We start from the raw sequence: 72089 nt of genomic DNA, 5'->3' as shown, positions 1-72089 counted from the left end.
AACCGTCTTCGAATTTCAAATCTTCCCGCCTGAGTCCGTCTTCGACGCGTGGCAGTGTATTAAAAACACTACGAAAACACGCTAAGTAGTAATACTTAAATACATATTCTATAATTTTCGTCTAAGTCCCGAAGACATACGTTTTCATTAGTCTTTCAGTGTTCACTATCTTCATCGAACTCAGAAGTCTTTATTCTCGAAGCATGACCATCAGTAGCCATCCTTTTATATTTTTAAGGGATGGCCATCAGTAACCATCTTTCCTTCGATTCTCAACTCCTTCGAAGGACAAACAATATAAAACGAAATCTTCAGCTAACAGTTGCACGCAGGCGGTTAGATTGATGTTATTAGAGTTACTCGGAGCGGAGTGCTTTCTTAGTAGTGTTGGATAGTAGTAAGTGTGTATGACTTAAGATCCCCTATCCCTTTGAGGGATAATGTATTTATAGGAGTTTCTGGTCACTAAAGTTTTCTTAGGAAAGATCTCAGCCCATCTAGTCAAAACGTGGAACAGTTGAATCCTTATTTCCAAGGTAAATGTTGGTTGATAACGACTACGAATTTCTCTTTATCCAAGACACGTCTTATCCCACGTTTCTTCTCCCTAGGGGCGAGGAAAACATAGGGGCGAGGAAGTACCTCCCTTCAGGTGGCCTAGCTTCGTCGCCCTTTTCTAGGGCGGTCCCAATTTGTCGCCCTAGGGAAGGGGTATTTGCAAAATATAACACTACAAGACATAATTGAGCAATTAAGGCCAATTGCACTACCAAAATATAAGCATAAAATAATCACAAAGATTCTACCACATATATTGGATATATATATATATATATATATATATATATATATATATATATATATATATATATATATATCTTCCCTCGTATAGTTTCTCAAGAGCAAAAAGCTTTCATCCATGGAAGGAGTATTAGGGATTTCATTCTCCTCATTTATGGAGTTTCTAATATTTAAAATAGGAAACCTATGGAGGAAGCATCGCAATGAAGGTTAACATCTCCAAGCTATTTGACAGTATCAACTGGGACTTCCTACTCTCGGTGCTTCAAAAATTTGGGTTCAACATAAATATTTGTAACTGGATAAGTTGCATCCTCAACTCTTCTTATACATCTTCCTCAATTAATAGCCAACAAAGAGGTTACTTCAAGTGAAAGCAATGAGTGAGGTAGGGCAATCATATATCACCCTTGATTTTCTGTTTGCTTAAGGATGTGCCTAAGCAGAGGTTTGACCAAACTAGTTGAAGATCTAAATATTAGTCTCATGAATGTCATTACGAGTCAAAGAATCCCTTCCCATACTATTTATGTTGATGATATCACGATCTTCTAAAAAATAAACATGACTTTTATTCATGCTATTTTTGACCTCTTCCAAAGATATGCACTCTACTATGGCCAAAAAAGCATCCTTGCAAAATCCATCATCTATGTAGGATTGTTGAATATACAGAGACACAATCTCATAGCAAGCAAAATGGGAGTATTCACAAGGCATCTTCATTTCCTTTACCTTTGGTTCCCCAATTTTCAAAGAAAGACCAAAATCCACATATTTCCAACCTATTGCATATAGATTAAAACATAAATTAGCAATTGGAAATCATCTCTTTTATCTATTGATGGTAGAATTTTGCTTGTCAAGACAGTGATTCAAGGCATGATAAAGCAGACAATCTTGGTTTACTCTTAGCCTATTTCTCTTTTAAAGGAAATTGAAAGATGATGCATAAACTTCACATGGAATGGAGACACCTCCATAAGGAAATTGGTGACTGAGGCTTGAAAAAAATATTATTAAAGTTTAGAAGCAGTTGGGCTTGGTCTAACATCTCTTGAACAATAAATGAGGCCTTAAACATTTTACTATTCAGTAACATGGATAACTATAAGGATCACTGGGCTTCAGTCATTAAGACTAAAGTTTTTAGGCAAGGAGGACCTATTAGGTGTCATATATCTTTTTCTATTTGGATTGGCATAAAGAGTGGCTACTCTGAATTTAAAATGAATATTTTCTAGCTAATAGGAAAATGGGAAATTATTAATTTTTTTATTAGACAACTGGTGTGGAGTTGTCTCGGCTGATCATCTCCACCTACACATTACCAACTACACTAACTTAACAATAATGCTCAACACATACATTCAGGATACCATGTTGATTATTCATGACAACCCATTGACTACCTTTCCTGGATTATCCAATTTGACAAAATTTATCATCAAATCTAAGGAGGGACAAAATAATCTGGTCAAGTGTCATAATGATGATGGCCAAATTTCTAAAGTCTGCTTATCCGCATATCATAGGCAGAACTTACAATATCTTCCAATTGGTAATTTTTTTGGTAGAAATATGATTCCATGCTGGTAATTAGAGTTATCTCAGATGAACTTTGGTTCCTGAAAAGATAAGGAATAGATGGAATAATCATATTCTTTGACTCAATTCAAGGAATTTTGTGGTTACACATATATATAAAGAAGCTAACAAATATGCAAGCATTCTAGCTAACTTAGTCCTAACATCTAAGAATTATTCTTGGTGGGATCGTATACACACCAATGTAACTATGGAATTTAATAGGAGCTCGCTAGGGCTTCTTAGCTTTAGGGTTTTTAATTCTTATGGTCTTGACATAGTCATCCTCAATTTTGTACCTATTTTCATTTTATACCAAGGGCTTCTTACTCACTTTTTGTAAATTCGACCTACTAAGGCTTGGGAGAACTATTTAGGAGAAGAGTATGAATGAGATATAAGGTTAAATAATGGCCAAGTGCACATAGAAGACTGTATGAATTGGATGGAAGAAAAAGTGCGCAAGTCCAACACTCACCATCTCATTCAGTTAGATCGAGAGTGATTTTGTTTCATTATCCAACAAACTATGAATCGTAATGAGGGTTAACCAATCAAACATTTCAAGTTCAACCTACAAAAATGGTGACTTGACTATAGAAAATTTCAAGCTTTTCATGTTATTTGCTCACATGTCATTGCAACTAGGGTTCACCAAAGCTACTTCGTGCATATGCCACACGTGTACAAAGTCTTTAGCATTTTTCAATGTCTATCATGAACGCTTTCTAGTTGTTTCCACCAAATGTGAAATATATATTAATTAAAACAATCGAGGATTAAATAAGTTTTTGGTCCCTATAAATATTGCAGTTTTCATTTTTAGTCCCTCTCTGCCTTTAGGCAACGCCGTTGCCTAAAGGCAAGAAGAGACTAAAAATAAAAACTACAATATTTATAAAGACCAACAACTTATTTAACCCAACAATCAATTACAGCAAATATCACATAAACATAATTTACAACAACATAAAATTAAAATAGTGCTTAGGTAACTTTTACTCCAAAATAATCAAACCACCTTCTTCTTCTCTAATGATTTCTCTAATGACATTAAACGGACATGTTACATCTAAATTATTCTCAACACATTTCCATTCACTTAGTATCAAATCATATGGACTATCATATGTTACTGATACTTAGGAACTACAAAATTCTACTCTTCTTATCTTTTTAAGAATCAGCCCCCATATGGTTAAACTAACCGTTTATATATGACTAGTTATTTAAAAAAAATTCTACCTCTATAAAAGTTATCCTTGCATGGACAGACATGTTTGAGAATTAGAAAAAATTATTACAAGAAAAGAGAAAAGAGTGTGGCTAATGACTACTTAAACACGCCTTTTTTTTTCTAATAATGCACAAATATAATTAAAAAAAAAATGCGAAAAGAGAAGAGGACAAATTAGCGCTGTCAAAATGGACTAGTTCATATGAGCCTATCCCCCACACTCGAAAAATCATAGAGTTCGGGCCTTAAGATCAGAGGCCATACTTTTCAGGGTCTATTTAATCCATTTAAGACCAGACTCGAGTAGTAAATCTCGAGTTCATATTACACAGAGTCTTTTTGGCTCAACCTTAAAAATCCATAACTCATTAAAGTCGGCTAGTTTATGGCAGGATAGGCCATTTTGACAGTTCTACAACAAAAGACCATTTCAAAAGAAAAATCTATTAAAGTGTATGGCCGTTTGAGAAAAAAAAAATCAGACAATAAAGCCCCCGAATTGACAATTATACCCCTAGCTTTAACAACACAGTTTTCAAAATAAACACTGGATTAGAAAACGCAGTATACGTATAAAGAAGATGTTGTCGTATCGTAGAAGCTTTGAATTCCCCAAGTATTTTTCTCCTAACTAAACAAAAAGTACAAAGTGATAAGCACACTCAAATTACTCTTTGTTTGGTTTAGACGCTGACATGAGCCAGATTCTTTGGGATATTACAGTGCAGATAACAGTGATTTCAACCGTAAAAACCTACGGAATGTTATTAGTCTAAAATTGAGCATAGCATAGGATTCTTTGTTATTACAGAGATGTTCTGTGCTCCTTCGTTTTCCTATAGGTATACTGCTGCTACCTTACAGCCTAGTGGGGGACGCGGCATTCTATACTTTATAATCCTATCCTAATAAAATACAGCCAAAAGATATTTGAGGGATTTTGAAGAAATGTATCTTCTGAAATGTAAAATAAAAACATAAAGATTAAATTAAATTCCTCTATCATAATAGATGTTCATATTATACTATACTCTTTATTAAAATATATTTATAATAAAATTTAGGCTTAAATGCACTTTTGACCCCCCCTATTTTCAATTTTATGAACTTTTGATCCCCCTTTTACCAAATTCGTTATTTTGATCCCCAAACATTCATTATTTTGGCAATTTTGAAGTCCCTCTCCCAAATTGCATATGTGGCACATGAGCTGTCTAAAATTCATTATGCCATGTCATTTCATTTATTTAATTTATAATTTTAAATAGAAAACAATTTATGAATATCCTAAATAACATTAATACTCTTTTTATAAATCAGAAACAAATAATTTCTTCATCTTGTTCGTGACCTACATGTTGCTCGCGACCTCTCTTCCATTTCCAACAAGATTTCTTCATTTTGTTCGTGACTTTCATCTTCGTTTTCGTTTTCCAGCATATCTTGTCCGTGACTTCTCTTCTTCTTCTCCATGTCTCATTATTCTGAAGCAAGTAGTCGAACAAAATCCCCTTCCGTCCATGGCGAATGTAGGTGTGGTCTTGATGCACCTTTGATGACCTCTTGGACTGATTCAAACCCTGGACGCCGTTTTTACGGGTGTGGGATGTATAAGGTTAGCATTTATTCTTCTATAATTTTTAGTTGTGAGCTAACCCTAAATTCCATCCTAATTTCCCTCTGTAAATTTCTGCAGATCCAGGGGTACAAGAGATGTAATCACTTTGTTTGGTATGATGAAGAGATGGGCCCTAGAGCAAAAGAGATGATTTCAACATTAAACCAGAAATTGAAAATTGCCAATTTCAAAATTGATGCAGGGAAGATCCAAGAAGATGAAATGAACAAGAAGATCAGTAATTTGAACATGAAGATAAAGTATTTGAAGATTTCGATTGCGTCTATTGTCGTTTTAGTAGTAGGACTAGTGTTAGGATTTGTAATGAAGTAGTTATGTATCAGTATTAATTTCCAGTTGTAATACTTTATCAATGAGACAAATTGTACTAATATGCTTATCAATGAAATCTGTTTGTTGCACATGTTGTATCATAGTTGGTTGTATCATAGTTATGTGTGCTTATCATTGCCTTTCTGTTTGTTGCATAATCTGTCCATATAATGTGTCCATATAATCTGTATTTTAGAAACTGTGCATATTTGGCTGATGTTGCTGTTAAATTTGGCTGATGTTGCTGTTAAATTTGGCTGATGTTGCTGATATTGTACATGGGAAGTGATTATAAACAGGGGATCAAAACTGTATGAAATGGGGATCTGTATGTGCAACAAACTTCTGAAACATTTTGAGTAGAAGTTTTGCAATTCATGAAATATCCCGAATTTAAAATAGCATAATAGCTGCCTAAGCTGCAAACAACGGGTTTGAAAGATGTTTAGGCTACTGCCTTTAGGATAACATTCATAATGATTTATGGTTAACCATGGTGCTAGAAAAATGCTGTAAAAGCTTCAAAATTAGATGAATGATTAATAGGGTTGCTACTGAATGTTGCATTCATGTGATCCTTAGAATTTTTTTATAGCTACTGAATGTTGCTTTGCTACTGAATGTTGCATTCATGTGATCCTTATAATTTTGCTTTGCTACTGAATGTTGCATTCATGTGATCCTTAGAATTTTTTTATAGCACTGCTTAATTACTATGTCCAGCTTATAAGGATCACTGCTTAATTACTGCTTAATTACTACCAATTTTCTAACACTGTACATACATTCACATAGTAAAATTTGTACCTATTTCCACCAATTCACGAACTTTCTACACATTTTGTAACCTGTGTAAACCATTCATAAATTCTAACACTACCTTCATCTCATGTAAACAAAAAAATTTGTCATTCATTATCAGCTTTTAACCATAACACTAAACATGTAACTAAACAAACTCACAGAATCATGAACTAAAATTTCATCAGATTTTCATTCAACAACATCACCACTTTAAAAAATTCATCATCATTCCTCTAATCATCAACCTTCATAATCCCAACTTACACCATCACCTTATTCAACAAAAACCTGCAGAATTTGTGACAGTGTAAAAAGTCAAAATTCCACCAAGTCACTAATTACACAATACAGATTCAAGAACTTGTAAAACCTGCAGATATGTTGTAAGTGTAACTATAAAAAGCTGGACATAGTAATTAGTAGAAAAATTCTAAGGATCACATGTGATCCTTATAATTTTGCTACTGAATGTTGCAATATACATAATAACATCATAACCAGATAAGTACCATGCAATAGTTTCCTGCAATATACATAACAGATTTGTTCATGACAGCTCCAACACTAACCAAATGACTTGCTCAAGACAGTTACCTAACCAAAAAACTTGCTCAAGACAGTTACCTAACCAAAAAACTTGCTCAAGACAGTTACAAACCTAACCAAGATAATTATACTACAGCTGTTCATGACAGTTACAAAAGGTCTATATAGACAACATAATTAGACTATAGCTGTTCATGCTGAGATTGTTGAGTTGGTTGGGGTTCCTGTGATGAGGATCCAATCTCAACTTGACTTGTGTTGGTTTTCTTCTGTTGACCACCCTTTTTAGTCTTGGTATTTCCACCTTTTGGGATGGCTCTGTCAGCTGCCCTCTTTCCCTTGCAACTCCTCTTGTTGTGTCCCATTGCTCCACACTTAGTACATGTGACTGTTGCAAATCTTCTAGGAAGGACATGCGGATTCTTTTGTTCATCATTAGCCTTGTTCCTCATTTTCTTAGGACGACCTATGGCCCTTCTCATAATTGGTGGATTCATTTTAGATTGCTCATCCAAAGGCCAAAGCTGTGGACCATTAGTAGGGTATATAATATGGGAGTAAGTGTTCTTGTAATTACTCTTCCTACAAGAAAACAGTATCACATACAAAGAAACCAGTCATACAGTTAGAAAACAGTAACACATACAAAGAAGGCAATTACATTATAAGACAGTCACATACCTGTAATATTGAGAAACATAATCTTCTGGTTTATTCTTGTGTTGCCACATACATGTAATGGAATGACTGCAAGGGATTCCAGTTAAATCCCATTTCCTACATGCACAAGTCTCATTCTTCAAATTAACCACATAAGTGTCCCTTCCATTAGTCACACCATATATTGCCATGTCATCATCACCATGCCATGTTGGAGTCCAATGTTGTGCATCCTTCTTGTTGGTTTCAAGCACAAGTTGTATTCTGGGGCATATGTCACCACTGTAGTTAGTCATGACTTCCTTTTGCTTAGTTATCCTTTTGGTAAGGTAGTGCTTAATCCCTTCTAACAATGTGATGATTGGTTTATCCCTATATTCTAGAACTGCCCTATTAAAAGCCTCGCACATGTTGTTTACTTGAAGATCACATTTAGAATATGTTTTGAAGTGAGATCTACTCCAATAATGGGCAGGGATATCCATCATATCCTTCCATGCAGATTGCTTCATGCTCTTCATCTTTGCCATTGCCCTTTCCCATGCTGGTACAGTTGTAGCTCTAGCCGCACTCCACATTACCTCTTTGAATTCAAGCCCAGGATTTTTCTTCTTCCAATTCCCATATAGGTGTTTTGCACAAAGGCGTTGCTCAACATGTTCACTCACACTTTGAATAGCAGGTACCAATCCCTAACAAAATAATAGGTCAATTACAGTAACTAAATGGTCAGAAATGGAAGACAATAAAAAGTCAGTTAGAGTTTTACCTTTTGTTGGTCAGAAATGAAAACATAAGCTCTTTTGTTTATAGCTTATATATCCCTCATCCTTAATCAAAGCTTCTAAATCCATGTACGACATGTAGTCCGTATCCCATTCCCAATCCAGTTCAGACACCAAACCATTAACATACCATTTACATGGACTCTCTACTAACTGTCCCCTATGATGAAGCCTTATTTTAACGTAGTTGCTTTTAGATGGTCTGAACAAATAACAAAGGATGAACATTCAGAATACTTAACCAAAGTAAACAATGTTATTTAAGCCTAACGATTTAAGAAAACAAACCTCATACAGAATCGAACATCCTCTTTGCAAGTTGATGATGGTGGAATGTTGTGCGTCGTCTTTGATGATGGTGGTGGAATGTTGCGCGTCGTCTTTGATGATGATGGCGGAATGCTCATCTTCTCCGATGCTTGGGCGAATGGACGAAAACGACGATGAAAATTATCTGGGAGACGTTACAATTTGGGGATGGTTCTGTGTTAGGTTAGGAAACATTTTGGATTTATAAATTATAAATTATATTCAGAAGCAATTTTAGAATTTTAGAATATAAATTATAAATTATAAATTATAAATTAAATAAATGAAATGACATGGCATAATGAATTTTAGACAGCTCATGTGCCACATATGCAATTTGGGAGAGGGACTTCAAAATTGCCAAAATAATGAAAGTTTGGGGATCAAAATAACGAATTTGGTAAAAGGGGGATCAAAAGTTCATAAAATTGAAAATAGGGGGGTCAAAAGTGCATTTAAGCCTAAAATTTATACTGTCACCATCTTTTTCAATAAGATACTATTCTTTAACCACTTATTAAATATTTTGATATATTTTAATATATTCAACATTTGATGTATTCTCCTCTTGATTTATAATATTCATTTTCATTCGTTAAAAAAAGTTTGATCAAATTATCATTTGCCCTCTTAATAAATAGATATTAAATTATAATAATTTATTTTAAAATAAATAAATATTTATATACTAAAATTGATTTTAATTCACCATTTTTAATTATTAAAAATAGCTAACCTCCATTTAAAAGATCAATGTTGCTTTTATTGAAATTTTCAATGACCAATAAAAAGTTGGTATAGGTTTTAACATAAGAAATGAGAAGAATGTAATTTATTTATCCCTTTAGTGGATCAAAATGTCTAGGATTCTCAGTTGTCCATGTAGTAGTGAGAGGTGAATCAAGGTCACAGGAGCAATAGACATCTCTTATTCGTAATGTACAACTGTGATTTGACACAATATATAATTGTGACATTTTTTATTTTCATTGTTGAAGAAGCAATATAAAAACTGAAGAAGGAGAAAGTGGAAGGAAGTGAGCGAAAATAAGGCGGGGGAAAACGAATTGAGCGAAAACAAGGAGAAAGAAAAATGAATTGATGGAAACCATTTTGGAGAAAACAAGGATGAAGAAGACATAATAAGGAGTTAGGGCATGACATTTGTCTTTTAAGCTATTTTGTTTTAACTTATGAAATGTTTTCATTGTATTTTTAAATAAAAAATTACTATTTTAATGGCATGTAAATGTATAATTGGCATGGTCATTTATGCGTTCATTTGCCATCTATGCATTTTTTGAGAAATGGAAGTTAGAACTAAAATTGCAAAAAAAAAAACATAATAGTATAAACACTGCTTTGTTCGATTTGAAAAAGACATGACTAATTTTGTGAGTTGATCAAAATGCGATGACCAAAAATATAAATACATGTATAATTTTTTAAGAGGAATGAATAGTGTTAGAACAAGATTTGTTCTAATCAATATTCTATGTTTTGATGATAACATTATATATGAATTTTGTATAAGATAATGTGGTAATCTAATCCTTTGTATTTTCTATTTCAGGAAATACATAAAGAGTATGCACAAAATCAGCGCTCAAAAGCAACTGACTCAGAAGGTTCTGGATGGCTACATCAGAACATGCTCTGGCAAGAAATCAGAAGATGGTCAAGCAGAATCAGAATATGAGCTGTAAAGCATCAGAAGAACATGAAGTCAGAAGCAGGAGCTCTGAAGTTTTGATGGTATCACGCTCAAAGCTCTTCAAAGTTAGAAGATAAGAAGATGCTCTGCACCAAGTTGTTGACTCTGATATTCAAACGTTGTTATTCTACAAATCTGAGTCCAGAAGAAAGTACAAGATGACAGGCTATTAAGTCTAATAACTGACTGACAAAAGGAACGTTAGAAGCTACAAAAGGCAAAGTCAGTAAAAGCAGGAAAAGCAAGGCTCGAGGTAGTTGACAAAAGTGTGAAACATTAAATGCAAAGCTGTACTATTCACGCAAAGCATTAAATTCTCCCAACGGTCATTTCCTCTCAGCGCCTATAAATAGAAGTTTTGATCAAAAGCAAAGTAAAACACTTGTGCAAAATACTGAAACGCTGTCAAAATCAAAACTCACGAACTTCATCTTCAACCTCACAAACTCTTGTAATATTTAGTGAGTGTTAAGCTTAGAACTTAAGAGAAATATCACTATTGTGATTACAGCTTTATTAGAAGCAATCTTACTCTTGTAAACATTATTTTACATTGCTTGTAAAAGGTTACTAGAGTGATCAAGTTGTGATCTGTAGACTCTAGAAGACTTAGAAGGTTTCTAAGTGAAGAATTCCTAGAGTGATCAAGTTATGATCTATATACTCTAGAAGACTTAGAAGTATTCTAAGTGGATAACCATTGTAATCTGTTGGATTAGTGGATTAAATCCTCAGTTGAGGTAAATCACTCTAAGGGGGTGGACTGGAGTAGTTTCGTAATAATTGTGTTCATTGTTTTTATCTTACAAGTTTTTGAAGTCACACTTATTCAAATATCCCCTTTCTAAGTGTTTTTCTATCTTTCAAATAGAATTTAATAAAAAGTATGATAGTAGAATATTCGTTGTTTAAAATGGATATTCATCAAAGCGTAACATCAAACAAATGTTTAGAAAAAAATGTTAAAAATTATTATAAATATAGAGGTAATTCCTTAATTTCGAAGATTATTTAGGATAAAATATAAGGGTAAATTAGTACATTATTTTCTTATCTTATTTTATCTTATCCTAAAATTTTTTAATCCAGCTCATATTCAGAATATAAGGGTAAATTAGTAAATTATTCGTTTATATTATCTTATCCTGAGATATTCTAATCCAACTCATATATAGAATATGAATTTGAACTAATAAGGCGGTAGAAATTGAACTCACACCCTTGTGTTTGCAATGCCAGTGCCCATCCACTAGGCTGAGTGTTTTGTTTTATTTTTTCTACGCATTGAATGGTATATAATATAAAACTTGACAACTGTGATTTATATTTCTTTTAAGAAAAATTCCAAGAAATTTTTATTTTTCTTTTTATTTTTATCGTTTTTTCGTTTTCTTGTATAATTTTATGATTTTTTTCCTTTTTATTTTTTAATAATATTTATTTTAATTTCAATCGTTTGTTTAATTTTATAATATATTTAAAATTAATATATTTAAAATAGCCTAAAGATAAATTGACAAATAGATAATGCAATAATGAAAATTATATTAGACATTAGGGACATTAATTTTATTATATATATATATATATATATATATATATATATATATATATATATATATATATTGAACATTTATGTTTTTTCATAATATGTATATATTTTTCAATTAATATATGGGATAGGATCAAATGACACCAAGGTGTCAAAGTTTAATTTGACACCAAAATCTCAACCGTTAAAAGAATTGATCTAACGGTGATACTAAATTAAATAAAATAATAATAAAAAAATATATAGCATATTTTTCTCCTAAAAAATAGGATATTTAGTATCACCGTTAGATCAATTTTTTTAACGGTTGAGATTTGGTGTCAAATTAAACTTTGACACCTTGGTGTCATTTGATCCTATCCCTTAATATATAAGTCAGATTAATCAAGTTTCATATTATGTACCATTCAATGCATATATAACACAACTAGTCAGAGACCCGTGCGGGCACGGGTGATTTTTTTTCTGGTGTAGTATTTTTGTAATGATAGGAATAATATAAATAAAAGGAATTATAAGCAATATGCATAATTAAAAGGAATTGTTTTATTTGAATAGAGTTAGAGTTTTATTGATTGCTCTGTTATACTCCCAATTCTTGGAAAACCTAATATCCATAGGAATCGTTTTGAAATTTGAAAATAAATACTTTAGTTTTCAAATAAAAGTCATTATTGTTTAAAATAAAATAGGCATTGTATCGAAATTGGCCCTTAAGATTAAACATTATTATCTTATTCATGTGCTAATTTTGTGTGTAATAAAGAACCATATAAAAAAGGACATGTGAGTTGGAGAAAAAATAAAATTTTAACAAATGCAAATGTAAAATTTTAAATATAAATGAAAAATATGAAATAATTTACTTAATTGTAAATTTAACAATAATTATATAGAAAACAATGATCCATAAAAAAATGTTTAAGATAGGTTAAGAACACAATAGCAAAATTGGGTCAGGTAATTTAATAATTGACGGTCCAACAACAATTAAAAGAAAATGATATACTCCACTATGGTTTAATTATAAATGAAAAATGATCATATAAATTCAATTATATTAAATAATCATATAAAAAAAATACTATAAGATGGAGATAATAAAAATGAAATATTAACATTTAAAAATAAAAATTATCTCTCAATTAATAGTAATTGTTAATTAAAATAAAATAACTACTATGTTGATAATGACCCGTGAAATAAAAAAATAATTTGATGCGATATAAAATATATTTAAAAACAAATGTAAAATAAACAATAATCATGGAAATTTAATTGTATTAAATAATGATAAAAAATCGTGAGATGGAGAAAAAATAAAAATAAAGATATTATCTCTCAAATAAAGACAATGATTGATTAAAATAAAATAGACATTATGTTGATAGTGACCCGTGAGATAATAAATAAATAAATATATAAAAAAATTAAAATGAAAGTAAGAAAGTGTGAAAAAATGTGAGAGAAATTTGAAATTTTAATTAAGATAGAGAAAATGTGTAATGACCGATTAAAAAAAATTAAATATTGAGTTGATAATGGCCCGTGAAATAATTAAATATTTTTGGGAATAATAATTAAATGATCGATTATTAATATTTTTTGCGATAATAGATAAATGTTGAAAAATTAAAATGAAAGTATGGAAAAACGAAATGCGAAAGAAATTTGAAAGTTTTAGTAAGATTAAAATTTAAAAATAGATTATTAATATTTTTTGTGATAATAAATAAATTAAGAAAAATTAAAATGAAAGTAAGAAAGTGTGGGAAAATGAAATGTAAAAGAAATTTAAATATGACTTCCATCATCCATGGCTTACATGTGATGTTATCATTCATGCAATAAAATTGTAGGGAAAATGTTATTTAATTCGGACCAATGAAAAGCTAACACTTGGGGCATCCATTCAATAAAGTTGAAATAGTGAATACTTAATTTGCTAGTTACAAAAATGACCTTTTATTAGTGCAAATAAATTTTGGTGAAAGGGTAATTTAGGCAATTTGGTCAATCTATTATTAATGAATAGATAGTAGAAGTAAATCAATCAGCCTAGTGGATAGGCGTGGCCTTGCAAATGCAAGGTTGCTGGTTAATTCCTACCTCTTTAATATAAGATTTTTTCTTTATCCACCTCTCTATGGGGTCACCCCCTGCGAAATCCCCAACTTGCCCCTGCTTCGGAGATTCATCTCCGAAGTAATTTTTTTTATATATTTTTTTAGACTTCGGAAATGCATTTCCGAAAACACAAAAAATTTGGTGTTTTCAGAGATACATTTCCGAAATGCATGAAAATTCAGTTATTTTTTTTCAATCAGGTAATATTTCGAAAAAGTGTTCATATACCATCAAAATCAAACCCAAAACAAACCCAAACCCTCTCCAAAACTTCCATCAAAATCAAACCATTTTTCGTCTCTTAATTATTCACCATTACAGAACAAAAATTGTAATCGCATTGATAGTAAACTGTGAAGTCTCTTAACTATTCACCATTACATGACAAAAATTATAATCACAATGATAATAAATTGGGAAGCCTCTTAAATGATAGTAAATGTAGAACGAGTTGTAATCAACCTGATTTGAAATTTCGAAGTGCCTTTCCTTTCTCCCCCACCGCTCTCAGACGGTTACCTTCTAAGAAATGTGGTAACACTTTCCTACTTAAAAGCCTGCTCTCTCACCCATTTTTCTTCCAATCACATCCAAAATCATTTTCGATCTTTACTCTTTTCCTCTACTCATACATTTTCTGTCTCTTGTAACCGCTTTCATCACAATGTCTCGCCGCGGTCGAGGAAACCATCCCGAAAATTGCCGGAGCCAACCATCTCCTGCACATTCTCAAGAATCATCCGTCAATGTTGCAGGATCAGGCTGTGGTAGTGGTGGTCGTGGCTCTCGCGGTGGACGTACCGCCGGTTCTTCCTCCTCCGGACATCCACCTCCTTCGGATGCATCCATCTGTTGCTGCGTCGTATGCTTCCTCGAGTTCGGCTCCGATTTCCATTGAGAGCCTAACTGCAGAAGTTAAATAGAAGGCTACTCTAGAGTCAGCTCCGTCGTCTCAGAAGGCGGTTAGGTTCCCTAACCGACCTGGTTACGGTCAATTGGGAAGGAAAATTCAAGTTTGTGCTAATCATAATGAGTTGCGAGTGGCTGGTAAGGATCTACACCACTATGATGTAAGTATAGTTTGCTCATAAGTTTTTTGAACTTTAAGTGTATAGTTTTTGTTGTTGTTTATTACGTTGGTAAGTTACAATGTGGTGTGAATTTCTAGAGGATCAGGACTTTCTAACCTGTTGCAGCGTCTCCTCCATCGTCTTTCTAACCTCATTCTTTTATCATCAGGATCAGGACTTTTCAAATTCCCACTCATATGAGAATCAATCGGGTTAAACTTAACTAAAGCACGCCTCATTGACTGTGCCCATGTACATTCTGTCCCAGACCTTATTTCGGAAGTTCATTTCCGAATTCTTCAAAGGGGGTGAATTCGGAGATGAACTTCTGAATACACCAATTTTCTGGAAAACAACTTTATTTCGGAAATACAGTTCCGAAATCAGTGTTTTTCATTAAAAAAAACACGTTTTCGGAAATACATTTCCGAAAACACCTTTTTTTTTCCCAATAAAAGCACTTTTTCGGAGATGTATTTTCGAAACAGGAGATATTTTAATAAATTCATCAGAGGTTACCAAGAAGGTTAGGAGGTGGATAAAAAAATTCTCTTAATATAATTAATCACAATGCTTCGCAAGGGCTTTTGAAGAAAATGTTAATCACAATGTTTTTTATGGGTGAAATAAGAAAAATAAAATCCTATATGTCAACAATTTTGTCAAAAGTCCAAAATAACTTATAATAAAAAAAAGGGAGAAGAGATAGTATTGTTTTTTTCTCGGACTAAATTTACTTATGGAATTTGACATGAACATTATACAGTTGACCTAATTATTGATTTTGAATTCTATTTTGGCATCATTCGGAATAATATGCTAAGATTATGAAGACATTCACGCAAGGTTACAAGTTTGGTGTAACAAAAAGTAAGCATAGATGCACCAATTTATAGTGTATTAAATTGGATGGTATAGTGATACCAAAGAGCACAAGGAATAAAGGAGTTCGCAAGATTCAACGATTTGCTCAACTTCCAACCAAACCTATAATATGTTGCTTTCATTGCTTTGTCAGTTTCTTAGGTCAAATATCATTTGCAATGGTTTATTTGTTAGGGCTACTATCATATAAATGAAACCTAAAGATTATTGTTTGAATATACTATATTAATAAGAATTAATAAATGCTCTACTCCCATAACTTAACTTAATTTGATGTTGTAGTCTCTTAATTAAAAATATTACAAGTTAATATTTTAATTTCACTTGTGTTATTTTATTTGATCTTTTCCATTAATTTATGACCAAAAAAAATTAAGTTATATTAACGTAGATATAAAACAAAGTTTAATATTTAAATTTGACTTAACATTTATATTAAAGTAGGTTTTCATTTATGTTTTTTAGAATGTGAACAATGTAAATTGAGAAACTTAAGTAAAATCTCTACTTTATAGTATAAATAACGAGTCGTATTTGGACCTTGAATCTTGTTACATATTCACGTCATCATAATTTAATGTTTTTTTTTGTCAGGATTTTGTGGAATAGACCAAATAAAATAACAAAAATATAGTTAAAGGACCATCTTATAACTTTTTCAATTAAAAAATTAAAATAAATATTAAACTAAATTAAAAGATTAGGGACAAAATATGTATATTAATATTCTTCGGCGAGGTATCTTAATTCACTTCAAATTTTAAAAGAATTTTTGTAACTATGTTATGCGGATTTTACATTTTTATTTATTAAAGAAATTACAAGTAAATATGCAATATTTACAACTAAAATCAACATACTTTATAAATAGCTTCTAAACAATTTCTTTTTAGAGAAAGTAATCCAATCTAAAATGGCCAAATTTGCAGATAAAATCACAGTTAAAATTAACATACATTCCGAAAGTAAACTTCCAAATAATTTTCTCTTGGAGAAAAAGAAATTACAAGTTATTAGATAAATAAAAATACAAAATTTAAAGATAAACTCGTAGGCAAAATCACATGATAGGTCCAAAAACATAATTCTAGAATGAGATAACATTCACTTACAAAAGAAAATGAAAAAAAAAAAAAAATTTATAAATTCTTTGAATATTTCTCTCTACTCGTTCCAATATATAATAGAAAAAAAATGAAAAACACACTTATTTAAAAATAAAAATATAATTATTTGTATTAAAATGTTGTGTTTTTTATAAAAAAATAAAAACAATTTTTTAGTTGTTATTGTTATGAAGAAAATAAAAGAGATTAAGTTAATGCATTTTTCAATTAATTTCATCTTTGAAAAATATTTAAAAAATGATTTTTTTTTTCTTTTCTTATAATAATTTGTGACAAAATATATACTGTATATTCTTTCCTTATATTTTGGGATGGGGTACATTAAAATCCCTATTGCTAGATCTTAAATCTGCATGAATGTAGTTTACAAGCCCAATAGCCCCAACCAACACAAAACTCACATTAAATTTGGGCTAATGTTAAACAAGGGCCCAGCTATGTTTCATATGAGAAGTTCATAGCCCAATTATGAATAGGCGCAGCTTAAACCAATTTAAAGAAAAATACTCTTTTGATTAAAAAACTGGAGGAAATTAGAATTCAAGTCCTAACTGGGAAAAAAAACCATTATTCAGAAGTTATTTCTTTTTTCGAAGAATTTTTTATTACGAGGGTTCTGATCCACGTAACTGAAGAGTTAAGATAAAAGAAAAGGGAAGTTATTGTTAAGCATATCACTATGATAGAAAGGGATAAAAAATAAAATTACTAACGGTATCTTTGATTCTAAGGTGAATAAAATTATTTTAAGTCAATTGATTTTATAAAATTGAGTTTGTTTATAAATAAATTGAATGTAAAAAGGTTTATATTCATTCGGATAAACTTATATGAAAGTAGATTGAACAATAACTTCTAGTGTAAAAGTCAAATATACACTAAAAGTAGTGAATCTGTTAAAAAGTACATATGCGTGACACCCCTATGTTGGTAAGGGTGGCCTGAAGCTTTAAGGATTTTAAGTGGTTTATGGCAGGGTCACAGTGCTAAGAGTCCTTGTTTCAGATGTGTTTTTGGGGTGGAGAGAGCAGGCTCACGTGAGGTGAGAAGCTTTGTATCTTTAAGGTGTTTCATGTGTATTCAACATGATCCCTTCAACCTGAGAGATGAGGTATTTATAGAAGTTTATGGGTCTGGGTTTAGGGATTTCTAGTAACCCCTCCACCTTGACTACGAAAGTTGTTGACTGCCTACTTCTTAGAGAATCGTGACTAGGACTTCTTGTATATTGTATATGCAATATGAGGTTAGATACACATCATATCCCACGGTTCCCCTAAAGTCGAGCCTCATATTGTGTGGGGTCTATGTTTAGGCAACATGTTATAGGGCAGACACCTGATGAAGAAATGTTTTGTGCCACCCCATTTGTGATCACTTTTATAATATCACTACATAGTTCATCAAGCACGATGACTTATAAAGGGAAAAGTGTTTTAAGCCCATCACTTCTTTTGATTGAATCTCGCAGTTGGAGAGTGAGTCCCTCAATTAAGGGCGAATCACTCAACCAAAGGTGAATCTCTCATTCAAGGGTGAGTCACTCAGTTAAGGGTGAGTCATCAAGCCCTTGCCATGTGTTTTTTGCGTAGTTTGTGACACATATTCTTCTAAATTGAGGTGGCACCTTTCAAAAAATATATTTTATAGTCTTTCTTTTCTATTAAGCTTATTTGGAATTCTTACTCATACAATATGTTTCCATATAATTTTTTTTTTAAAAAAAATCAATAAATCTAATCAGATTAAGTGTATGTTTGGAAATAAATCTACCCACCGCTACCGCACGTTTCAATGTATTTTAACTGTATTTTAACGTGAAATTTATAAGCTACAAATGGTAGCTTCTGATAGACGCGCGTTTACAAAGCATCCACCGCACAAACAAACATAGGCTAAGCTGTTTTCTAGACATGCAAGGGATGCAATTATCTTTTACAGAGCCAACATGTTTATATTCCTCATATTTCTTATACTATGAAAACATCTCATAAATTGTTGTACTCACATATAAATCAAAGTCTCATTTCTTCTTAAATCTCTACAAATTCATTCGAAATTTTTTTTATTATTCATATGTACTACTCAGTTTAAACGTGGTAAGTCGGTTTGATTTTTTTTTTTTTTTTACATTTGTTCAATTGTGTTTTAGGTGGACGTTTTATATCTTCTTTGCTTTTTTGAGTAACACTAAGTCATACAATCATGTTTCTATTTTCCTATTACAAAATTAATAGATTTAATCAAAATTAACAATTTTTATTTCTTTACCTCTACTTATTCTTGATTGGTTAAATCAATCTAAAAGGTTTAAAGGAAATATTTTTTTCTCTCTTAATCCTTAATCTTTCCACTTCTTTTATATGTTGTAAGATGAAAACATTTCTTATTTAGATTCATGTACTCTCTGAAACACTTAATTCTTCTTAAACTTCTGCAATTTGAACATGAAAAAAACTCATGTTTCTGTCATCAAATAAATTATTTTGAACATTTTATGATTTCTCTTCACTATTTTGACACTTTAATTACTTTTTATTTTAATAAGTTTTTCATTAGCTAATATGAATAATTCTTTTTATTATTTGATTTGACTTTGATATTATAAATGTTACATACATAATTTCATTCTTTAATCTAAAGATCTTAAAAAAATATATTAAATTGTTATTCTTTTTCTTTTTTAATATTATTATATATAATATTTTTACCTTCTAAAATAGTAATCTATAAGAGGATTATATTTAACCTTATAATTTTAAAACTTACTCCCTCCTTTTTTTTATAAGTTATTTTTTACTTTTTCACGTAGTAAGAAAATTAATCATTATTGTATGGAAAAAAAATTATGAATAATTTTACAATATTTTTCTTCATTAATTGTATGAAAAGATACATCTAAATAATTAAAAGAGGAGATAATAATAAATTTTAAAGATATAATAGAAAAAATAAATTAATAATTTTTTGATAGGGTAAAATTAGGGATGTCAAAAAAACCTATACCCATAAATATCAGTGGGTAAAATGCGTCACGGGTAGGAGTTTGATAGCTTAATGGGTATCCACGGATAAAATAAATGGACATATAGTTACCCGTTTCTTTACAGACACCGATACAAATTTAATGATATTCATACCTGCGGCCATTCGTATCCATTAATAATTAACAAATTTTTTAAAATATTAGTTTATTTAATATAAAATTATTATTATTATTATTATTATTATTATATTATGATAATTTTTTAGTTGAATATTTAATTATTATTATTTTTTGAATTTATTTATTTGATAAAAGAAGAAATAAAATGAATGTGATTATTTTTGTTATTATTATGTGTTAAATTTGAAAATATTTGTTGTCTTTAATAGGGATAACAAAATAATTAGCTATATAATTTTTTTAAAAATATTTAAATAATAATAATGATATCTATGGATATTTGTGAGTATCTCAAAATTCATGAATATCTGTTTGGTAGATATACACGAATATGAATATCATATTTATTAAATGAGGCGGATGAGAAATACCCACTACCATATATTTTGATACAATGATACAAATTTTTTTCTTCACTTATTAAAAAAAAAGGAGTAACATTTACATCTATGTTTCAATCTTAAATGTATGCTTAATATAAATATTATTTAAATAAAATATATGAGGTAAAATATTCTTATTTTAAGAATAAGTTACTATAACTTCTTCACAAGTCTTGACCATTAATTCTTTTCAATTCAATTATTAAAAATAATAAGTAATAATTTTCTCTTTCACATTTAATTACTTAATATTTTTAATAATCAAATTAAAAAAATTAATGATTAAAAATAATAAGTAAATATAATAACTTATTCTTGGCCTTTAAAAAAATTATTCTTAGAATAAGAATATATCCCTCATATATAAATATATATATATATATATATATATATATATATATATATATATATATATATATATATATATATATATATATATATATATATATATATATATATATATATTTGGTTGAATGCAAAAATTATTACCAAGACTAATATCCAAACAATAGAACTCGTAATTAATAAAAAAATATATATATTTCCCATTCAATCATTACTATACTCCTCTTATATTGTCTTACATTTTTCATTTATTTTCATCAATTCAACTTTTTCCATTCCGCTTTTATATTATTTCTCATTTTTCATTTATCTTCCTCAATAAAAATTGTTTCTCATGAGCACTGAGTATTAATCTTTTGAAAAAAAATTTCTTCTTCAGATTTTGTGCCTGCTATAAACAATATTAATCTGTCTTTTTATATAAAAAATGAGCTTAAATTAAAAAAGGCAGCATTTATCCAATAAGTTGCAAGATTGTTCTGCACTCATTTTATACACAAATAAGACAAGGCTCACTAACACATTAAAAATAGAAATTATCCAACACATTAAAAACATCTTCTTTAGAATATTAATAATCAACACATTAAAAAAAATAGAAATTAAAAAAATCATAATATAAATATATTTTCAACATCATAATTTTACTATAAACCCAAGGCTCACTAACTCTTATTCATTTATGCATCTCTTTTAGAAAAACACCATCTAGAAATGGTTTATATTTAGAAATTAAATCAGGGTCTATTTGGTAAAAATAGCGGTTGACTGATAAATTAGCTCATAACTTATAGTTTATAGTTAATGGCTGATGACTGATAACTTATGACTTACGGAGAATGGTGAAACTGATAATTGATAAATTAATTGAAGTGTTTGGTAAAATTAGTAATTCAAGTAACTTATAATAAATGCAACATGACATAAAATATAAATATATTTAATACATAATTATTTCATTTGAAATTAAAATAAGTTATAAAGGATAAAATTGAATTTATGCTAAAATAATAAGGATAAAAAAAGAAAAAAATGATAAGCTATAAGCTATAAGTTAAAATGCTATTTGAAATAACGTTTGAAAAATAAGCTATAAGTTAGTAAAATAAGTTATAAGCTAGTGATAAAAAAATCGTTACCAAACAGGTATAAACTATCATATGAGCTTATAAGCTATAAGTTTTAAGACATAAGCTCAAAATTATGCCTTACCAAAGAGAGCTATAGAAAATATTTTTTCAAAATCATGAAAGATGAATTCTTATCTACCAAACAGAAAAAAGTTAGATAGAGTTATCCTTAATGATAAATGTTTTGAAAATAACAAAAAAAAAAATACTATTTAATAAATAACTAAATTAAATTAAATGTTGCGATGTGATTGGTAGAAGATAAATTACTCAACTTTTTATCCATAACTATATATAAAGGGGATATAGAGTTTTGAGCTGACCTATTTTTATTCCAATTATATCCTTTAAAAACAATTTAATTACTTAAAACAAAAAATAATAGTTTTAATTTTGGGGTGGTTAATAAAACAAGTAAACCTCAACTTCCACTTCCTTTTTAAAATCCACTTCTTTATCTCTTACAGTTACTTAAATTTACACTCAAGAGCAAACTATCATATCTATTTATTTTTTTCTTAACATCTCTTCCTCTCTTTTCTTTATCTTCTAATTTGTATTTCCCTTTTGTTTTTAATTCTCAATTTTCTTTTACAGAAACTTGGTAAAACATGATGAAAAGGTCAGGTTGAAATCAAACATCCAATTAATATTTCTTTTCAATTTTTTCATTCCCGTTGAAATCAAACATCCAATTAATATTTCTTTTCAATTTTTTCATTCCCTCCTTCTCTGAGATCCTTCAAAATTAAGCTTCATATTCAAATTATTTTAATTGGTTTTTTACAAATATCACTACAAGAAAAACTCAGTTTTATCAGGTGAAAGGCACCCCGCAAGTACCAATATCACACTGCAACCCAACAGTTGCGAGGTGGGCTTGCCACCTCGCAAAAACGTTAGTCGCAACTTTTTGAAAGGGGATATGCACCCCGCAAATTTGCCAGGTGTTTTTCACCCCGCAACGTTGCTAGGTTAAATGCATCCCGCAAACATGCTTTCCAAGAGGTGCAGACATCTTTGTTCAGTTGAGGCAGAGCAGGTGACACAGGTGATTTTGCATTGTGTTTTTCACCCCACAACTTTGCTAGGTGTATAGCACCCCGCAAACACGCTTTCCAATAGATACCGACACATTCGTTCAGTGTGACACATTCTTGCGGGGTGTAACGTACCTCGTAACCTTTGTGTCAGTAAAATCATTAGCTGGTCACATCCACCCTGACTTTTCAGTAAACATAATATTTGATTTTTCAATAACTTTTTTAAAACATAGTTGCGGGGTGATAAACAACCTGCAACCTTTTTTTCTTCAAAATTTCAAACCTCCTTCCATACGTTGCGAGATGGAAACACATTTATATATAATTTTTTTATAAAAACTGGGTTGAGAGGTGAAATACACCCCGCAACGTCAATAATTTGTGAAGTGTATATGACCTGGCAAACTCACCTAGCTAATTAGTTTTTTTTTTCTTTTTTTTCTTGTAGTGTATATTTCCATTCATTGATTTTGATTGATAAATTTTATTATTGTTAAATTTTGTTTTGTTTTGTTGTTTCCATCTTCTAGTGTTTGATTATGGGTGAATAATGTTGCTGGTATTTGTTTGGGATAACTATCAAAACAAAGTATAATATGTATAAATAGTTTAGGGGATAGACAATTTTATGTGAGAATTCATTCTTAAAATGTAAACAATTAATCCCACAATATAAGCATGTTAGTTATAGTAGATTTCACATTGCAAGTTAAATATAAATATATACAATGAAAAACAATTATAACCTTTTAATCTTATGGATATCCATATCTTCTCAATCTTTATATGGTTTTATCACCAATTATTAATTTTGTGGTTTCTTTTTACTACTAAGTTATATTGTTAATACCATATTAATTAATTATACTTTTTAATCATAATTTGATAGTTACAAAAATAAATAATATATCTCTCACCTGTTTTCCCTTCTTATAGTCATGGCCACACTATAATGGCAATTTTTTTTCAAGTAAAAAAATACATATCAGTAACAGTAAGTCACGCTCTCTAGATCAATCTATATCTCTTTTGTTTCGTTTTTCGTTTTTTTCAATTTTTGTTGTATTATTTTATTTGTATGTGTTTTTATTTACAATGTAAACAGATCATATGCATCAATGGAAAATAAATAAATCAGTATTTATCTATTACTATATATAAAAGCGATAGAAATTTTTTTGTTGTATTTTTTATTTGTATGTGTTTTTATTTACAGTGTAAAGAGATCATATGCATCAATGGAAAATCAATGAATCTGTATTTATCTATTTAAGCTGACCTATTTTCATTTTAATCTTTAAAATATAGTTTATTAAATTAAAAAAATAAAATATTAATAAAATGGTGCAGTATTTTTATTATTAAGTGAATTGTAATTAATTATATATTGTGGTTGTGGTAACTGCATAACTTTCAGAGTTGTTTTTTTCACAAAACTACAAATTGGTACAAGTTCATTCAATATAAGTTGGTGGCTACTTAAAAACATCCATACACGGTTCATTCATGTTCATCTGTCTTTTAGTCACCAAAACGCAATTCTCTCACTCAGTGTTTAATAGATAGTTACATATAAAAACAGTATATTTGTTTACTTCATTTTTATTAATTTTTTATTTTTATTTGTTCTAACTTTTTGCAACCTTTATCAATCTTTTGCTTCGTTTTTATGTTTCTTTTTGACAGGTATCATTGATTAAAATGGAAAAAATGGATTGATTTCTCCATTTAAGATGTATCTATGTGTACTCTTTTTTCCCATATTATGAAAATAAAAAATACGCCAACTTACAGGAATTAAAAGACTATTTAAGCCTTAAAATTATTTGTTTCTATTTTTAGTTTCTATCTTTGACATTTATTTTATGTTTCACTTTTTTTCTTACAATCTATTAAAAATATTTGAGACAATTTGTTAAAATCGTGCAAATGAAAATTCTGGTGGAAGTACTGTATTTTTTAGAGAGGGAGGGAGAGAAGGAGGAGGGAGGGAGAGAGAGGGGGGAAAATTGTTTGAAATGGTGCAAATGAAAATTCTGGTGCAAGTACTGTGTTTTTTAGAGAGAGAGAGAGAGAGAGAGGGGGGGAGAGGGAGGGGAAGGGGAGAGAGAGTGAGAGAGAGAGAGAGAGACTTTGTTTAACATTTAATTTTTAAGAATTTTTAAATTGGTCTCTATAAGCATGAAATGCGCCAAAGAGGGGGGGTGAATTAGGTTCTTAAAATTTTTCTGGTTTTAGAGATATGTATGTTCTTATTTTTTTAGTTTGGTTAAGTGAGGATAAAACATTAAAATGTGGAAAGATAAAAGACACAACGATATATACTGGTTTCCCATGCAGTCCGAGAGTACTTCAGTCCCCTTTCAACACGAAAGAGATTTCACTATAGTTAGAATGATTGTACAAGCTTATCCACACCAAATATGATGCTTTACTATCTAACCTATAGAAAGATCAAAGGCTCTTAAAACTTTTAAGATCTTCAACACTAAGTGCAATCCAACAATCCTGAAAATAAGTAAGCAACAATATGTTTGAATTTATACAAGAGTTTTTGAAGATGAATAATATATCAATCACTTGATTGATCTTCCCTTTCAAGCACACAATTCCTTTAATGATAAACAAGTGTTCAATGGATGTATGATATGAAACTTTGGTAATTTGAGTGAAGGTTATATGCACCCAGTTTCAATGAAAATGAAGTATAAACACTTTGTAATTTTGTGAAAGATATAGGCACTTGAATTGTTTGAATTATATAATTGAAAGAGATAACTGTAAAATAAAATTTTGAAATCAATTTATAGTAGAGTTAACAACCTTTCAAAAACATGGAAATGGTTGATAGAAAAAACAGAATATTTATTCTTGAAAAGATGTGATGATTACCATGAAAAGATATGAAAATATATGCTGAAGAGGTGTAATTATACGAAGAAATTTTTCACTTCTGTTTCAGATACAACCGATTGCAATATGGCTACAATCGATTGCACAACCTATAACGAATAAAAAATTTAAAAAAAATCCACATGACAACCGATTGCATAATTAATAGCACAATCGATTGTCGTAAGAAACAAAATGAAAAAAACGCATTGGCTTGAGTGATTGCAATCGATTGCTCATAAAGTGCAATTGATTGCACTTTTGGGAAAACTTGAATATAATTTTCTAAGTATAAATAAACATGTAATGCTTCAAGTTTTTTTTTTAAAATAAAAAAAAATATCACTCCAATTAAAAAAAAATGTTTTTCATATGGTATATGCATGATTTTAAGAGAATGAACACTAAGGTTATATTTGTTAAAGGTTTCATATATATCTTAATATTTGAAAGATCAAAGTTGCAGATAAGGAGCATGTCTTCAATCTTTTCTTTCTTCTTCTTTTTGAGTGCATCAATGAAGAGCTTTGTCTTCATAAAAAATTTTATATATATATATATATATATATATATATATATATATATATATATATATATATATATATATATATATATATATATATATATATGAAGCTTGACTTCACATTCTCAAGAAAACTTTTTTAGTGATGATTACTCCGGCTTCCTTAATAAATTATGAAAACATATTTAAAGTGAATATTTTAGCATTTATTATATATAGGAAGTTTACTAAAACACTTTTAAAATATATATTTATCATATTGATTTTAATTCTGCTAATTGCATCTAAAAAATAAAAACTAATAAAAATATATACACACATTTATTTTTCGCTGCTGCGCACATTTAGAAAAATCAGACAAACAGGCACGAGAGTGCCCGTTTGAACGCTAGTGTGTGTGTGTGTGTGTGTGTATATATATATATATATATATATATATATATATATATATATATATATATATATATATATATATATAGAAAAATCGAACAAACAGGCACGAGAGTGCCCGTTTGAATGCTAGTGTGTGTGTGTGTATATATATATATATATATATATATATATAGTTATAGATGTCCTATTTTAATATTATTTATTAATAACTTTCTAATTTTAAATATAATAAATTTTCTAAAGTTTAAATAGGCTTTCAGTCTCTGTAATTTAGAATTTTTTTTAGACGAGGTCCTTGAATGTTGAGTTTCATTTGATTTTAGTTCATAATGTCAACCACCCGTTACCAAAAAAAAACGGATGTGTTAAACATTTAGTACCGTGACACTAATGACATAGCACAGGAGGATGAACTCAAAAAAAAATTACAAAACTTCTTTTTCTTCATCAATTCATCTTCAACCTACATTTTTCTCACCTTCAAATTCTATGTCAATTCCTGATCAAACTCATTTTAAAGACCATGATAATGTTCAAAGAACATTTTTTCGCTTTGAAAAAATGCAAGGTTTGTATGAAGGTTAAGGATGAAGATATGAACACAACCCCATAATTTTGGATAATATTGTATATTTGTCCTTGTAAGTTGGCGTGTTTTTGGTTGTAATCTATGTAATCTAAATCCTTTTTTGCCTTTAGTCCCTAACTTTGGATTTGTATTCATATCTTCAACCTTCATACAAATTCATAAGTTTTTCAAATCGATGATAAAATATGTGTTTTTTTTCAAAGTTGGGATAATGTGTATAATCTTGAAATTAAGGTTTTTATTTTGGGGGTTTGGATGAAGGTTTGTGGATTTTGTATGATGGCGAAGATGGTGATGATAAGTCAATTGAGAGATATTTTTGAAATCACTGAAGAGAGGTTGACGATGAATTTGAGTGAGGTGTTCTTGAGGTTCTCGATTTTCTTAGTTGAAGGTGAAAGGGAAATCGATATTTTTCAAATGATGAAGGTTTTCTTGGTTGAATCTAAATGAAATTACGAAGATGGATGAAGATTTTTTATTTTCTATCTTAAAGATTAAAGAAGGTTCACAATTTTTTTGCATTAAAGTTTATTGAAAGGTTAAATATTATCGAGTTATTAGGATGTTGAATGAACATAAATGATGAAGGTTTGAAGAAATTCAAAGTTATGGGTTTAAGATGATGGATGATGAAGAAAGAAGTGAGAGATTAAAAAATTTGAAAAGAGAGAATGAATTAATGAAAATTAACACTAACTGTGTTCTTTTGACTATTTGGGAACAAAATCAGCTAATGTGTAATATAAAAAATTACCAATGAAGATGCAACATGCTCATAAAAAAACCAATATGTTCTCATCAATTTGAAATAATTATAGGTTTGTATGAAGGTTTGGCATGAAGATATGAACACAGACCTAGAATTAGGGACTAAAACCAAAATAAATAAATATACTATAGGGAATAAAACCAAATGTGCCAACTTACATAGACGAAAATACTGTTTTATCTAAAATTATGGGTTGATGGTCATATCTTCATTCCCAAACTTCACACAAACCCAGAAAAAATTCTTTGAATAGTAAATAGGAGGTTGGAGATGGAGTTTGAAGGTAAAGAAAAATTGTGGTTAGAGATTGATTGAGGAAGAAGAAGATGTTTTGTAAAATTATATATTTTTTGGATTTCATCCTCTCATGCCATGTCATTGGTGCCATTTCATTGGATGTTTGTCACCTCCTCTTTTTTGTAACAGGTTTTTAATGTTGAAGACTAAAAAGTTCATATATTAACAAAGTTTTACGGGGAGGGCATACCTGTTTGTCACCCTTACTTTTGTCTGCTATCTTATCGCTCTTCTGAGAGGGGGTCCCCCCCACCTTTAAGAGCTACTTTTGGTGGATTGATTCCTAAACTAACCTTCTTACTATTCAAGCCTAGGGTTACTTCTTTTGAAGAGACTTAACTACTTCAATTAATAATGTGTATATATATATATATATATAATATATATATATATATATAATATATATATATATATATATATATATATATATATATATACCTTTATAAAAATTATCCATCTTCATTAATGTGGATTTACTTCATATTCTCCTATTTGTGGATTTCCACTTTAATTTTCTTTACTGCAAGTAATGTGTTTCAACAACACAATGCATCCGGACAAATCACCTGGTCCGAACGGTTTTAATCCTGCTTTCTATCACAATTTTTGGAATTTATGTGGTGACGATATTTTCGGGGAAGCAAAGGGATGGTTGAGTCAAGGTTTCTTCCAAGTCTCGAACAACGATACTAATATTTGCTTGATTCCTAAATGCTCTTCGCCTAACAATATGAAATATTTTCGGCCTATTGCTTTATGTAATGTGATTTATAAAGTGGGGTCTAAAGTTCTTGCTAACCGCCTGAAGTCGGTGTTGGCGAAATGTGTTTTAGAGGAACAATCGACATGTATGGAGGGTCGATCTATTTTGAATAACGCCATGATCGCTAGTGAAGTTATCATGCATTTAAAATGAAAACAAAGGGCAGCAAGGCGCACATGGCTCTTAAGATTGACATCAACAAAGCTTATGACAAGGTGGATTGAGGATTCCTGAAAGAGATATTAAAAAAGATGGGTTTTAGGGATAAGTGGGTACATTGGATGATGATATGTGTCAGCTCGGTGCACTATAATGTTCTTATTAACTCTGAGAGTGTTGGACCTATTGAACCAAGAAGATGATTGAGGCAAGGAAACCCACTATCTCCGTATCTATTTATTCTTATAGCAGAAGGCCTGTCGGTTCTTATAAAAAATGCAGTGGAAAAAGGAGATATTCACGAGAACCAGATTTACAGACGGGCACCAAGTGTGTCCCACCTGCTTTTTGCTGACGATTGTTTTGTATTTTGCAGGGCCAATTTCTCTAAAGTGCGATCTCACATGGGTTTACTCAAAACCTTTGCTGACGCGTCAGGCCAGGAAATTAATTTTTTGAAGTCCGAAGTCTTTTTCAGCAATAACTTGTCGCTGCCGGAAAAAGAGGATTTTGCTAATATTATGGGAGTTCACACGTCCTTAGGACTGGCACCTATCAAGGCTTACCTTCCATGATAGGAAGGAGTAAAAAGGCAATTTTCTCTTTTATCAAATATCGGATATAGAAAAGAATCAAATCTTGGAAAGGTCGATCTTTATCCAAAGCTGGTAAGGAGGTTATGATCAAATTTGTGCTATAAGCTATCCCGTCTTATATCATGAGTGCTTACATTCTCCCAGATGTGGTGATTAAAGATATCGAAAGAATGTTAAACTCCTTTTGGTGGGGAGGAGGGAGTAATAACAAAGGCATAAAATGGATGACGTGGGATAGACTCACGGTCCCGAAGAGGGAATGAGGGTTAGGCTTTCGTGATTTCCAAGCGTTTAACATGGCGATGGTAGCTAAACAAGGATGGTTCATTATGTCTCAACCTCAAGCTTTGGTGTCTCGCATTTTTAAAGCAAGGTACTTTCCTCGAACCTCTTTCTTTGATGCTAAGCTGGGGTTTAATCCTAGCTATGTATGGAGAAGCATGTGGAAAGCTACAGAAGTTTTAACGCTTGGCTGTAGGTGGAGTATTGGAGACGGTAGTAAAATCAAGGTTATGGAGGAACCGTGGCTTAGGGGAATAAGGGAAGGTTGTTTGAGTGGGCCTCAGAAGCAAGGTGAGTACGACATTACTGTTTAAAACCTCGTGATTAATAATGTAAAACAATGGGATTTGAGAGTTTTAATAGATCTGTTAGATTATGTAACAGTGTAGGAAATTCTTAAAGTGCCTCTAGTGGTGGAGGTTAAGGAAAATAGATTGTTGTGGAAGGAAGAACAAAATGGGTGCTACACCGTACGATCGAGACACAGGATCTGGAGGAATGCTAAGAAAATCTCTTTTAATCTTAATACCAATGAAAATTGGAATAATATCTGGAATATTAAAGCACCGGCTAGAGCGAAACATCTTTTGTGGAGAATCTGTCAGGGTTGTTTGCCTACCTGTAAGCGGCTTAGGCAACATCATGTCCAATGCACAGGAGCCTGTCCCTTTTGCGGTAATAACGACGAGAATGACTGGCATGTTTTCTTTGAATGCCATGCTACGTACAATTGTTGGATCCCTGCAGGTTTTAGCAACATTATTGACCATATAACTCATTCTTTTTATGATATAAAATCGCTCATCCTTGATATTTGCAGCAAGGAAAATAGGAACACTGCGGGAAAATTTGCTGTTACGATTTAAGCTGTGTGGAAAAATAGTAACACTCTTATTTGGAACGATGAACACGATGAAGGTTCCAAAATTGGTTGGCTTGCATATCATAACTAGCGTGAATGGTTTTCGGCACAACATATTCCTAATAACAACAATGTGGATCAACATTCTCTTCTTTGGATTCCGTCACCTAGCGGGTGGGTTAAGTTCAACGTAAACGTGGACTTTAATATCAATAGAGGCACCACAAACAGAGGATGGTGTCTTAGAGATGAATTTGGTAACTTTATTACAGCAGGGGTTGTGTGGGATCCAAGTAATCTTTTGGTTCTTGAGGAGGAATCTTTAGCCCTCAAGGAAGCTATTCAAAGTGTTACTTTGTTAAATCTTGATCGGATTATATTTGAAAGTGACTCTCTTAAAGTGATTCAAGCTTTTCAATCAGTTTCTGCAGGAAACTCTGAATTGTATTTTATAGTTAGCGATATTAAGTTGTTACTTCATAACTTTTCCAACTTTGAGGTCAAGTTTGTCAACCGTCAAGCGAATATGGTTGCTCACTCGTTAGTGAAGGCGGCCAATTCTTGGGCTAGACGTAATATTCTTCATGTAATTCCTCTGTAGTACCCTACCAATATGCGTCTAAAATCATGTCAGTAAAATATTAATAGTTGGTACTAAGTACATACAAAAGTCAGAAATAAGGATATAAGATGTAGACATTTCAAAATCATCTCGAAGATGGATAAAATGAATATGTATACACAATGATAAAGATACACAGCGGAAGAAAGGATCAGGTGTGGTCTTCGCGGCATCCGATCAAAATATTTTGATCCAAGCATCTAGCAAAACTCGATCTTGCACAGTAGCTGAAAAATAATAAGATGAATGGGGTGAGATTACTAAATCTTAGTGAGTTCCCCTATCTTATGGGTCCTCTTGGATCTACAAGGTACATGCATAATCTACGGATCCATCTGAGATCCTAAGGTTTCCTCACTATCCAGTACAGGAAAGCCTATCAACTCGTAGCACCACAATTGTGTGTCCACTGACCACCCGATTGGATGCTCTGAGAACATATCACATGTTTAGATATTAGGTACATGTTTCCTCCATAATTGGTCTTCCGGGTTTACCTTCCAACCTTCTATTGAGAGATACCCTCTAGGTATGGTCTTCCGGATTTACCTGCCTAACTACTCTTGAAACAAGACCCCAAATCATACCTTTTCAATCTACATGGTAAGTAACTCATATGAACTATAGAGAACCATGGAATTGACATTGAATCGCATCTCACGATTCACCCTCAGGAAGATGAGAAAAGGAGAATGTGTGGCACACATCTCTGGGAGTTCATCGCTGAAGAATAGCTCTTGAACTACGGAGCACGACCCATTCCTGAGGTCACACACTCAAGGAGTTCCTGCAATATATGTGGCACAGGGGAATCTTGGAATTACTTCACAAGTAATAGCGAACATATATGTAACATGCCTACTCGCATTTACTATCCTTATGTTTGTTCTCTATCCCCTCGTCCTATACTTACTACACCATCAACTTGTAGTATTTCAAAAGTAGTCTCTTGATAGGAAAATAACTATTAGGCTGGCATCCATCCATGTTTCTTATTCTAGGTATCCTAAGGTTCACCTTACCATATCCATATTTTGTTAATCGACGTACACAAGTTACACTAAGTTGTAAGACCTCCTCGCCTCTTGGATCACATGGTTAGATTCACAAGCTATAAGACTTCAGCATCTTTGGTGTATGTGGCTAACTTTGAATTCCATCATTGCTTATTCCATGATGCCTACAACCCAGTTGAAGGAACATCTGGGCACCAAGGCCTTTAGAATGATTAACGAATCAATTATCCGAGCATTATCCTTTAGTAATCAAGGTACAAGAATATTCACATGGATTTTATTAGGACTTAATAGTATTATAAGGTTGTGAAAGATCAAGCATCTCGTATCCCTTTCCGTTAGCTTTCCAATGCCTCCAACGACGCCCAATTCCGAGTTTCGGAACTCTATTTATGATCGAAACAATAAAGGGATAAATTTTTGTTAGGTGCAATCAATTTGCAATGGTGTGCAATTGATTGCTCACGGAACCAGAAGCGCAGAATATCAATTTTTCACAGTGCAATTGGTTTCTCATTGAACCAGAGCCAAAAATGACAATTTTCCTGCATAAGATCAGTTCTAACACATTCTAATCCATCATAATCCGAACCCTAACATGTAGAAACAATTCAATACATGTATTATCACTTCAAAAACACATACTCTACCATTAATCAAGCATGCAACAACAACTTCTCATTCTAGCCCTTGTTCCAAAACATGCAATTGATCACAAAACCCCAATTCCTACCCAAGTGCTAACTATGGAACTCACCTCAAAATCTGAACTTGGTGAAAATAATGATGCAGATTCTGAGTTGATGATGATGATGCTATTGAAATCGACAAAGGAAGAAGAGCAATCTGCAACTAGGTTTGACTCTTGAAGCCAAATCCCCAAAATCTTCAACCAATTTCACATGCATGATGATATGGTGGAGCTTGGAGTTGGTCTTGCTCCTACCCCCTTTCCTTCATCTCATTCACGTTCCACCCTTCCTTCCTTCTACTTCCCCAATTCAGATTTTTTGTAAGGCAACATTTAGTAAATACCTCTTATAATCCTCCTCTACTTAAAAGGTGAAAAGACCGTATTACACTTGCTTACCGAATTAATTACAAGGCATGCCACTTATATGGTTAACAATTAAGCCCTATATGTTTGTCTTGAATCCATTTTTTTACATTTACTCATGTTTAGAAAACTTGGGATGTTACATCATCCTTGTATTGAACTTTTGATTATGAATGAGAAATTATAGTTTTGCTTTGTTAAAAAAAATAACAATATGATGACAATTTTTAAATATCATTGTTGTTTTGATTCAACCATATATTGAATGCCAACAACACAGTAAGAATGCCACCAACCATATATTAAACATGATGATGCAATTGTGATTTCACATTCCTTAAACATTGATTACTACCTTGAGACGATTATTAAATTTGGAAATAACAATGATTGTAAGTCTAAAGGAGGGATGAGTTTCACGAATAGAGTCTAACCACAAAGAGGAACACCACCTTACAACAACTAAAACAACCTGAAACAAAATTAAAAACCATCCAGTTCATCTCTAGCTTCAAAAATTATTTTCTAAATACAGTCAACATTATTATCTCTTTTCACACCCTACATCTTAAAAAAAAAATCATACATAAAAAAAAATAAGAAGAAAAATACCAAAGTAAACTCATACTCTAGCACAAAGATTGAACCTTTGTCCAGTTATACCAAAAACTTTTTCTTCATATCATCAAAATCAAAATCCAATTAAATAAATTTAAACATGAAGATGCAATAAAATAGATCTAATATTTTGTAAGGAGATTTACAAACATCATAAAGTTGTACCACAAAATCTTCTTCAAAACAGAAAACAAAAACTGATAAAAAGAAGAAGAACATAAATGAGGAAAATAGATATTGGTTAAGGGAGAAAAGCAACCTTGAAAAAGTAAAAGGAGATGAAAATGGAAATGTAGAAGAATGAAATGTTGAAGAATGAGAGGATGGAGTTGGAGAGAGAAAGGAAATGAAAAAGTGAAATTTTAAAAGGATTTGGTTGAGTACAAAAGGCATTGGTAGTAAAGAAATTTTTTAAAACAATGCTTTGTTTTGAACCAATCAGTGTTATCCAGTTGATAACATGTCAAAAAATGAAAGAAAATATAATAAGTAGTAACCATATTGATTCAATAGTACAATTTAATTAAAAAAAAGTAAGTTTTTTACACAAATTACTCTCAAAATACTGACATGACAAAATTAGAAAGAAGGGTAGTATTAAATTTTCCATAACAACTAGTGGGATACCCGTGCGTTTGAACGGGTACCGACGTGTTATGCGCATTTGTTTCTAAAATATAAAATGAAAAGAAAGAAAAGCAAAATTGCTTAATCAAAAGAGTTTATTATTTTTTCATATATACAAATATTTTAATCAATCATATTTTTTCTCGTATATAAATATTTTTATTTGTTGACATTATTTATAAAAATATTTGAATCATTAATATATTTGTACCCGTAGATAATTTTAATAATTATTTTTTAAATCTAGCCAAATATATTTTAAAAAAGTAATCAAACATATTAAAATCAATTATACTACACCTTTAGAAATAAACATTATTTAATGATGTATTAAATCATAAAAAATTGACAATAGTTTAATTGTACTAAAGTTCATACACAACTATCCACTGAATTGGCTTAAGATATGTACTAAAGTTCAATTAAACTATTCTAGTAGATTAAAATAGTTTGTTTGATACATTGTTATGACAGTAATCAAACATACCTTATCATATAGTATAATAGTAATTGGTTAACAAATATACAAATTTAGCTATGAAGTATACTAATGCATACATTATTAGCATTGACACAATGTAACACATATATAAATAAATACTTGCATTAAAAATGAAATGAGGTTATTGGCCAAAAAAAATATGATGAAATGTATCTTCAGAGTTTTTTGTTGATATAAAAGATGAATATAATATTTAAATATATTGGTATAATGAAGGCCTAGAAAACAAAATAAACTACTACCAAATAAAAAACATCTTGCACAAACTTTTGATTACTCTTTCTTGAGGTGTTTCATTTTGGTGGATGTCTCATTAGGTGTTAGAAACTAATTTGCATATAGCTCTTCAAGACCAATTATGGACGCGACTCTTTTATGACCTCATGCAATACTACAATAACATCTAATAGACAAATAGAGACTCGTGCTCAGGTTGTAAATTCATAAACTTTATAAAATGAAAATAGATATAAATATAGACAACACATGAATCCTACTTGCATATTGAGGTTGCTTATTTACATATACATCTAAAAAATGAACAATGAGACTTAAATAACAAATATAGAATAATGAGTAGTTAACAAACATATAAAGTAAACCAAACTTAAAAATCTTATATCACCCCTTGTATATAAGGTTCGAGGTTAGCAAAACCAGTGAACCAAATCATAACCTGAGAAAATCACAATTCAAACAAAATTTGTATAAGGGTTGTTAAATCATACTTCAAGAACATGGAAATTAGATAACAAATATATAGCAATGAGTCATTAACAAAAATGTAAAGTAAGCTAAACTTGTATAAGAACTGTAAAATCTAAGTAAGTTAATGTTTATTTCAAACAAATCTGTAAAAATCATTGTCGTAGAAATAGAAGAAAAACATAAATCTATAAAAGTTTGTAAGAGTCAAAATAAAATGAAGAACAACCCTCTTTTTTTTTTCACACAGTAAAAATCACAAACATATAGCAGTCACAATAACAAATTTCAAACCATTGACCAAAGCATAAAGAAACAAAATCTTTTTACAACGACTAATGAAATGTTAACTTGCCTCATTATTATTTCTGTCAATAAAATATAACAACCATTTCAAATCCGACCACAACCACACTCGCCGTTGAAAATGCTATGCCGCTACCACAGATCTACACCGCGAAATAGTGCACCGTTGAAAGAAAAAAAGAAAATATTAACACAAAGACCAAACAGAATTAGAAAAGTGAACACACAAACTAATGATGATAAAAATGGTGACTTTTTCCGAAACAATAACCATTATATTCTTTAATTTTCAGAAAACGATATACAAACACTTTTTGCATTATCAACAATCTGTCAAGTATACATTAATAACATTGGCATCAAATCATGTTAAGCCACAATATATACACAAATCATGGAGAAAATTATACTATAGACACATTGGTTCCTTCTTGGATTTGATCCATAAGCATCATGCTCCATATTCACCATCTCCATCATTATTAATATCTAAGCTGCAATATAAAATAAAAACAAAATCAGTTACAAATTATCACAAACACATACATGAGAACACATAATTCTCTTTTACACGTTAGAAATAAAAGACTATTTTTAAGTTATAACAGGGATTAAGCAAGAATAGTTATAAAATAAATTTCATAGTATTGAGATTTTCATCCTTCTTTTAGAATACCAAAGTCACAAACCATATAAGTGAAGTGAAACTTAAAACTGAAGCAGTTCTGATATAGTACAGAACAATATCCTAAAAACATGGTAGCAGTGAAATATAATCCTCTTCCAGAACCCTTAAAATGATACCAAAATATTCATGAAGAATATTAAAAACAGAACAAAAAATATACCAAAATTGTCTTTGCAAACAGTTGCAATGTGCTCTCCGTGACAGGTTTCAACAGCCAATTCAACGAACAACGATGCTACCAAACCTTTTCCTGCATTTCTTTACACCTGCAATGGCTTCAATAAATCATGCATGGGTTTTGGGAGATTCAAGAGCACTATCAAAATCAATCCTAAATTCAATAAGCAATAAAAGATAGTTGTTGGAAAAGGACCAGAACATTTTAATTCCAAATTCAATGTAATTGCATTACTCTGGCATACAAATATCGTCTGATATCAGAAGTAAATACAACCACATGGAAAATAAGACGTAATATATAAAAAAAATCATCATTAAATAAATATAGCCATTACAATTAAAACAATATCTCTTCTATCCTCTAAACCCTAAGCATCAAATTGAAACCCCCTAGCTGACATGAAGTTGGACTAATCCCACGGTCCTTCATCTTCATCCGAAGAACTGACGACTGCATGCTTGGCTACTTTCCTTAATGTTCGTCTTCTCCCCCTCCTCCTCCTCCTGTTTCTTCTTCTTTGAGCAGCCACTGTGACTCCATGTAGTAGCCGAGCAACTCCCGCTGGCTGACAACGTGGTTAAACAGCTGCATCTCCATTTGGAATCCAAGGACCTTCAATTTGAACACCTGGATAGCCATGTTGACAATGAGGACCTTCAATTTGCAAACCTTCAGCACCCTCATAGTGATTAATAGTTAGATTGATAGAAGGTTGTTGTTCGTGGTCCATTTTGGTTATACTTGTTCTTGTCATTGTGCCTTTGTGGAAGCTGATATGTAAGGACAGTGGAAAAAATATTTTCTGTCCATCATGTATATATAATGGTTATTTTAAATCCTTTAGAATTTAGAAATTCAAAAGGTGAAATTTAATAGCATTTGCAATATCTAATGATTATAAATTGGAATGTGCCATAATTTAGAAAGTGGTAAGGTGTGACTTAATATTAGTTGCAATATGTAATGATTATACACTGAAATATGTCATAATTTGAAAAGTGGAAAGGTGCAATTTAATGACAGTTGCAATTTATTGGAAGTTGAAACAAACCACAAAATATGATTAACCATACATATTAATCTATAAAATAAGAAACCACAAAATATCATTAACAATACATATTAATCTCCAATTACGGTTCAGATATTAGTCACATTCTTCGATAGATGACAGTTCAGACATTAATCACATTCTTGAGAGTTCTCACCATTGAAACCAAGATTGAAGCATCTGAAACAACAAATAATAATTTTAAAACATCCTATCAATTAAGTCAATCTCAGCACCACAAAGAGTTTTATTTTCACTCGTCTGTCAGAATTTACAGTTATAAGACTGGTACAACGTACTGATGTATGATAAAAATATATAAATTAGAACAACCACGTGCTTTCAAAGTGAACAAACAAACCTTAATTGTTTAACCAAAGAACAAAAGGTGGTCGATGTTGTAGGATCAACAAATTTAAATGGAAGAATAAAGTCCTTAAATTAAACTCCTTCGAACATTCTGCAGCAGCAACAACAATCACATGGTCAGTTACACTATTGGAAATACACAGTTTACCTGCAAAATTTCCTGCGAAAAAAAATTCGCAGGTATACCTGCGGAATTGCCTGCGACATTATTAAATTAAATGAGTTTTCCTACGGAACAAACTTCCGCAGAAAATTCCGCTGGAATACCTGCGGATTTTCCTGCGACTTTATTAGATTAAATAAGCTTTCCCACGGAACACATTTCCGCAGAAAATTCCGCAGGAATACCTGCGGATTTTGCTGCGAAGTTATACTTTGAATAGAAAATTAAAATGCATTAGAAATTCCGCAGGTAATGTCGCAGGAAAGGTTTCTGCGGATTTTGCTGCGAACTCTCTATTTTGAAGTTTATTACAGAATCCGCAGGTAATTCCGCAGGTAAAGTAGAATTTTGTTTTTTCTATTTTTTATTTTAATGTTTTCTAAAAATACTAGTAGTTTTTTAAAATTTAATAAAATATTGTTTTTGATATTTAATTTGTACTTTAACAAGAGGTATGAAAATTTTGAAAAATAAAATTTAAAAAATATAAAAAATTGAAAACAAAAGTTTGGTAAAATTTTTAAAGTAGGAATCGAATCTAGTATTTACCTTATATTGGACCAAAGAATTTACCACTAAAACAATACCAAAACACTCCAACAAAAATTATATATAAATTTATAATTTTTCTTTTTGAAAGTTTTGTTTTATTGAACGACAAAGGACTCCAACTCTAAAAAAAAAATCGATTAAACAAAAATATAAAAACACTCTAATTCTAAGAAAAATAAAATCAAGTCTTTTTCTTATTGGACCTATGCTTCAAAATAAAATCTAATGACTAGATAATGTCTTATCTAAAGTAAATAAGAGTTTAACATTTCAATAACATTCATAAATATATATTTTTTAATTTTTCTAAAGACATTAGTTAAATTCAAATAGATAGTTATTGTTATAATTGAATAATTGATTACTGATTAATCTTTATGAAAATAATTATAAAAATGTTTTTTAATCCAAATATTAATACTTATTTTATGATTTTATTTTATAAATTAACTAATTTATTTTTTTAAATAATTTGTAATTTTTTACTTAAAGCTTTTGTGAATCTAAAATAACTCAGTACATTAGAAAAAGTAAAATAAAAAGTAAAATCTAAGTAAAGGTGAAAAAGGGTTTTCATTCTCACGATACTTCCGATTCGAACACATGGTTCTCATTCGCGGTTCCATTCAATCTCCATCATTTTGTGGTTGAATTCAAATTTCAACGTTGAAATTCAATGATGGTTTTAGATCGCATTCCACTCTTCAACTTTCTCTTGACTTCGGTGTCTCTTCAGCCAGATTTCAACGATGCTCAAATCAAATCTGACACAACTTGCCCTTGCAAACATCTGACTGATTGAGCTTCATTTTTTTGGTACTAAATCGGTAAGGTTTTGGTTAATTTTGTTTAATTTTCTCAACTTGCTGAAGCAGTGATGTATTTGTTGTTTTTGCCCTTACCGGTTGAAGAGAAGAAAAATGCGGATTTCGTCCTCGCTCGCAAGGTGTTCGATGAAATGTCCCAACCGGGTTATTTCTTCTTTTTGCTTCAGTTTTGATTTTCTCAAGTGATAATAATATATTGTTATTATCTCAATTGCTAGAGTACATAGCTATCTACATTTCATTTATCTACACTCTTTACAATTGTAAATTGCTAGAAGTACCTAACCGAAAACAGAAAAAGTGCATCACTGGTAGCATATGATGGGCAGTAAGCGTGACTGATCTACTTTGTTACTCTACAGTATGGGCGAAGGTGAGAACAATGAAGCAGAAGTGGCTGTGATTGGATTTTGGAGTGGATTTGCTTGGTTGGCTGGAATGACTGTTCATTGCTATATTGTCTGAATATGTGGTGGATACAATTGAGGTAACTCAACTAAATTGTTTAGATCTAATTTGGAATTCTTTTGAACAAACAGCTCAATTAAGCACTTATTGGATGACTAATTATCACATAAGCAGTTATGCATAAGTCAGGAGTAGGTTTGGATTGACTTATTGTAAGGCTGTTTGGTAGAGCTTACAATATGTCAACATGCTGTTTTCAGCTTATTTTTATAAGCTCCTCATGATAGCTTAAAAAAAAACAGTTTATAGCTTATACAAAAACAGTTTGGTTATTTTATCTTTTGTTGAAGAAGTAACTTACACATAAACACTTATATAATAAGCAGTTATGCTTTAAATGGTTAGTTAAAATATTTACCAAACAAGGTCCTATACTCAAATATAGAATGTGTTTAAACTGTTTTTATATTAGTTATAAATCATTTGCTAAGATTATAGAGAGATGTTACTAAAATACACTTAAAACAACTTATAGGCGTGTCATAAACTATTCTTAACAGGATGCGTCAGATTCGTGGGGTTTATCTGTGAGCTTCCTCAGCATAATCTTGCTACCTATAGTTTATGTGAAGACTATTTGACTTTTTGGTATAAAAATTGATTATATATAAGCACTTATATGATAAGTATTTGTTACTATGTTGTAAGCACTGAATTTTAAATTCTTTGTCCCAACAGGGCCGAGGTTTTGGCTTTTGGAGTTTAATTCATTTGGGGTTTTGTGGATTTTTTATGCTGTAGGAAACTGGAGAATTTGATTTGGAACTTGACAAGCCGACTAGGTATGTTCCTTGGTGTAGTGTGGAACTTGACAAGCTCGTGGTCTTATGTTTATTTAGATTTGAACTGAAATCAACTTCATTACTTTCTAGGACTAATGCGCCAAGGTGGAAAGTTAAGTTTATCATATGAAGCAGAGAGATATCAACTTTATTCCATAAAGGTTTTGCACTTAACATTACATTGTTTATTTTTTATTTATAATTTAACTTTAACTTACTAATCATAATTTGATATGGTTAATTAGAATTGGTCCCTATTTGTACCAATTTTCATTCATTACATGTTAATTTCTAGCACATGATTTGTCTTTTGGAGAAAACCATTGTTGCATAACTTTGGTGATTATGTATACTATTTAGTATTTAGTAGAAGCAATACATATCTAGAGACTGTATAATTTTTTTTTTAATTTTTTAAATAATTTACCTGCGGATTTTTCTGCGGATTTTTCCTGCGGATTTAGCTGAGGAATTACCTGCGGAACTTCCTGCCGAAAATATTACCCACGAAGGTTTTAGCTGGGGACGAAAAACCGCAGGAAAATCCGCAGGTAAGGTGTTTCCTGCGGAAATTTAGCTAAAATCCGCAGGTAAATCCGTAGGAAATTTGAGTATTTCTAGTAGTGTTATGTCGAAAATATCCGAACTCTAAAATATCAGAATAGTATTATTGAAATGTTAGTAAGGCATATAACTCATATAATCAACTTCAAGCTAATCATAACTAACTGCCTATGAAACACGAATAAATCATGTAGCACTCTCACCAATAAACGCGATTTGGAGAAGCGAAACTCATTGCTACTCATCCGTTCACGGGCATTGGAAAGAATGTTACTGCAATTCCAACCTGTAGTAGTGAGCAGGAAATTGTCATGTTTCATAAAATGCAGAACTGCAACAACAAAGAGACCCATCATAATTAATTTCTGCCTCATATATTATTTACAAACCATGTGAAATTTGCAAACCTATTCGTATTTTTGTGAGTTAAACATTCTTATCCTTGTGCTTCCAAGATCTGTTACACATTACAATCAAAACAATTTCATACAAAAACAGTAAATATCTCAAACAGGTTTTGAATAACAAACAATTCAAAACAAAAATAAAATATTTTAAAGAATCAAATAAACAAAAACACTATCATATGAACATGAACATATATAAATAGTTACAGACATACATACCCCATTCAAATGCCTCCTTCCAGAAGCAAAGCAAGATATTAACTTACTTAAAAGACATAAGAGGATCTAAATCGAAAATTGATTATGTTTTGCAACACCGAAATTTTGATTGACCCAAACACTGATTCTGTTCTGCAACACCGCAATTTTGAAGACCTAAAGCCATGTCCTTCAAACCACTCTCAACAAAATCACCGACATTAATGGCAGCCCAGAAAAGGGAAGTGAGGAAGAAGAGAAAGAGAGAGATGAGAAGTGAGGAAGAAGAGAAAGAGAGAGACAAAAAGATGCACACATACAAAGCACAAATATAACGATTTTAATGGAACATTTCCAACAGATTCAACACACAAATATGAAGCCATAAAGCAGGTTTTTTAGGTCTTGCCATGATGATTCGGAGGTAAACGGAGCAAACAGAGAAATTGAAGATGCAAATGAGTTTTACGGCAAATGGAGGTTCTTTGTGAACAGGGTTTAGGGTTTGGAGGGACAAGGCAAGTGAGAAGTGATAGGAGAACAAAACTGATTCAGTTTGGAGCAGAAATGTGATAAGTGTTATGAGCAAAATAAACAGTGTTGGGACAGATGATACTCTACAACATTGATAGTGATAAAGTTGTAGTTTGGTTACACCATAATTTTTTAAACGTAAATCCATCGTTTTTTTGCCAATGGTAACACAAACAAGATCAAACAATTAGTTTCAATATAACAAGTTGTGAATTTAATCACAAAAAGTATTTTTTTTAGATACATTTTACTCCCAAAATAATGAGGTGTTAATTTTAAGCAAATGACAAAGTGGTATTAAGTAGATACATTTGCTTTCTTATTTTATAGATAAATTTTATTATATTATAAATATTTAAAAATTATTGTAAGTATGTTGTTATAAGTATAGTATTTTAGGTGTATGTTAATCTACAGCGTACAGCTTAATTTATTATTATTTTTTTAAAGGCGAGGAATCAAAGTTTTTGTTGGCCTAACATGGCACAAAGGCTTGAATTCGTTTCTTAAAACAAGGCACTGTGACAGATTCCAACTTAAGGTTGTACTAGTAAATTACTAAGCCACATATTAAATGTAACGTTGCTGTCAGATTAGATATCCTTGAACTTCATGTCAACTAGAAAGGACATTTTCCGTATGCCATAAGCAACATGATTTTGGAAAAATTAATCCAAAACTCTTAAATGGATTGGTGGCATATGCAATCATCATGTGCTTGTTCTAAAACTAACTACTCTAATTATTACGTGTGTGTATATATATATATATATATATATATATATATATATATATATATATATATATATATATATATATATATATATATATATATATATATATATATATATATATATATATATATATAAAAGTTTATTTAACACTTATTCCCCATCTTTACCATTAATTTTTCTTAATTTAATTGTTAAAATTAATGAGTATTGGTTTTCTCTCTCCCTATTTAATTACTCATTAATTTTAACCATTAGATTGAAAAAAATTAATGGTTAAGATGTGGAGTAAATGTTGATAACTTACTCTTGGAGTAAATATATCCATCCTATATATATATATATATATATATATATATATATATATATATATATATATATATATATATATATATATATATATATATATATAGGGGTGGCAAAACGGGCCGCCCGTCCCGCCTGTCCCGCTATATGCCCGCCAAAAAAGAATGGGGCGGGCATGCCCGCCAAAAAAGAATGGGGCGGGCATGCCCGCCAAGTAAAATGGGCATAAAAGTCATGCCCGCACCGCCAAGATGGCGGGTTGGCGGGCGGCGGGCTTACCCGCCTATTTTTATTTATATTTTTTTAATAGATTAATAGTTTTTTTACCTTTTAATTAAACTTTTCACTTAATTTTTAAAACAATTTTTTATAAAAGTAATTTTTTAACAAATTTACTCAAAAAATATTACATTGATAAATAAATGTATAAAATAAACCATCAAGAATTGCAATTACTAGAATTAACTAAAAAAAGAGTGAGTTTTGGAGGAGGAGCGGGCTTTGGCGAGCGACGCGCTTTGGCGGGGCGGGTATGGCGGGCAGCGGGTTTTGGCGGGGTGGTCTTTGGCGAGCGGCGAGCCTAAAATCCCAACCCAACCTGCTATTTTTTGGCGGGTGCGCGGGCGGCTCGGCGGCACCCGGCCCGTTTTTAGTTATAAATAATTTTTTCCGTTTTTAATTATAAATTCATTAATATAATCAAATAACTAGCCTTGAGATAATTACTCTTAATACTTTTTAAAGTCATACTTTATAACTTATTGTTAATACATGTAAAAATGTATTAAGATAAAGACACAAATATTTAAATTTAAATTTTATAGTGTAATCACATTTCAATCAAATGATTTTAAATGTGAATGAATTTACCCGTCCATAAATTGTAATCAAATATTATTTTAATTTCAGTAGATTTTTCACGGGTCACTATCACCACATTACCTTTTTAATTTTAATCAACAAAATATTTGTAAATGTTTATAGTTATTAGATATGTTGGATTTAAAATACTGGTGATATGCTACATATTTATTTTTAAATATTTGTATTTATTTGTGATTTTATAATAACAATTATATATCAATAACAACCAAGCCAATCTAAGATACTAAATTTTATTACTTAAATTCACTATTTTTACGGGTCACTATTACCATAATACTTTTTTATGTAAATTTTATCAGTAAAATTCACTATTTTTACAGGTCACTATCACCATTATATCTTTCTTGTGTGAATTTTATCACTGAAATTCACTACTTTCACGGGTCGCTATTACCATAATACCTTTTTGCCTATTGCATTTCTAACTTTTTTGTAAATAGCTACTATATATAGGTTCATTACATCTATATTATTCTTTATGAATCTTAATTTAACATTCGTCATTCGAGTTTTTAAACTTCTTTTTATACGTTTGTAATACATTATTCATTTTAAGATTTGAATTATCCATGCGGACGCACGGGTCTTCTACATTATTCATAACGTATCAAATGAGAACTTTTGTTATTATAAGAACGGAGAACTTTTAATAATAACCCTATGATTTAAAATCAATGCTTCAAATTTCACTTAAATTTTATGAGATAATAATTAATAGTTAGATTCTGTTTTAAATACATATCACATAAATGCATACCTGAACATTGAGTTTAAATCATATGGTTATTATTAAAAGTTCTTAATTTTCATAATAATCAAAGTTCTCATTTGATACGTCTCCTATATATATATATATATATTCCCTAAATGTAAATTTTTCATTTAATTAAAATTAAAGTTTAAACATAATTGTTCTTGTTGTGAAAAATTTGTTCAATATATTTGATCCAATGCTTGTTGATTTAAAAAATATTACTCCTTCCGATCTCAAATATAAGTAAATTTGCAAAAAAACTCACACTTTAAGGAGAATATTTCAATGCATTTAATTCTTACTCTCTTTCTAATTCTACCCCTATTTTTTGCTTTAGAAATTGTTGCAAACATTTAAAATGTAAAAAGTTATAGAGATATATTTGAAATGGTAATATTGAATGTAATAAATATTATTTTTTTTACTTATATTTAAGACCATAGATTTTTTTTTTTTGCTTATATTTAAGACCGGAGAGAGTAATCATTAAGATCTAGCGAGATTTAAATTTGAGAACTTAAAACGATCACACTCCCAAATCTTCAATTTAATATTCATTAAGAGCCTACCATTGTCAACTTAATATACATTTTAATATGAGTGTTGATATCATATTTGTATACCAGAATATTTCTAACACCTTATCCGACACCATATTCTTCTCTTCCAATCTTTTTAACCACTTTTTAATTATGTTATTTTTATAAATTTCAAAAGTATATCATACCCCAAAAATTGCAAAAGACACCTTATGGGTGTTTAAAATTTAGGTGTACATTTATCATACATGTTTTAAGATATATTTTTTATATAATTAACCTCGTTTTAAAAAGATAAAGAGATTACATTTGGATCGAGATCCATTTAGTCTTTCCAATTTTTTAAGTTTTGCTAAAATAAATCTTAGTTAGTTTGTGTGCCTTATCGTTATTCTGTCTATTCGTGTGGCTGAAGCTAATTGTTTAAAATCTCTTCATCTTTCTTATAGAACTGTATTTTATTATGATATTGCTCTAAGGTAACATCTTGACATCGTTGATCATCTTACCAGATTAATGTTATTCGATTCGAAATCCATTTTTCTGAAAGGTCCACTAAATCGCTTGCTTCATTGCTACTTTTAAAGCAATAGCTTCCGCCGCTAGTGGATCACTATTGCCTTTCATCCTTCTAGAACTCTCCCTGATAATTTGGCCTTCTGCATTTCGAAAAATCATACCAAGCTCCAGATTCCATCTTCAATGAGACTTGCATCCCTATTCCTTTTCAACAAACTTTTTTTTTTTAAGGTATTCACTGGTTATTTTTGTTGATTTCGTCTCCTACTTATTCGAATTGTTAGAATTTGAAATCAGTTGGTTGATAAAAATGGAGGGTTTGAATGTAGAGAGAGAGAAAAAAAATATTTGAGGGTAAGAATGTTTTCATTAACATTGATAACAATACCTCCAAGGTATTTAAACAATTACAAGTGGATTGGAACACAAGTTACAACATCAAATAACTAAAAAAACTTAAATTCTCAAACCTGTAGCCAGTTACACAAAACCTGTAACCGGTTACAGGTGAAACGAAATTAGTTCCATAATAGTGGTAACCGATTACAACAACCGGTTATAGTAACCAGTTACTACGAATCCATAACCGGTTACACCTACTCCATAATCACTTTTTCTTAGCTTATTTGACTTTTTTACATGTAATCGATTACACTCTCGGGATAACCGATTATAGCATTTGAATTATTGTTTTTTCACTTAACACACCACCTTAATTCAAGTGCTCCAAGTCTTTCATGCCCATGTTCATCTTCAATCTCTCGAACACTTCAACTGTGACTCCCTTGGTCAACAAATCAACAACTTGTTCTTTGTTTTGGCAAATCATTATCTCAATCTTCCTTCACTAACAAGCTCTATCAAATAGTGAAACCTCCTTTCAATATGCTTGCTCCTCCCATGTGCAATTGGGTTATTAGCAAGGTTTATAGTGGAAACGTTATCAGCCAAGAGCGTTACAGTATCCCCTTCATCACTGTCCATCTCCTTCAATAGATTCATTAGTCACATTTCTTGGCACGCACACAATGAATTAAAAATATATATGGCCTTACAAAACGAGAATGCTAATACTAGATCCTTCTTCGAACACCATGAGATTGACGTTCCACCCAACATAAAGATGTATCCAACAATAGACTTTTGATTATTTTTATCTCCGCACTAATTGGAATTAGTAAGACCGAGTAAATTGTATTTTCTCCGCGTGTCCACTGCGAGAAACAGAATTTTCTAGAAAGTAGATCCTTTGACGTATCTTAGAATCCTCTTGACTGTTTTCAAGTGAGACACCTTCTGTCTCTACATGAATCTACACACAATACCGACATTAAACGCTAAATCTGACCGCATAATGCACAAGTAGCGCAAGCATCCAAACAACCTCATATACTGAGTTGGATTAACATCTTGCTCATTCTCATTATTCGACAATTGTAGCCTCGGTTCAGATGGAGTAATGGCAGCATTACAATGCTCCATTTCAAACTTCTTCAAAATTTCAAGCACATAGCTTCTTTGGTGCATGAGCCCTTCTTGGACTTGTGAAACTCAATACCATAGAAGTATGTCATCAGAGCAAGGTCGGTCATCTCAAACTCTTTCATAAGCTCACTTTTGAACTTAAAAATGCACTTCTCGTCGTTGCTCGTAATTAACAAATTGTTTACGTATAGACAACGGATTATCACCCCTTCATTTGTATCCGTCTTCACATATACGCCATGTCCAGATACACACTTCGTGAAGCAAATATCCTTTAAGAAACCATTTATCCTCTTGTTCCAAGCTCTTAGAGCTTATTTCAAACTGTACAACACTATCTTCAACTAGTAGAACTTTAACTTTTGGTTTTTCACAACAAAACCAGGGGGCTGCTCTATATAAACTTCCTTTTTAAGCGGCCCGTTTAAAAACACAGATTTAACATCCATTTGATAGATGGATCAATTTTTGTTATTCTCAATACCAACAATTATCCTAATGGTTTCAATTCTAGCAATCGATGCAAATACCTTTTCAAAGTCTATGCCTTCTTTTTCCAAAAATCCTTTAGCAACTAATCGAGCATTATGCTTGATTATTTCACCCTTGGGACTTGCCTTTACCTTATAGATCCATTTTACACCAATTGACTTATTTCCTTCTAGTAGATCAACTAACTCCCAAGTATTGTTTTTCTCAATCGATTCCAGCTCCTCTATAATAACACAAATCCATTTTAGATCACTTAAGGCCTCTTTCGTTTTAACAGGTTCATATTCGTCCATAAGTGAAAAATGGACGAAATCACCATCATCATTAACTAAGCTGTCTCGAATCATCTCAACATCTCGGCTGATCACGAATCTTTTGTTTAGTGCATCATAAAACCTGTAACCTCCCGTTGAGTGATACCTAACATGTATCATCAATTATGCGTTATCGTCTAGCTTTTTTCTAAGCTTCCCCAGAACATATCGGTACGCTATAGAACCAAAAACTCTCAATGGTTCATATTCATTTTAAATTCGGACCATGCCTCGTCTGGTGTTATCTTCTCAAGCTTCTTTATTAGACACTTATTCAACAAATAAGCAGGTGGATACCGCTTCTCACCATAACTCTTTCAACAAGTTTTTCCCTTTCAACGTGCTTTTCACCATGTTCATAATTGATCCATTCTTCCTTTTAGTAACACCTTTTTGCTGCGATTTATAGGGTGGTACTACCTCACGTATTATCCCCTCTTGATAACAAAACTTCCCAAATTCATTTGAGACATATTCATCACCACTATTTGTTTTGATAACTTTGAGCTTGTGAATGCTTTGCCACTCAACCATGGACTTAAAATTCTTGAACGCTTCGAATACCTCATATTTTATCTTAATTAGGTATGTCCATAGCTTTCTACTATAATTGTCGATGAATGTCACAAGCTATCTATTGCCATCAATTGAATTAACTTGCATCGGTCCACATACATCAGAATACACCAACTCAAGATAATTCTTGGTTCTACATGCATCCTTGCTAAATTTACCCGGGTTACTTCACTTGCACACACTCCTCACAAATTTTAGTCGATATATTGATCAATGGCAACCCCGTTACCATTCCGTTCTTTTGCGACACATTAAGATCTCTAAATTGAGATTCCCAAGACGATAGAGCCATATCCACTCTTCTCGACTAGCCGCTGTAGCAAGACACCTATGCTCTATCACCTTCAACTCAATCTTTAAGGTTCTATTGGTAGCCATGGGAGCTTTAAGTACCAAAACCATGTTTTCTTCCATAACGCATAGCACCTTATTCTCCATGTGAATCTTGTAACCCTTCTTAAGAAATTGGCCAATACTTAGAAGGTTACAGTTGATTCATGGAATGTATAATACGTCTTTGATTAATGATTGTACACCATCCATTCTCATGATAAAAAATCATTGATCCCATGAAGTGGTTTTTCGCGGGCCGGTTTGGTTCGATTTTGAGAGAATTCGATACCCGAACCGATTAAAATTAAATGGATTGATTTGGATTGGATTTGCAAATTTTTGCAATAAAGCCCAAACCGAACCGAGAAACAACGGGCTGGGTTGAGATGGATTGATGGGATAGATAAAAAATGCCAAAATATTTGAAAAAAATAACTTATTTACATAAATTAATTTTTTATAATAATATAAAAAAATATAGTATTAATAGTGTTCAATTGTAAATATTAGACTAGCATTTTTCCCTAATAGATTCAAAAATATCTAACAAGAAAAATATCTAACATAAAGACTTTTGAATCTATTACTAGTCACTTGAGTTAGTATGATAATGAATGTATTTCATAGCTCTATGCTCAGTTATCACATTACACTAACAATTTTCTAATAACAAATTAAAATAGCATAATTTGTCCACATACGACATTGTACTTTTTTTCTTATCGAAGTTGAATGCTTGGTAGTAATTTTCATGATAACTAATTATGGTTGGTTTGTGTTGGGCTTGCAGGTAGAAAATTGAAAATCCGATGCCCAAACCAATTGTCATTGGATTTATTTGGTTTGGTTCGATTTTTGCTCGAATTGAAAAAATTTCCAACCAAAACACTATGGTTTGGTTTGGATTCTGGTTTGGTTCAGATTTAACCGAACCAATGAACACCTCTAATCCCATGGATCACTAGAGTGGTATTGTCCGCGAACTTCACTTTGTTCTTTATGGCACGATTGATTTTGACAAACCAATCCTTCTTCTCCATGATATGCGTTGAATAACCAGCGTCCGAATACCATTCTTCGCTGCTGTGATCTTCTTCTCTCACAGTCACCATTATGTTTTCTTCTGCATATAACCAGTTACAACTTTTATGTAATTGATTACAACATGTTTTTGCAGTGTTCCCAGTACTACTGCTTACCTGCAACATGTTGCTGTTGTATCCCCCTTATGTGATCATGACCAGGACTGAGTTATCTTTGTCAAACTATTATCTTGCAATCTTGGCTTCATCCCCTTGAGGTTCTTTCCTGTTTGCGTTGCACTCTCTTGCAAAATGGTCGAACTTTAGACAATTAAAGCATTGTATCTTATTTTTGTCAATCTCTTCCCTTTCACCTCTTAAGTTACCTTGACCGATATTGTTTTTACATCTGCTCTCACCTTTTTTATAAGTCGAATTCTTTGAACTTTGGGACTCTCTTCCACCAAAATATGAAAATTCCTTTTACTCCTCATGGGCCATTTTCCTTTCAACTTATTAATCTTCTCATTGAAACAAACTTGCAAAGCAATCTCCGCCTTTATATTGTCACTATTTCTATCCTCCATCCTTTGCTCACGAGCCTCAAGAAAGTTGGATCTTTACTCATCATCGCAAGATCCTTCAATTCCTCAGTCGCCATTATTGTGTTATGAAATCTTGCCGTCAAAGAACGCATGATTTTTGCCACAACATTATGCTCAATAATAGTTTCTCCTTATGCTTTTATTTGCTTCACCAATTGAGTAATTCTCGTCATGTAATCGTTGATTGTCTATTTTTCCTCTATTTGAATAATTCAAGCTGACGCTTATGAGTTTGTGATTTCTCCACCTTCGCCTTATCAGCCACTGCATATGCCTTTTCCAAGATTTTCCACGCTTGCTTTGATGATTCTCAATCACCAACTTTCTCAAAGTTGTCACCATCCATACATTTATGGAAAAAAATAGCGCCTTGATAAGAGGATTAACCCAGTTCTTGACCACTTCAAGAACATATTGGTAGCCAAACAACACTTTAATTTGCTTCCACTATTTTGCATAATTTTTTGCATCAAGGGCGGGTACGTTTGTAGGAATTCTTTCATTGGAGAAAGAATTCATGTTGCACACTAGGTGTTTGATGGATCGACCTAGAATCTTTACGCCAAATGTTAGAACTTGGAATCACTTGGTTGGTGAAGATGGAGGATTTGAATATGAAGAGTGTGTGTCTGAGAGAGAAAGAGAGATAACGAGAGAATGAGAGTGAGAGAGAGAGAGAGAGTAATTTAGCATGAGAATATTTTCATTAATATCGATAAAAATACCTTTAAGGTATTTAAACAATTACAAATGGACTGGTGTCGCAGTGCGAAAAATATCCGAGCGTATCACACGATCGAAATACAACAGAGTCGCCATTGAACTTTACTTGTTCCAAAGGAACAGGAATATATGGATAAAAACCACGAAATAAAAGAAGATGGTCGTGGCAAGGGGGATACATTAGCACCCCTCACATCCGTTGTACTAAAGGGGGCCCATTTAGCTAATTTTGTGAATGCGTGTTAGCGTAAAAGTTTGGGTTCTTCTACTTATTATGCGGAAAAAAAAAGAAAGGATTTTTAGGGTTTTTTATTATTGTGCTCACCAAGATTTTGTAATCCTGTGCCTTTGTATTCTCGTGGTGCAATGAGTAAAAGACAACATATTTGTTGGTTGATTTTATTGAACGATGTTAGGATCGTATTCTAATAGTTAAACATTGCTTGTTTGCACTCACGAGGGAGGCGTAAGCATTTGTTTTGTGTCGCGTTAGAATAGATAAACATTTTCTTTATAAAAAGGTTTTCGAAGTCACATGGGGTCAAGGAGAAAAAATGTTTGATTGGTTGAGTCTATTTTATAGGATAAGAGTGCAAAATGTTCGAGCTATTCAGCCCGTATTCAAACACTTAGGAAAAGGTTGGATATTCTTCCAGCTCGCCCGTTTAATCCGTTTATTGAAATGAGTAAAAGGAATTTAGCCTTAACTCTTTAACAATGGAGAATGAGTTAATATTAAACGACCGAGATATTCATCTCGTATTAGGATACCCATGAGAAATGTTGGAAATTCTTACAACTCGCTCATTAATTATCCATTGAGTTGAAATAAACTTGCTTATTTAAAAGTGTTTTGATTGGATTTTTGTTATTCGAATGGCCAAGCTATTCAGCTTGTATCCGATTAATTTAGGAAAAAGCTTGGAAATTCTTCCAGCTCGTCCATTCAATCCGTTTATTTAAGAAAAGGTTTTCGCACATAAAACGATCAAGTGTTTGAAATATATTTAAGAAATCATATTAGTTAAGCGAAAGAGATACTCGGCGTTGGATCGAGCACTCGCGTTTTCATTCAATTTGAATTTGATTTGGAAAAGGCTTGACGTTAGATAAAGCACATGTTTTTGTTCTTTTGAAAATTATTGATTTTAATCTACCCCATTCTTGATTAAATAACAAAGGTAATAAGAATAATAAAAATGAAAATGATACAATTATTACACGACATGAGAATAGAGGTATACTTTTATCTAATGGAAAGATATATATATATATATATATATATATATATATATATATATATATATATATATATATATATATATATATATATATATATATATATATATATATATATATATATATATATATATATATATATATATATATATATATATATATATATCACCTGGAGGAAGCTTTGAAGTAACTCCAAGTTCATGGTCATAGTCAAGGTTCTTGGCTAGGGATTTTCATGGAAGTATGTCTTCTAAACTTTTTGATATTTGATATTAGGAGATGGATATTAGGCCGTTGCTACAGCTCCTAGGACGGGAGAACTGTACAACATCATTGCGATGATTGGAATTGGAATGGGGATATTTCATATCTAGGGAGGACCTAGGTAGAAGGGTCATTGGGTAAGGATTAATTGAGGGGTTTCTTGGGACTAGTTTAACTCCGAATTAATACTGCTGATAGTGGACTTCATTCCTGGCTTGGTATGCCCCCAGAGTAGGTGTGATTTCACCGAACTGAGTTAACAATTTTTGGCGTCTTTTATCTTTCAGTTTGACATTATTCTGTGTATATTCTTTGATGATTGTTCTTGACAGATCACATGTCTCGACATCTTTCACGTCATCTGAGTGTGTTACGCCAGAATTTCAACAATCTCTCCCTTAGGGCAGGTGACGTGTACGTTACCATTATCTCCTATCAGCCACATGAGAAGAGGTCATACCACGGTTTCTAGGAAATTAGGTAGTCCACTGTCTTCCCTAGTCAAGGGGAGTTGTTATTACCTCTAAGAGTTTCCCAAACCCCAGGCCCAAAAGACCTGTATAAATACTTCTTCCTAAATGGAAGAAAGATAGATCATATATTACACGCTTATACCTAAGCACTACGCTGATAGACAAAATTTATTATCTCACATGAGCATGTCCTCTAAAACCACCATAACATCACCGCATATGGCTTCTCGCTGACGTGGGAAAGTCCTAATCACCCTCAATTGTTATAAATTTACCAAGGCCTCTGAGTATCCATACCCTTGTAGGAATGCCATGCACACTTGTTCTTTTTTACTAGTACAATACTCTTTTTTATATAATTTTTTCAACTTTAAATTAACCATTGGGGACTGAAAATGTGTTCTAGAAGAGTAAAAAATCAGTATTAAAATGCACTCCACTGCATACGGGTGTTTACATAGCACCACATTAGACCAACACGGTACAGTATATTTCAGACGATATCTCTCTTCTTCAAGAATAAAATTCAACAACATGGTTGTACAAAAAGTTCCATTGGTTGTGCTAATCTAAGGAGAGGCATATGGTTTGGAAAAAAGAGACTAAAAAATAGACAATTTCTTTATAGACCCCATGGAGTGAAGACCCCTGTTGAAAACCCCAAAATATCCCTAGATTGCGGAGATGCATCTCCGAAATCACCCATTTTCACATTTTCAATTATTTCGGAGATGCATCTTCGAAAATACTCATTTTTGGGTGTTTTCGGATATGCATCTCCAAAATAACATATAGACCAGTTTCGGAGATGCATCTCCGAAATATTCTCTGAGTTTTTCTCTTTCTTTTCAAAACAATGATTAATCATATATTTTACATTAATCGACAAAATATAACACGTAAATTATAATAAAATACCAATATTATAAATACGAAAATAGTTGTATGGGTAAGTGCTCAGTGTCAAAATACTACAACACGAATACAAAAAAGTCATGAATAAAACATAAATAGGCTACTGCTATCGAGTATGCCTAATGTGAACACCCTGCGACCTCCTCTGCCTCCTATACGCTGCCGCACCGACCACGTCACTAACCATCCTCTCCATAATGGCAACTGCCTCTGGACCGCCCTACTCAATGATACCTCTGCCCAATGCATCCTGCCCAAGCATCTGTATCCGCTGACATATTGGCAGGAGATTAGTGGCATGGTCATCCTCGGCCTGCTGGTTCTCCAATATCTCTTCATGTGCTGGCCTAGGTGGATCTTCAGGAGCATCTTGTGTCATCAAAGGATGTGGAACTTGATAAAACCATGTCATGTACCCATCCACACAGTGCCAGCTCTGGGTGGCTACCATATGTCGATACTCAGGCACCAAATGATGTGCCTAATCCTTAAATATAGAAGTGAGGTCCCGACAGGTAACGGTGTCAGGAGCAACCTCAAATGGAGACCTCGATATCATCTGCACACGTCCAAACTGACTCATGCACCGCTCCGGCAGATACCTGACCATGGTGTTGGTCCCACATGCCAACCATCTATAATGCGATGCGGTCGAATGAGACAACATTACCGTAATCAGTGAAGGGCGTCCAATGGATGTCATCATGAATAGTGCGGTCGTGGTACACACGATACGGGCCCACCTTGTTATTCCCCCTTTGGAGGATGTATCGTGCGGACGTGGGCATGGCTTCAGTGTACACAGGATCAATGTCGTACCCGTGGATGCGGTGGAAGTATGAGATGACCTAGCCCTAAAACACAAATACAAAAATATGTTAAAAGTAAATATGAAACATAATTAAATGTGAAATAATTAAAAAGAAACGTATCGTAAGGAGTGTGTAAGAGCCAGTCAACTGTCTGGTCTTCCAGTAGGAGACTTCATTCAGCTTTTGGTATAGGTAAACCAGAATGGCGGCCCCCCCAGTTCCACTCGTGAACCGTAGTCAGATCAATAAAGTACCAGATATAAGTCATGTCAATGTAGGTTGCACTTTTATCCACAAAGAGTGTAGTGTCTACCAAGAACATGAACCAACACCGCAGAGCACAACCCCGGTGATACTCAACAAAAAGTCTGTCACCTTCCTCCTCATACTCCACTGCCGCCACCAAGTGGTTCTCATAAAGCTCTTTCAAGCTCGAGAATCGGATATGCACCCCACTCATCGCTCTGCACTCATAATCCGCCATGGTTGGGTCCATACCTAGATAATCCACTATTCAATCTATGGCCTCAACCCTCTGTATCCGAGAATGATCCAGTAACCTCCCTCTTATCGGCAGGTAGAGCTGATAGGCCATATCGTGTAGGGTGATCGTCAACTCCCCAAAAAGAAAGTGGAAAGAAGACGTCTCCTTATGCCACCGTTCGACAAAAGCCCCCTGCATGCTGAGGCTTATGGTACTATATCCGGTTATGCATAACCCTCCAAGCCCGCTCCCTGCTACAATGTCATTAAACCACTGAGCCCGTGGTTTAAACAGATCAAATATTTTTCGCGCATGGTTCACGGATTTTATGGTCGCCCGTTCCTGTCACAACAAAAACAAAAAACATTGTTAGTTAAACTGTTAGAAGAAAGTGCAATAAAAACATAAATAAAAAACGATTAAACTATAAAGTGCAATAAAAAACAACCTCGCCCTCCCAAACTCGTCGAGCGACATGGTCATGATAGTAAATCAACACAGATGTGTCTGCAGGCCCTCCCGGGTAGCTGTTTACGGTGATTTCCGGTAAACAACCGCTAGTCCTCCAAATTATAAATATATACTTTGGTTACTCGCAGGATCGACTAGATTGATCCTAGGACATAGTCAAATAGTTGTCTTTTGAGATAACTTGTTTCATGTTTGTTGGTCTTTTGCGTCGAAACTCGGTTATAGTATGAACATGTAAGTAACTTGCGAAATAAACTAACATTGATTGTACACAACTGAAACGTAAACTAGTTATGAACGCAAGAAAAAAGACTTTGACAAAATGATAAAGGAATGTAACTTTCAGAAACGTAAAGTACAGGAATGTAAAGTGCAATAATTGTAAAGTGCAAAATATCAATCGAAGAACATAAGGAAACTTAAACTACAAGAAAACTAGACGAAAAAAGTAAAGGAAACTTAAAGATACTTTGATTCTGTAAGTGGAAATACAAACATATTAAATGTGTGGTGTCATACGTACATTTTTCAGCGAACTCTTTCTCTTAACACTTGATACTTGAGTGATTTGTGAGTGATTTGTACAAAATGAACACACTGGATCCTGATACTAAGACCCTTATTTATACTAATCCGACCCTAACGGTCCTACGCTAACGAAATGCCACGTTGCTCACATGCATGCGTTTTGAATCCCTGGGGTGCCATCTGTCCTTGTTCGGTTACACAGAATATTTCGAAATTCAAATCCTCCCGCCTGAATCCTCTTTCGATACGTGGCAACGTGATCTTTAACGAGAATGCAACGAAATACGCTAAGCTTCAATACTCTTGTATTTCGAATAAGCCTAAGTCTCAAAGACAATCTATCTCGATTTAGCTTCGATTCCAGTCGTCTTCATCATAAATAACATCCTTGGACATGGCCATTTAAAAGCCACTTATTCTCGGAAATGGCCATCAGAAGCCATTTTTTCTTCTAACTCTAACTCTTCAAGAAACATTTTCTTCAACCGAAATATCCAGCTAACAGTAGCCCTCCTCCTCTGCATCATCCTCGTCGTGCTCAGGGCGAACATCGAGTATCTCCTCCTCCTTAACTCCCACCTCCTCCTCATCCTCACGCACCTCATCCTCACGGGAGGAAGTCGCCCGAGCCATCCGACTCCTCGATCCAGATGAGGAACATGCAGGCGCCTCATTCATTTGGACGGGTACTCGTACTCGACCCCGTCCCCGTGTCGCTACTAACTGTGCAGCACGCTCACATTGAGCCGATGTCGTCTGGGTTTCCCTACCTTTCTAAGTCGTTTTGATTTCATGACATTTTCCTGAAAAAATTGCACCAGGTAAGACGTTGAAACAATTCAGAAAATAAAAAAAACAGTTCAGACTAAATTCGGAAGTGCAATTCCGAAACTGGTCAGAGGTGATTTCAGAAATGCACTTCTGAAAATGCTTGCGATTCTCCATTTTGCAGTCCCCATTTCTTGCCCTAAATCATTAAAAATCCAATTTTTACCAACCAAACACTACTACATGTTGCTAATAACTTCAATTAACTACATTTTGTTAATTTTTAACTGCCCTAACAAGATTATCAATGATAGAGATTAAAGTTTAGAAACTTACAATTTGTTTGAAGCTTTTAGTGTGCTTTTGAGTGTGCCTTTGAGTGAGCCTTTGAGTCCTTTGATGTTGTAGAGCAACTTTAGATTGTGTAGAAAGTTTGGAGAAATGGGCGTGGTGGTGAAATTTGGATGTTTTTGGTAGAATGAAATGAGGGGGTGGCTGTTTTGAAATAACAGAAAAACGCAGCATAATTAGGAGATGCATCTCCGAAGACGGAAAAAACGGTTATTTCTGAGATGCATCTCCGAAAATACCTTTTTTTTTTTAAAAAAATTATTTCGTAAATGCTTCTCCAAAATAATTCTTTTTTGCGTCTTCGGAGACGCATCTCCGAATAATAGAGATATTTATGAAATTTCGCTAGGGGTTGGCAAGAAGGCATGAAATTCTATAAAGAAATTGTCAAAAAAAAAAAATATACACATTTATGGCCCAACTCACCTCATTGATCCATCTAAAAAGACCATTTGATGTGCTTTAGAAATCAATGACTAAACATTTGGGGGTAGCCTTTCGTGATTCAATTGCCATTGTTCCTCTCATCCATAGAATTTTATGTATAATCATTTATTTCTATTTATTCTCTTTGTAAATCATTTAATTATTTAATTATTTTTGTGTGTATTATTTTTCATCCTGTAGTAAACTACAAAGTGAACTTAGGGTATAAATCATTGTTGACTCATATTAACACATATAGGAACACAATATATGTGGGACAAAGAGAAAACATATTATATATTAACACATATAGGAACACAATATATGTGGGACAAAGAGAAAGTGAAAACTCCAAATGTGTTTTAGATTCAACTGTAGAATTTTTTTTTTGAATAACAAGTTTTTTAAAAAAAAAATTCAAAAATAACAAACTTTCCAAAAAAATTACAAAAATGACAATTTTTTGCTATTTACACCACGTTGTCGCCAGGGGAGGTGGCGACAACAATCAGCCCAAAGAGTAGTCGCCAGTGGGCCTGGCGAATTCCTTCTAAAATCAGGTGCTGTCGCCACCCCCCGGCGACAACACCCCCTTTATTTATTTTTTTCATTTTTTTCAATTATTTTTTTTATTAACTATCTTTTCTCATTTATTTTTTTAACTACAATTTTTCCATTATTTTTTTATACTGTTTTTTATCTTTTTTTTTAATTATTTTTTAAATTTGTTATTTTTGAAAAAAACATCAAAATATTGTTATTCTAATGTCTTTTCTAAAATAAAATTGAATACAAATTACACTGTTGGACTGATTGTTTTAAATAATGAGTGAAAAGAAAGACATGCATTTCACAAAATACAGAAATATTCATATATAAGAATGAAAAATGATGTATTAATTTTTTTCCATTTTCTATTTTATCTATCTTTCATTCTTTTTTTTATTCTTCAATTTCGAGGGGAAATATTTGTTAAAATGGATATCTTTCATTCATACTTTTTCCCAATTTTGAGAGGAAATATTTTATAAATGAATCTCATTGAAAATATTTTTTCTCTTATTCTTTTTCTGTTTGACGAAACATGAAACAATATATGATACGTGGCTGTAATTCTTTTTCATTCAATAAAATAAATTTTTAAAAAAGACACAAAATTTTCAATTTTAATTAAGTGTGAAAATTTAGATTATGAATAAGAGTTATTATCTAATTAAATTTTATTAACTATTTAAATTCAACTATTTAATTAAAATTAGTGGTATTAAATAGTTGAATTTAAATAGTTAATAAAATTTAATTAGATAATAACTCTTATTCATAATCTAAATTTTCACACTTAATTAAAATTTGATGTTCAGTTATTTTTTATTAACTATTTTTAGAATAACAATATTTTGATGTTCAGTTATTTTTTCAAAAATAACAAATTTAAAAAATAATTAAAGAAAAAGATAAAAAAACAGTATAAAAAAATAATGGAAAAATTGTAGTTAAAAAAAATAAATGAGAAAAGATAGTTAATAAAAAAATAATTGAAAAAAATGAAAAAAAATAAAATAAAGGGGAGTGTTGTCGCCGGGGGGTGGCGACAGCACCTGATTTTAGAAAGAATTCGCCAGGCCCTCTGGCGACTACTCTTTGGGCTGATTGTTGTCGCCACCCCCCCTGGCGACAACGTGGTGTAAATAGCAAAAAATTGCCATTTTTGTAATTTTTTTTGAAAAGTTTGTTATTTTTGAATTTTTTTTTTAAAAACTTGTTATTCAAAAAATTTATCTTCTACTGTATGTGTGATTGAAGTTGAAGAGTATTATTGTAAACTAGGACATAATATTATATATTTATTAATTGTAATATTATAATCCTATTTAATCACAGAAAAAAAAACTATAGATTATTCGTAATAAAATAACAGAGGTGGGTATCATTGACCAAAATGTGTTAACCCAGATCGATTGTGTTATCTGTTTTTTGCTTTTGATTCTCTTTAATATTTTATATTAGATGTTGTTCTAACTATTGATATTAAGTGGGGATTAAACTTGATACGAAATTTATTATGGCAAATTTTGAAAGAATAAATAATTTCAGATTATAACAAATGAGGGTTAAGGATTTGTTGGCTTAGCAAATTTTACAAGATGTTATAGAGAGGTAATATGCATACACGAATAACACCGGTTGAGAAAATATAAAGGAGAATCTTGCATGATTGATATTGTGTCTCAAATTTTGTAGTGTTTTCATATTGTGGAACCCATCTGACTCACAATGGCGTTTCTACCAAACATGAATTTGGGGCACACTCACAACCTCAATCTTAACTAGGTTGCAACAATCATGAGTTAAATATAGGAACAATCAAAAGCATATATGAGCTCATAGTTTGCCTCCTAGGTATCATCATTACATTCATATCCCAATTAAACCATGTCTTACTTTAAAATCAGAATCTCTTTGCACATACACTCTCCTCTATAAAAAAAAAGGATGAGGCAAGATAAATCACATCACCAACTTGGTGATTCCTTGCATGAGGGTGAAGTAAAAAAAGATTAGTGAGTATTATTTATTTTTATCATTTCCTATCTATAGTTGTCTATCACATTTTATGCATGGCTTTCTCTGTTGAGATTACAGTGGTTAAGCCGAAAATAGAAGTAGAACCATGTGCAACATGAGAAAGTAAGAATCGAAGATAGGTCCCCAAACTTTTCAATAATGAAAGCAATATAAGCATCAACATCATACAGCAACAACAAAAAACCAAGATTCAAGGACCAGTGTGATTTGAACTAGTCCTTCTATTTGTCTTTATCTTGGAATCTATGCATGCATGGACCGCAAACACACATCTACCCAAGCAACCTACTTAAGAGGGCCAAGACATCAATAAAAGCTATCCCAAACTCTATACATTTATGGATATAGTTAGTTCACTTTTTGATTGCTTCAATGTTCTATGGTTCAAGTGCTAAGATGTGGTTTTTTTAGTCTTTTTGATTGATTCAATGTTTCTGGTTTTCTAGGTTTTCAATCATTAATTTCAACTAATTGTGTTTTCTTTAAGAAAATTATGTACTGTCCATCTATTTTATTTTTCATTTATTGAAAAAGGCCTAACTGATGGTGTGATAGCTGGATTTTGTAGGGGCCCTCTTACCTCTCCAACAGTGTCTCAACTATGAATATAGTACTTGCTAAAATGATAAGATATATTTTGAATGAATAGCATGTTACTGCAACTTGTTGTATTTCTTAGTATTTGGAAATCATATAAGTATAATTGTTGAAAGACAAATGACAAAAGATCTGAGGACGAATTCTAAGTTGAAAGGCACACCTTCACCAAAAGCAGATAATTCCGCTTTTGAAGGTATCAATCACCGTCCAATTCAATCAAACGGCTTCTCGCATAGCACGGCGCATCACGCGCAGACGGTTTTAAGTATTTAAATTTGTAATGATATATTTTTATTGGACTCCAAGAGGGGGTAGTTTACGTAAACGTGAGGAAAGCCAACATTGGGGCGAGGTATCCTTCGAAGCCTCTGGCTGCCCAAAATGGATCATGAAGCCGCACAAATTTTAGTAACAGCCTGCCGGGTTGGCTTTGTCCACCCGAACTCTATCACACTTGTCTAATAGACGTGAGAGTTGACGCGTCTCGTTACAATGGACTAGAAAAATGGGTCAAGGGAGTGTAAGTAACTTCCCTCAACCTATGTCTAAAAGACTCTATATATACCTTAACCTTAGGGTTGATGAAGGACATTCTGAATACGCAGAAAGTAACCCCAAATATAGAGCTTCTCACCTCACGTGAGCTTGCTCTCCACATAGAATACACTTTTGAGACAGCGTCTCTCAAAACTGTAAGTTTGTCATAAAACCACCAAAAATATTTAAAGTCTATGACCATCCCTATCAACATAGGGGTGCCACAAATCTTTGTTTTTCAACAAGTACAAAATTCATTCTCACCCTCATATTACTTCTGGTTGTTTCACTGATTTGAGCGTTGGAGTACTAATATCTTTAATTTGTTTCTACAGAAAAGACTTGGGCATTACAAATCCTAACTCAATTTATTTCTACTCTTAACTCACCATAGTCTTCCACTTATAAACTCATTTTTCATGTTATGTCACATTAAACATGAGATTTCTCATCGTGACTCGAGTTGTCTGATAGCAGTTGGCTTGATAGAATCGCGTTTAACACGAGTCTTCTTACTGTGACTCGAGTTGTCTAGTAGCGGTTGGCCTAATTTGCATCACATTTGAGAATTTATAAAATATAGTCTTTCAAAGACCTCTAAAACTTTTAAATTGTGGTCACAATTACTGTTGAAGATCCTAATCATGATTGAGATTTGATCCAAGTACGTAAAAGGGCCAGAGAGGATCCACATCCATGTTTGATAACTAACTTTACGCACTGTGAAAGACTTTGAAAGTCGTCATTTTTGTTGTCACAAGACTATCCTAATCAGAAAGAGATGACAACTGACATAAACAAACAGATGGGATAGGTTTGGCTATGAATAGTTAAATTGCTCACTTCTAATGTGATGAGATCCAAGTTTAAAGAGATGATGAGGACCACTATTGGATACTTATGATGTCTATTTAAAAACATGGAGCTTGGGATCAGAGTTTTAGAAAGAGCAATGGACCATTTACTATCATTTTTTTGGCAAACGACATTGTATATTACTCTTTGCTTTGCTGGCTTGTTTGGTTGGCACATCTTATTTCAAGAAACATGTGTTGATGTGTATCACCACATATTGTGTGTATATATAAAAGAAGATGCAGGTGGGTTGATTATGAGGGTGAAAAGTGGTATAGTGATTGGAGAGTTTTATCAGAGATGGGTGGTGTTGCATGGACTGAAGAAGAGGATCACTTGCTTAAGAAGTGTATACAGCAATATGGTGAAGGAAAGTGGCATAGGGTTCCTCTATTGGCTGGTAAAAGTTTGTCACTTCCTTATATTTTTCTGAGTTTAATGGTAACAAAAAGTGGATTATTAATCATGTCTTTTAGATATGTCGTCAGAGATTCGATCTATGTATAGTAATTTTAGTTTAGTATCAACGTTTTAAACACACGTCTCTGTTTCAAAAGATTAGTCTCAAGTCTTAATTTATAATACTTTGAGTTTAGTTACTAGCCTAAGTTTGAAGACTTCTTATATAGAGGTAGATTTAGTCTAGATAGATTTTTGTCGAAAATTTACAAGGTTAAAGAAAAGTCTGAACTTTAGAGAACGCTTATAGAAACACATATATATTATCACTCACGAAGTCTTAATATAAACAATTGTGGCATTTGAGCGTCATCTTTACCAACTGAGTCAATCTATGTTTGTTAAGTTTAGAGACTATGAGTACGATTAATTTGTTCTAATAATAGAAATTGTATAATAATTCTATTTATGGTTCTTACCCAACTGATTACCATTTTTTTCTCGAATAATGGTTTGTTGAAGGTCTAAACAGATGCCGAAAGAGTTGTAGGCTAAGATGGTTGAACTATCTTCGTCCTAACATCAAAAGAGGAAACTTTGCTGAGGAGGAAGTGGAAATGATTGTCAAACTCCACAAATTGTTAGGCAACAGGTAAATAAAGTTTGAAACATAAAAGCTTATACGATAAACGTTTAATTAAGTTGTTTATCCAAACATGACCCTGGTGTTTTTCAGGTGGTCCTTAATTGCGGGAAGACTACCAGGAAGAACAGCAAACGATGTGAAAAACTATTGGAACTGTCATCTAAGCAAGAAACTAAACGCTATAGAAGCCGATCAAGATGGCTCACAATTATCCAAAGAAGTTCAAATCATTAGGCCACAACCAAGAACGATTGCTTCAAGCTCATCGAAAAAAAGAAGCCAAGGAGAGTCACAAACCGACCAAGTTCTAGCTCAACAAGAGAAAGACACAACAACATTTGATGCTGATGGAAAGAATCTTACGCTTGAAACACAAGAAGACATGATGATGTATTCATGCTTGGACCAACAAGGAATGGTTGGTGGTGAATTTCCAATGGATTTTCAGTTAGAAGGATTTGAAACTATGGTAAATGGAGGAGAGGGTTGTAGTAGTAGTAGTCAATGGAATTGGGACGATTTGCTCTTAGATATGGATATGTATAATGATTTTTCTTCTTAGATTATCATCTCTTGTTGTGTATTAATATCAAAGTTAAATGTTTTTTAAGGAAATGTTAGTTTAATTGTTGTATTTTGTAAATCAAAGTCGTTGGCATTTAAATTAACCAATAAAGTCGGCTTTGTGAGATTAAGTTAGCTCGAATACGAATTAGTATGATGAAAACTGTTTACTTTTTAAACTATTTAAATTTCCCTGAACTGTCTTAATTCATCATTATGTTTGAACAATCAATTCCTAGTTTGTCCTCTGTTTGTGTGTGTAAGTATAGTATCCCCTGTTCTAATGAGTTCAAAGGTAGCTTGGTTTACATACACATAGATAGGTGTAAAGAAGTACCTAATATACGAGCAAAATAAACCTTTATCATATAACATGTTGAAGAATCAATGTTAACTTAGAACTTTTATTTTCTTTTTCATTAAAGGTAATGACAAAATTATTGAAAAGAGTGCAAGTTAGTTAGCTTTGAGTTGTAACTTGTAACTACCATTAGGGCTGTTAATAAAAATCCAATAACATAACCAAACAGCCGAACCGAATCGAACTGAACTTAAAATAACCAAACCGTTATGTTTGGTTAGTGAACCAAACCATAATATACAAACAATTTTAAAATCGAATCAACACTAAAACCGAACCGAACTCAAACCGAACCAAAAATAAAAATGAAAAATACTCAAAACAATTTAAATATTCTTTTTAATATTGAAAAATAATTTAACGGTTCGGTTCTTTGATAAACGGTTCGGTTTAGAAAAATTGTCTTCTAACAGTTCGGTACAGTTCGAAATTTCGAAACGGTATATCAAACTAATAATTTTGGTTCGGTTCGATTCTTAATAAATTAAAACAGTTCAGTTCGAATAAATTTTTAATATGGTTCAGTTCAGTTGTTTGCACAAACTTTACCGTGAACAGCCCTAACTACCATAACAACTTAACTAACTTGTAAATTAGTTAGAAAACTTTTATATGATCGCTAACTTGACTTTCTTGCTATGTAAGTTAGAGCCTATCAATTGTAAAGTTTAGATTGTTTGTAGTAATAATAAAGAGCAATCTACTATTGCATGTCCAACCTTTACATAAACAAGGTAGAAATATTTTAACACATCATGCTAAAGAAAGCTTAATTACTTACCACTCTATAATACATAAGTGAAAACCTTTGAGAAAACCATGCAACAAAATATAAGCTAAAACTCAAACATATATTTGACATGATTTTTCACTCATATATAACACGAGAGGGTGTAGCATGGAGTACACAATAATTCAAATTTTAAGTGTGACAGAAGATGAACGTTGATCTTCTCCATTAGCAACAGCAATAGCACGCGACCGCGCAACTAAGAATCCCAACGTATGACCAACAACAACAGCAATAAAGATTCCAATATTGAAGGACATGACCGCAAGCATGAGCAAGTAAACGAAAACAATTCGAAAGAAGTGAACAGAAGACTGAATCAACCCTCCAAGAAGAGGATTAGTCCCACGTTTAATCGGAGGTTGGTTAGACAAAACCTCGGCAGCCATAGCTAGAAAGAACACAAACAAAAGAGCTAAGATGTACATTCCAAGGTTGTTATTAGGCCATCCAGAGAAAAGCACTGTGGCTTTTCTGCCCCAGTAGAAACTCATTTGCATGTTCATCATCATCATCATGTTGGTTGTGCCATTTGATGGAGGCATGTTTTGACCTGGAGGCATAGGCATGGCCATGGCCATAACAAGGAATGATAGTGATGAAGAGATTTGTTTGAGATTTGGAAGGGTGTATATTTCTTGTTGGAAAATTACATTTTATAATGAAGTGAGAAACAATGTTTAATGATGATAAAAGTGTGTTACATAAATTTATTAGCTGTCATTTTTGAGGATATCGCTATAGGATTTTGTTTATTACTTGTTGTCGTTTATGGGAGAGTTACGGTTTGTCTTATTGCAGATTGGAAAAGTTAAATAAAATTGGAGAAAAACAACCTTAGGTGTAATGATTAATTTATGATATTGTTAGTAAACTCTTGATTATTTTGTGGAGGAATCAATTTTATATACTTCAAAAATGTAAAATCAAAGAAACACTTTGCCTAATGAGGATTTATGAGGAATAGGGGTTTTATTTGATTTTTTAATGATAGATTTTTTGCGTTAAATGTGATAAGAAGAAGGCAAGTTAGTGAGTTTTGGGATTGTAAAACCTTAATCAACTTGTAAAATAGACAAAAACTATTATGTGGCTTTTGCTTGCTATATAAGTAAGAACACATTGAAGGTAAGAAACATATTGTGTATAATGCAAGCTTCTTCATATTTATATTTATCATGGTTCTTCTTTTACGTAATTACAGTTTTAACATGGTATCATCAACCTTTGATCAAGTTACATTTGTTGCATTCTAATTATTCTTTTGCTCGCCAATTTTATCTTATTTTACCTTCAATCAAGATCCTTTCATTTTCTTTCTGAGTTTTCTCAATCTCAACATGTCAATTGCAAGTATTGCCGTCAATGTTAATGTCGGATCCTCCTTCAATGCTAACAAAGATTAACAAATTGATACCCTAAATCCTTATTTCATGTACCCTAAATGAAACTCTAGTTTTGGTTATTGTTTCTCCATTAGTCAACAGTAACAATTATCATTTTTGGTCTCATTCCATGATCATGACTTTAAGATCCAAGAACAAACTACACTTCATCAATGCAGCACTCCTCAACCACGTGATGAAGATCCTGATTGTATCCATTGTGATAGATACAACACATTGATCATGTCAGGGACCAACAAATCTGTTAACCCCTAAATTGGTCATCAAAGTTTGTTATAGGTAGAAAATGCAGCAGAAATTTCGAGTGAGTTAAAAGATAGATTTTACCAGCGAGGTGTATTTAGGAGATAAGACATCCAAGAAATTTTTTTCTATTTAAAACAAGGTGACTTCTCTATTTCTTCATATTACACAAAGCTAAAGAAGTTGTGGAAATAATTGGACAATATTTTATGTGACACAAATGTACCACTCAAGTTGAAGGGAAACTTTTATCGAACTGCGATAAGACTTACAATGTTGTACGAGACAAAATGTTAGATGTTTAAGAATTAACATGCGAATAAAGTAAGTGTAACAGGGATGAGGATGTTGCATTGGATGTGTGGCAAGACTAGAAACGAGAGGATTAGAAATGAAAATATTAGAGAGAATGTTGGAGGTAACACCTATATTAGAGAAGATGATGGAAAATAGACTTAGGTGGTTTCAGCATTTGGAGAAGACTTGTAAATTTTATGGTAATGATAGTAGATCAGATGGAGATAAGTCAAACAACTAGAGAAAAATGAAGACCTAGAAAGATTATAAAAGAGATTATTAAGAAATATCTCGAGATTATATTTGGACACAAGCATGGTTCTAAATAGAATATTATAGCAAAAATTGATCTATATAGCCGACTCTAATTACTGGAATAAGGCTTGGTTCTTTTTGATGTTGTAAATAGACATTTTGTGAATGTGTTACTCTAGTTTTCTTTGATAAAGTATATAATTAAAATAAAAAAGAAATAAATTGTGAATAACTCGCAAAATCCATATTATTAATATAAAATTGAAACTATACATACATCATGAATTTAACAAATATAATAAAATTGAAGTCTATGTAGTTCTCACATTTTTGAATATGCAACATTGAAGAGGGAAAAATTATTGATGGAATATACACTAAATCTTAATAATAAGGGGGTTCAAATTCAAATCGATCTAAATAAAAACGGTAAATCGATCCAATAAGTCTAAAATTCGCAAAAATCAATTTATTAGATATGTCTGGATGTCATTTTGTGAAAGTCATTTTGTTTAGATCGGATTTCAAATTGATTTTTTTAAATCGATCCAAACCAAATCGAACGGCATATATTTTTATACTTATTTACTTATTTACATTTATTAGTATGATATGTTACGTGAATTTATTATTAGATATAAATATTTTTTAATAATATTTATTAGTTCAGTTTAATCTATTTACTTTTATTATTTTAACTATAATCGATTATTCTCATTTTATAATATTAACTTTTAATATACTGTATGTTATATATTATATCAAATTTATAATATTTTTATAATATTAATAAAAATATAATTTGAAATTTGGATATCCAAAAATTGATCCAAATTAAATCGCATTAAATTGGAATGGATCAGATCGGATTTTTTGAATTACTCTTTTCTTAAATATAAATATGTATTATTTACTTCAGTTTTATTAAAATAAATTTACGATGTAATTGTCAATTAATATATTTTTATATTTCTAAGTATTACTCTCAATTTTTTATACTCTAAAATATTTTAGAGTATTAATTATAAATTTATTTAAAATAATAATAATAAATATATTTTATTATATCTAAGACCAACTTTTTCACTCGATGAATAAAAACAATTTTAATGATATTGTTAATTAAAAAATTACAATACAAAGTTGAAAGTAGAGATGCTTTCATCTTTAATCCTATATTTTCTTCATCCTATTACTACACTACACTGTTAGTTATTTTGTCTTATTCTGTTGTATTCATTTCGTTGTTGCTGTTGTTGTTTGACTTTGTTTTGTTTTCTATCTTAGTTGTTTTACATTGGTGTCGTGGTTTATTGTTTTCATCTTCTTGTTTTTTGTTTTCACCCTTTTTACATTGTTTTATTATTCATTTGTGTCTGTTTCATTTTTGGTTTTGTTTATATTACCATCATTTTTCATCTTATGAGTTTAAGTTTTTTATATACAAATTATAATATAGCATGGGTTTGTGGCTAGGTTCATAATAAATGGAAACTAGAAAATAATATGAATAATTGAGATTTATTCTTTCCTTTCTTATTTTTATGTTTTCTTAACAATTAACATTTTTCATGAATAATTACTCTCAATTATCATAATAAATAAAGGAGTTAATTGAAATGTATTGACCTTGTAATCACAAGTTAATTTATTTAAAGTTTGACTTTAATCTTTTTTTTTAAATAATACCTTTTAATAGTTATAATGTACTGATTGTATAAAATTTTATTTGCATAATAATTTAACTCATAAGTAGATACTTATTTCTAATAATAAATAAATAAATAAATATTATAAAAGTTTTCTTGTTAAAAGAAAGCTTAGCAAAACATTCTTTTTCAAAAAAAAATTACTTAATTATATTTTGTAAAATAAATAATAATAATATTGATATATAAAATAAACTTCAAATATAATAAATTTGATATTACAATAAATATTAAGTGTAAGTTATAGAGAAAAAGCGAGATAGTTAAAATATATTTTTCTTAATATGGTAAAAAATTATATAATATATATTTTATGGGAGAATTTATCAAATTAAATTGCTTAATAAAGTATCTCCCCAGCATCTTGAAACATGGAGGCACGCTCAGTGCTGAGGGCATTTGATTGCTTTAGCCGTACGTGTAAAGCATCTCCGACAACACCCAATAATTTACGAATACATTAATTAAATCTTGCAGTCGACCGAAAGTGAATACTGATCACTCGCCCTCATATGTGTTATCCGTGTGCTTGTTGGTCGGATGATACGTGGGAATGGTTCCTTAGCATGGGAGATGGTCGGTCTCTAATTTATTTTAATTTTCTTTTCTAATTTATTTTTAAATGATCCCTTATCATTTTTATTCCAATTTTTTTTCATAAAAAAAAAAAATTATTTTCTATCACATTTATTTTTTCACATTTTTAAAGTCATTTTAAATACTTTTTCTATTTTCTCTATATTTTCCTTTTATTTTTCATTTAACAATTACTTTTCATGTATTTTTTAATATTTTTCTCTCCATCTTTTGAGATCCAATTACTTAGAATATTTTGGATTTTCTAAAATTTTCTTGGGCATTTATTTGATGATTTGATACTTCTTTTGAATCTTCCTTTTATTTTTCATTTTAAACCACTTTTAAAAAGCTTTTTTTTTTTTATCATTATTAATCATTTTCTTCATATTTTTCTGTTTTATTTTTGTTGACTTGGATCTTGATTTTGGTTGATCGATGCTTCATCAATCTCAATTGGTCAAGAGATGATACTTTGATTGCATGAACTTTCACCATTTCAAACTTATTAATTAAATGATCATTTAACCATTTTTGATACTTTAGATTGATGATAAGTTTATCTCATGGTATTATGACTTTGGATAATTGAAATTGATGATAGATGATCCATTTCTTGATTACAAGAGTGTTTGGTCCTCTCTCTTTCTCCATCTTCTTCTT

At 31.7% G+C, this 72089-nt stretch overlaps 4 protein-coding genes and 2 long non-coding RNA genes across 6 annotated transcripts; 3 read left to right on the top strand and 3 right to left on the bottom strand.

Moving 5' to 3' along the window:
• Positions 1-7108: 7108 nt before the first annotated feature.
• LOC131642445 (uncharacterized) lies at positions 7109-8284 on the bottom strand. The gene is made up of 2 exons (XM_058912685.1): positions 7608-8284; positions 7109-7508 (listed from the first exon to the last, which is right to left on the bottom strand). Exons 1-2 carry the CDS (start codon positions 8162-8164, stop codon positions 7109-7111), a joined length of 957 nt encoding a protein of 318 aa, XP_058768668.1. The 5' UTR covers positions 8165-8284.
• Positions 8285-30502: 22218 nt separating this feature from the next.
• On the top strand, positions 30503-31951 carry LOC131642444 (uncharacterized). Its single transcript, XM_058912684.1, has 3 exons — positions 30503-30779; positions 30891-31342; positions 31442-31951. The coding sequence occupies exons 1-3, from the start codon at positions 30503-30505 to the stop codon at positions 31949-31951; spliced, it is 1239 nt and encodes a 412-aa protein (XP_058768667.1).
• A 6820-nt stretch (positions 31952-38771) lies between these two features.
• Positions 38772-43794, bottom strand: LOC131642443 (uncharacterized). The gene is made up of 5 exons (XR_009295896.1): positions 43075-43794; positions 42856-42905; positions 42652-42734; positions 39085-39183; positions 38772-38903 (listed from the first exon to the last, which is right to left on the bottom strand). It is a non-coding gene; the product is annotated as an uncharacterized LOC131642443 (long non-coding RNA).
• LOC131642442 (uncharacterized) lies at positions 40343-43108 on the top strand. The gene is made up of 3 exons (XR_009295895.1): positions 40343-41121; positions 41844-41884; positions 41975-43108. It is a non-coding gene; the product is annotated as an uncharacterized LOC131642442 (long non-coding RNA).
• A 20048-nt stretch (positions 43795-63842) lies between the features above and the next one.
• Positions 63843-65920, top strand: LOC131642439 (transcription factor MYB113-like). The gene is made up of 3 exons (XM_058912680.1): positions 63843-64580; positions 65102-65231; positions 65316-65920. The coding sequence occupies exons 1-3, from the start codon at positions 64481-64483 to the stop codon at positions 65785-65787; spliced, it is 702 nt and encodes a 233-aa protein (XP_058768663.1). The 5' UTR covers positions 63843-64480; the 3' UTR covers positions 65788-65920.
• Positions 65921-66824: 904 nt separating this feature from the next.
• Positions 66825-67610, bottom strand: LOC131642440 (copper transporter 6-like). Its single transcript, XM_058912681.1, has one exon. It carries the CDS (start codon positions 67519-67521, stop codon positions 67066-67068), a length of 456 nt encoding a protein of 151 aa, XP_058768664.1. The 5' UTR covers positions 67522-67610; the 3' UTR covers positions 66825-67065.
• Between the last annotated feature and the right edge of the window lie 4479 nt (positions 67611-72089).

This window comes from Vicia villosa, unplaced genomic scaffold (genome assembly GCF_029867415.1).
Source record: "Vicia villosa cultivar HV-30 ecotype Madison, WI unplaced genomic scaffold, Vvil1.0 ctg.005015F_1_1, whole genome shotgun sequence".
NCBI classification, from domain to species: Eukaryota; Viridiplantae; Streptophyta; class Magnoliopsida; order Fabales; family Fabaceae; genus Vicia; species Vicia villosa.
This window is presented reverse-complemented; position numbering and strand designations above follow the sequence as displayed.

What these genes read in the sequence shown, in the direction of transcription:
- LOC131642445 (XM_058912685.1), bottom strand. Translation starts at nt 8,164, where the DNA reads ATGTGGAGTGCGGCTAGAGCTACAACTGTACCAGCATGGGAAAGGGCA. An exon ending in TATGTTTCTCAATATTACAG is followed by an intron (nt 7,509 to 7,607) that starts GTATGTGACTGT and finishes GTTTTCTTGTAG; the next exon opens with GAAGAGTAATTACAAGAACA.
- LOC131642440 (XM_058912681.1), bottom strand. Translation starts at nt 67,521, where the DNA reads ATGGCCATGGCCATGCCTATGCCTCCAGGTCAAAACATGCCTCCATCA.
- LOC131642444 (XM_058912684.1), top strand. Translation starts at nt 30,503, where the DNA reads ATGGCGATGGTAGCTAAACAAGGATGGTTCATTATGTCTCAACCTCAA. An exon ending in GAGTGGGCCTCAGAAGCAAG is followed by an intron (nt 30,780 to 30,890) that starts GTGAGTACGACA and finishes AAATTCTTAAAG; the next exon opens with TGCCTCTAGTGGTGGAGGTT. An exon ending in ACACTGCGGGAAAATTTGCT is followed by an intron (nt 31,343 to 31,441) that starts GTTACGATTTAA and finishes TATCATAACTAG; the next exon opens with CGTGAATGGTTTTCGGCACA.
- LOC131642439 (XM_058912680.1), top strand. Translation starts at nt 64,481, where the DNA reads ATGGGTGGTGTTGCATGGACTGAAGAAGAGGATCACTTGCTTAAGAAG. An exon ending in TAGGGTTCCTCTATTGGCTG is followed by an intron (nt 64,581 to 65,101) that starts GTAAAAGTTTGT and finishes GGTTTGTTGAAG; the next exon opens with GTCTAAACAGATGCCGAAAG. An exon ending in CACAAATTGTTAGGCAACAG is followed by an intron (nt 65,232 to 65,315) that starts GTAAATAAAGTT and finishes GGTGTTTTTCAG; the next exon opens with GTGGTCCTTAATTGCGGGAA.